Source organism: Arctopsyche grandis, chromosome 11, assembly GCF_051622035.1.
Source record: "Arctopsyche grandis isolate Sample6627 chromosome 11, ASM5162203v2, whole genome shotgun sequence".
Classification (NCBI taxonomy): Eukaryota; Metazoa; Arthropoda; class Insecta; order Trichoptera; family Hydropsychidae; genus Arctopsyche; species Arctopsyche grandis.
Genome location: NC_135365.1, coordinates 6,139,220 through 6,200,167, shown reverse-complemented (window position 1 = coordinate 6,200,167; position 60,948 = coordinate 6,139,220). Strand labels below are relative to the sequence as shown.

The 60,948-nt window shown below is 34.5% G+C and overlaps 1 protein-coding gene across 1 annotated transcript; it reads left to right on the top strand.

The window, feature by feature from the left end:
* Positions 1-7,566: 7,566 nt before the first annotated feature.
* Positions 7,567-38,378, top strand: crc (bZIP transcription factor crc). The gene is made up of 5 exons (XM_077440469.1): positions 7,567-7,777; positions 11,578-11,719; positions 11,818-11,945; positions 12,869-13,174; positions 36,570-38,378. The coding sequence occupies exons 3-5, from the start codon at positions 11,831-11,833 to the stop codon at positions 37,412-37,414; spliced, it is 1,266 nt and encodes a 421-aa protein (XP_077296595.1). The 5' UTR covers positions 7,567-7,777; positions 11,578-11,719; positions 11,818-11,830; the 3' UTR covers positions 37,415-38,378.
* Positions 38,379-60,948: the final 22,570 nt, after the last annotated feature.

The following is a 60,948-nucleotide window of genomic DNA, read 5'->3' as shown; positions in this document are numbered from 1 at the left end:
TTAATTATAATAGTCTGTAATGAAGTATAATTTCCATTTTTGTGCTACATATTATATATACGATCAGATGTAGCGTGAGACTTACGAGAACCAAGCATGCTGTCGCATTCGTGCAATGTGTTGTAAAATTTGTAAGGACATACTTATGTACGTCACAGCTAAGGGGCCGTTCAACTATAACGTAAGCAAATTTATTACAATTATTTACCCCCTCCTCCCCCTTGTCAGCAAAAGTAAGCAAAGCTCTTACCCCCCCCCCTCCCATGCTTACGTAAACATTGGTACCTATATGCATTTTTCTTTTAATGTATTCTGTGTTGCCAATGTGTAAAAAAAAATAACTACTGCTGACGTAATCACCATCTTGACCCCCATGTCATCAAAAATAAGCAAAGCAAAGACCCCCCCGCCCCCCTATAGTGCTTACGTAATACTTGAACGGCCCCTAAACCACTGCCAAAACGTATACAATATAATACAAATATAATAACAAAAGAAAAAAACTTCTATATATACTGTTTGTTACCAATGTTTCCTTTATTTATTTATTTATTTATTTATTTATTTATTTATTTATTTATTTTTAAACAGACCATTGTGGCATAACAGGAATTCCTAAAGCGCCACAATGGTCAAAAAATATAACACAAAAAAGAAAAAAAACAAAATAACAATTAAACATAAACATAAATACATCCATACATACATAAAAAATAGCATTTATAATAACAGATAAAGTAAAAATATCAAATAAAATATAGCATAAGGAATGCCTTGCACCTACAGCCAGTTTCAATAAATATGTAAGAAACAACTACAAATACAAAACATCCCTGTAAGGCCCAAATGGAAGAGAGTTAATCAAAATTTCACTCATAAATCACAATCAATCATGAAAACAATGATGAGCGCAGACTACCAGATAAATGGGTTAGAGTAATTTCCGACAATTTACGCTCACTAAGGTGGAAAATATCACATTCAGTCTCGGCAGCAACGATTTCATTAAGAAGTCGGATAGCTCTTGGAATAGGAGCCATTCGAAAAAGGACTGTGCGGGCAGGAGGTACAGCCAGAAAATGATGATGTCTACCACGCACATAGTGAATAGGGACATAAAGCCCCAACTGCTCCAGCAACAACGGGCATGACGTATTACCACGTAAGAGCAGGAGAACGAAACGAATTAATGAGAAGTTTCTCCGAAGTTCAAGGGAATTATACCCAAGCATGCCCAAAAGGAAAGGAGTGGGGTAGAGATATGGGTAATACCCATATTCTTTCCTATATAGGAAACGAAGAAATACTTTTTGCACTTTCTCAATCATCAGAGAGTAATTTGCTTCATGCGGATTCCACACAATCGCATTATACTCTAGCTTACTTCTCACAAGCGAATTGAAAAGCAAGCGAGAAGACAAAGGATTGGAGAATAATCTTGCATATCTCAAAACAAATCCAAGTCGACGAAAGGAAACGTCAGCGACTTTTTTGATATGGTTGTGAAAGGTGAGCTGAGGATCAAAAGTGATACCCAAATCGACAATAGATTCCACACGCTTCAACAAGACGGATCTAATGGAATATCCGTGACAATAGAGTGAATGTGCACGTCCATAGCTCATAATTGCACATTTGTTTAAATTAAGTTCAAGGCCTAAACTAGAACTGAACTCCAAGACAGCGTTAATATCAGCTTGAAGGAGAGAGGCTTGCCTCTCATCCTTGACAGCAAAAAATAATTTAACGTCGTCAGCAAACAAGAGACATGATGCATTACATAAAACTCTAGGGAGGTTATTAATAAGAATTGTAAATAGTAATGGGCCTAAAGTGGACCCCTGAGTAACACCAGATCGAGTAAAAAATGAAGGAGATTCATAAAGACCATATCTAACAAATTGCTTCCTATCACTAAGATAAGAAGCAAAGAGTTTAAGAAGACGCGTTGAAAAACCCACTTCAGCTAACCTGATCAAAAGAGCGTCATTATTGACTTGATCAAAGGCTTTACGAAAAGACAAATAGACAGCGCTAAATCTCTGGGTGTTTACCGCCATCTATTTAAAACTTATTTAATTAATTAATTAATTTTCTATTGGTGTTTTATATTGTCAACATGTAGGTAGATAGGTCACTTTTGCCATTTTTTTAAATTAAATATAAATTTTAAATTAAATATATTTAAAAGTTATTTGAAAAAAATTCGACCGCGCACGGATCGAACACAGAACAGACGCATTTTTTTTTAATTTAATAACTTAATATGTCAACACCCTCGCGATGATATTTTATCGGGTACAACACTAGTAAAATAATAATATCAACAACTTACGTATTTTATATTAAAATTTTATTAATTAACATCTCGTCTGTCTTTTAAACTCTTAATCTTCTGAATTATCTGCCGAACAATCGATCGAGAATGCAATGAATTCCAAGGTCTCGTTATTTGTTTCCGCACGCTCCGCACTGATTTCTTCTCGGGGAACCGTTTCGTGAGCCGAGTTCCTTGCCATATTATTACTCAAGAAGTTTTGTGTAAATATGTGCTATTTTAACAACAAAAAATAGTTCAAAATGATAATTGATAGGCACAAAGCAGAATATTCTTGGTGAAAATGCAATAAATACTTGAAGAGATGAGTAAATTAAAAATGATTTTGTCTTCGACGAAACGCTTCTACATAACAATTCGCCAGTACCGCGAAGGGAACAGAATTGAGACGGCGAGTCCGTGCAAGCGAACGACGCGACGGATCATACCATAACAATCCACTACCACTACTACTACCTCAGGTAGGGCCAATTCTTAACTTCTGAACTTCTCCAACCCGAACGAACAATATCAATATGGACAACGATTTGAATATTTTGTAATTGAAATGTTGATAGTTTAAAATTTCAGGTAAAAGATTTAGGTGACTAGCCTAGTCCCTATAGTCTAATGACGGCACGCCACTGGTTTTGCAACATTATACATATACTAGTAAACTTTAAACCATTTAAATAAAAAGATATTAAGATGTGTTATAAAATATCATATTGACTATCCGAATTGCCCGGCGTTGCTTGGCCAGATAAAATTTAGAAAAAATTGAACTTTTTTCGGCGGCCAGTGGACCCAATTTTTTTTTATATTTTCTTATGGTGCCGTATTTTGCTTGCCCCTGAGCATATGTATGTATGTTTATAAATTTATAGATTATAAATTTCAATATATTGGTGACATAATGGGTATTGAAAAACTCTGATAGGAAACGATCGATTTGGAGTCACAAATATCCCAGTCTGACCAGCAGCATTGCAGATAATACTCAGAATAAATTAGTTTCAATCGAGGTCAACTTACGGGATCGAACCCAACAACCTCTCGGTGGTTAGCATTAGCGCAACCACCAAGCTATGCTGCTGGGTAATGTTTTTAAATGTTCAAAAATGCTTTTAATTCGTTTCAATGCTTATTAATCCTTGGTCTTAATAAATTAAGGATTTAATCATAGGGTTTTTGTCAAATAAAATTCTGCAGACACAAACAATGTGCCGACTTTTATGCATCGCAACTAATATCTAAAATAAATTTGCTACATATTGACTCAAAGACAACAAATATGGACACGAAAAAAAAGAATATTTTTATACATGCGAAATCTTATACATATTCAATCAAACTTGTTGGAAAACTTATTTGTACGATACTTCTTTTAATGAAAAGATTTTTCCATTTAAAAGATAAAATTTGAATGTGATAAATATTGGTCGAGTGATGATAAGGGCAATTCCAATTCACAATACCCGTTCCAACATTGGAAATTGCCATAATCACCATCCGCTGTCTAGTGATAAATAATGACGCTTTCTTTTATTTTTGATATATTAAAACCGAGTACATTTATTTTAGATAACTGTATAGTATGATCATAATTTTTAGATGTAATTAAGATCTCTCGACGAACTGAATTATGAAAGTATGTTTAATTTTTACTTTTGCTGTACAAATAAATATACGGTAAATTAGCCTGGAAATTTAGCGCAGCGTAACTAATGAAAACATGATTCGAAATGCATATGTACATACATCCAAATATTAGATAAATTTTGCTAGTAAATATGATACGAATCGTCATAATTGTATTATTAATAATTTGACCAATATAAATGATCCATATTTACACATTTTGCAAATTTCTTTCAACGTATTTGAACAAGTACGAAGAAAAAGTAATATACATACATAACTGCATATAATAATATCGAAAAACAGTTGGAAAAAAATAATATATATTATTTCATTTGTTTTGTGACATCTATTATCTTATTTAAAAATATTTTTATGCAATTTTCTATTCTTTCTTTTAGTACACAAAAAATTCATAGATGTCTCTAGTAGAAAAATAAAAAAAAAACTCAATTGTGCTATCTGAAAATCTTTCAGATAATTTTTCCTCACTTCCGTATAAATATGATATTTCCATTTAGATATTAAAATGATAACGATACGTTATATTGTGTTCGTGCCTAAATAAATACAATTAGCCAAATAGCTTTTATCGTATCGTTTATCTGTAATATGTCTGGGTATGTGACGATATCGTCACATACTCACAAACATATTTATGTCTTACAAAGAAACTACAATAAATCTTATAGGTACAATATGAAAGGAAATAGCAAACCGGATTATTTTAATCATATTATAACTGAAGACTCTCCGTTTATAAGTTATAACCCATCATTATTGTTGTATTAGAAATCAATAGTCCTACATACTGCATGTATACCAGTCAATCTACTTTTTTTTAACGTGCACAGTCCGAAAACGTGCTTAAAATCGATTTTGAAATTTTCAATGGGTACCTAGACTTACACTCGTGACACAGATTTATTGCACGATTAAATTACGCAAATATTAATTTTGTATATTTTAGAAAACGTCAGCGAAATAACACACTTGATTCGTTACAAATTGAAATTTTACATTATAATATTTATTATGTATATAAAATTACACAGTAATGTGTATTGCAATATAGCACTATCAAGAAAATATAATATGTAAAGTTGTTATGAAATCAACACGTGACACTTTCATAAATGCAATTCATTATATTCTTTAATATAAAGATGCTTACTTTGGGTTCACTGCAATCATTGATAATTTAATTTTGTTGAATATTCATAATTTCATAATAGGGTCATATCGATAACACTTTACTTTTTTTTTCTATTCTGTATACATGACCCTCGGGGTGCTTCAAATTTATCTATGTATTTGTTTTATGCTGGTATAATTTTGGAGTTTTATCTAGGGTTATTGCATTGAGCAATTTGAAAATCGTTTGGCATTCACTTCGCATTCTATTGAGTAACGAGCATGTTGCAATTTTATTCTCGGTGAAAGGTTTTTTTACCAACGACCGACTTCAATTCTAATACAGCAGCAAAATTGTATCTAAATAAACCGAGTCTTTGTTCTATATGGTTTTCGGCCAAAAATATGCTTCTTTCAAATTTAAATACAAAATTATTGCAATTTGGAAACTATTTTGGATAACATTCAATGAAAATTCATATCAAATATCTTGAAATATATTGTATTTGATACATATTGTAAGTCATCAATTGGGCCGATGTGTCTATTGATCAATTGCTGAGGTCGTTGTGTTTAATTTTGTTTGATCAAAAATACATTTGTATGGCTCGTTGACGTAGACTTCGTTAATTGTGAACATTTGTCATGACAGATGTTAAAACCTGACAGCCTTGATATTAAAAATGAATTGGAATTCCTCAAAAAATTTCCTCGTATGTAAATGAACATTAGTTGCATTTCCACTTCCCTATTATAATCATAATAATGATAACATTTGGGCGCCGTCTAGGTCAACTTTCACCTCAAGATATATATGTAGTGTATTGTAGTAAATATTTACCTAAAAAAATGCAAAACACTTGTTCGTCCCAAATAGTTGATAATTATCATTACAAAGTTCATTCACGTTGTTGATACGTGATTTTTAGTTAACATTTTGACTCTCAGTATACATATGTATGTATTATTTTGAAAAAAAAAATAGCAGTCAATAACTACTCTTTATTGGTAGTTCAATTTGACTGTATTGAAAAGTAGTTCATATAAAAAACTAGAAAGCTTTCTTTAACCCTCTGCTGACTGATTACCAAGATATTATTCCTATAGATTCATAGCATACTGGTGTAATATTAGATCAATAATTTTTTTCTTATCTTATTACTCCAAGTATCTTCCACGAATTTCACTGTAATCTAAAATAATAAAAAAATACATGAAACAAACAAAAAGCCAAAACAATATTTTATTTGCATATCTTATCATTAATTAAAATTTTAGTAAAACCTAATAAAACACCATCACTTCTGTTTTGAAGATTAATATCAACGATTTGGTAATAAAATAATGAATTACAAATGAAATAAACTTGATTCTATACAATATAATAATTAAATAATATTGGTAAAAAAAAAATTAAATAGCACATATTATGGAACAAATTAAAAAAAAAGGTATATTTAAAAAAAATTGATTAAATTTGTCAGCGCATTCTTTTTACAACGGCAATCAACACATTATTAAACGCCAATTCTTTTTTCTAAATCACAAAATAGTACAAATTTAAAATGAACAAATACAGTATTTTTTACACTTCAAATTCAACCTTTTGCAAATCAAATTCAACTATTTTACAAATCGTATTAAAACATAAAAATTGAATTTGATTTGCAAAAGATTGAATTTGATTTGTAAAAGGTTGAATTTGATTTGTAATAAACGTCACCGTGTAAAGGTCTATTCATACCTATCCAGCACGACCCGTATCCTGCAGGTGTCATGCAAGTGCTGATAGTATTCTTTGGTACATTATATGAACGTATTCATACTCCATTCGCGCATGCGCATTTACGCATTCATGCGCGTCCATATAGAATGTACCAAAGAATACTATCCGCACTTGCATGACACCTGCAGGATACGGGTCGTGCTGGATAGGTATGAACAGACCTTAATACGATGCAGTATTTTCAAACGTGTCTAATACGACATTTTTTCACCATCATAATGGCGAATGATACCTTAACTTACATTGATGACCAAAATGAGCAATATGGCAAAGTATGAAAACGATCGGATAAGAGATAAGAGATATAAAAAGACGTCTTAATGTGAAACGTAAAGGAGGTTTGTTTAAGGTTTAAAAAGGTTGAATTTCATTTGCAAAAAGTTGAATTGGAAATGTAAAAACTGTATATTATATCAAAGATTGAAGCATTATAATTGGCGGCATTATAATATACAGAATGTATTTATATAAATCAGACTAAATATAATCATAAATGCAAAGTTTTCAAACAATTTAAAAACTCAAAATTAGAAAGAGATTTAATCTAATTCATTTAAACAATTGAAACTTCTACTAATGAACAATCTAAAAAAATCTACATTAATAGTACACTTATAAACAAGAATAATAATAATAAAAAAAAAACAAAAACATGTCAAACACGCACATACCCGTTATTCGTGGGGTTAGAATATGCAGGCATCTCGCTCGCACCAGTGGCGGCGACGCGAAAGAGAGAGAGGGCAAGCGAGAGTAGATGACGCAGAGCTCACTCTCCCCATGAAGCCCATACACAAAGCACGTTTCGATTCTCCGAGGCTCTCAACGCGGTAAAGATGGGTCACTAGTTTCTCCACGGTCCGCACACACCCGTGTGCCCACACAAGCACAATCATGGCGTGAGTACTCCACTTCTACTATACCACCCATTCCCACCACCATTATTATCAGTATACGTCATTTTATTCGGTCCCGTTATTTGGCGCCATATTGATCGTTGCGCGATGCCTCCCCGCTATGATGCAATTATCCAATTCCTCAATTCGTCCTAAATTCGAATGTCATTCGACGCATGTCTACATCCGGCTTGGGCCCTGTTTACATTACGCTGTGCACGGTCGCGCAGATTCGTGGAATCTGAGTTATGTGTCATTTATATATAGCGTGCAGTGCAGCCAACTGCATTTCGCCGACATGCTGCACGTGCGCGTCTTCCCTAACCCTTTTCGCCATGTATGGTTTCTTTTTGTTTTTTTGATGACTTTTTATCGCTTTTACACTTAAGTGACGCTCTTTATGCTGTATTAGTGTCGTGCCCGTCGACTTCGGAAAGGAATTGATGCACGAATTAAAATAAAGTCATACATTATATAAATATAATGTAAAGTAATTTATTGGTAAAAGTCGGAATTCTCGACAGGGCGGACCCTCTAGGCTCGGTTTACTCGCTCCTTCCTGTCATTGGTTGCTCTTTGCGAGTACTTTAGTATTGCCGTGCCCTGAAAGGGTGGAGCGTCATGTGAAGTTAGGCCGAGCGACGACAGGCATGTGCGACGTCAGGTGGAGCGACGGGTGACACATTCATTCATCATTTTGAACGATTGGATTGTTGAGCGTGTAATGCGCGCACTTAACTTTTTACTCAATAAATTGGTAAAAGTCGGAATTCTCGACAAGGCGGACCCTCTAGGCTCGGTCGACCCGCTCCTTCCTGTCATTAGTTGCTCTTTGCGACTACTCTAGTATTGCCGTGCCCTGAATTAACACGACTTTTACCTGATGAAATACTCCGACGTATACTGCCTGGTTCGCATATAATAAGGGACGGTTGGGCAGCGTACGGAAATATTCCGAATTCGGGTAAAAGTAGTTATAATTTCATGGATCTAAATGATGGTGAAATACATACGCAAAATGTGGATGCGTGTGAAAAGAAAGATGAGGCGTCAATTTGGCACAACGCGTGCCCGTTTTGATTCATATTTAGATGAATTTGTATTGAACCACAAACGAATGCGTGTATATTGCATTCGCAATATGTGGAATATTTCCGTACGCTGCCCTAGCGTCCGAAATTATATGCGATCCAGGCAGCATATGTCGGGAGTGTTTCATCAGGTAAAAGTCGAGTTAATTCAGAGCATGGCAATACTAAGATTACTCGCAAAGAGCAACCAATGACAGGAAGGAGTGGGTCGACCGAGCCTAGATGTCGAGAATTCCGACTTTTACCAATTTATTGAATAAAAAGTTAAGTGCGCGCATTACACGCTCACCGATCCAACCCATTCAAAATTATGAATGAATGTGTCACCCGTCGCTCGGCCTGACGTCGCACATGCCTGTCGTCGCTCGGCCTAACTTTACATGACGCTCCACCCCCCCACCCCACCCCACTTTCCCGCGTCTCCTCGTCCATTTGACTTTGATTGGCTGTCTCCACAGTCCGGCACAGACATACCCACATATATTGCGTTCGTTTTTATATATATTATTTTCTTTTGCTCGTGAGAATTCATAGTAGAGGGGGGGGGGGGGGGCTGCAAAGATTAATCAGACTGTAATAGCTCATTGAACATACTGGCGATCAAATGAAAACAAAAATAGCATGCATATGTACTATAGTTATACTGAGAGGTCTGCAAGCCCATGTGGACGACAAAAATAGCATGCATTTGTACTGTACTGTGGGGCTGCAGCCCATATGGACGAGCTAATGGTCCCCCCCCCCCCCTCCCCTATTTTCGTTCGAGTCGTGTTTTTTTTTACTTTTGTTTGTTTCGCTTTTTTTGAATTTTGTGTTGATGACTATTTTATTGGTAGTTGTTTTTTATTCATCTTTATGGTTCGTTTTTATCCTTAGCGATTACAGCAAATGCGACGATGAATGTATTATATCCTTGTAGGAGGAAAATACAACTAAAATATCTTGATTTAAAAGAGTTGCTTAGTATAATATATGATATTGTTTCACTTATTAATATAATTTGCAGCTGTGTTGAGAAATTAAATTCTCAGTTTTTTGTTCAATCTTTTCTTACAAGAATGTAATACGATTTGGACCGTCCGACAAAATGGCGTGGGAAATTTAACCGAGCAATTTCAAAAGTTGTAATAATCGACCAATTTGATCTTATTATATATGTATATTGTTGCGGCGTTAACATATTATTGTCCTTTATCTATCTGCTATCTATGTATGCACTTGGAAGTTCAGAATTATGTGATGTCATGATTTAATTTATCGGAAAGGTCTGGAAACAGTTAGAGTTCATTTATTATATTACAAATTTTGATCGAAATTTCTAACTGAAATCAGTGCATAAACCTTTCTTTTGCCAAGCAAAAACTCCTGGGGTACAAAAACAATTGTACCCCTGAGTAATTTCATGGAAATGTGGTTATTTGAATACGAAATAGTCAACCTTTTTTTTGCATTCTAGCTTTATAGGACAATAGTAATCAACCCTCTTTCCTGGGAAATAGAACCCAAGCGCCGAAATCTAGTTATAACTAGAGGTAGGACCGGAAGCTTGCTTTTTCCAGGAAACGGCATTTTGGGTCTATTTTATAGGAAATATGTAGAACAAACTACAAAACTCGAGTGCAAAGTGTATCTAAGAATTTTTGTATTTTTATAGAATTTTAGAATATTAAACATAAACAGGCATACGTCATGCTATAAAAACATAAATATGGGATCTGCTTATACCCCACATTGGCGAACAATTATTGACGAAAGTCAAAATAAATATTTTTTTATCCTGCCAATTCAATTTTATGAAAACTTTATTTTCACTTTATACTGAATTCATTTAAAACAGACATTGAATTCTGTAAATATCATCTCACTAGTTAATTTTTTACTAATTTACCTGCTTGACTTGAAAAGTTTGCTTTCTACCTGTGAAGAGATTGGTATTTTACGATTTAGTAGTATTATTTTATGGGCTTAATACACTAAGCGCACTGGCTCCCAACCTTTCTCACTGCATGCCCTTTTTCACGATTGCTAAATATATTATTCCCCCTACCCCCCTTTTTTTCATTTTGAGAGAACAGGGTTTGATCAAAAATTTTTTTATTTAAAATTAAAAATTTTTTAGAGATTGTAAATGGTTTTTTCTACTTTGCTATCTCTAGTGCTGAAACACAAGCTTTTTTTCTTTTGAAAATCCCGCATGGGATGAAACAACGGAATTGTTGAAGACATGACTATCTAATGTGATGGGTGGGAAGTAAGTAAAGTAGCGGCGAACGAACATGGCCGAGTTGGTCCCAGATCACAGGATGGTGACCGAAACTTGACTATGTCATAGAGGCCTCCACACTTAAATAGAAACTAATGCAAATTTTTAATGCACAAACATTTTTTTTAAGATTCAAAGTATTTTTCTCTATGTACAGTTATATCGCACCCATTATTAATTGTGTTTTGGAAAGCTACTATGCCTCCAAATAAAGTATTAATGATAGTATTTAGTTCTGGACTGACGAATGAAACTTAACAGAACGGACAAAAACGGCACTCAATACTAATTAGATTGGCAATTGGAAAAACCGTAGCTTCATGAAGAATACCTATAAAAATTCCTATGTTCCAACTCTTTTTTCCTTATGTGTATGTATCGGTCGTGTTTCAACTGACTGAAGTGTGCTTTTCTTTCGATGCTGATGTTTTCTTGATTTTATGTTTCAGCGCCATCATGGCTACGTACTCAAAAGCTCTCCCAATCATCTCAAATTACATCCCATTATCTGTGGACACTTGCAGTATTCACTCTCACTCTATTTTATCATCGATATCATCTGAATTCGATACTGATTCCACCGTCGGTAAAGTGAGTATGATTTTATTAAGCCGCTATTGGTGTAAAGAATGATGTTTTTTTTTTTTTTATTCGTATTTTATGACTGATTTTTCTTTGTTTTCTTTCAGGAAATAAAACCACATGATGAGTCAGTTAAGCGACTACTCAGAATGGCCCGCCAAGGCGGAGCCCTCATCTCCATTCTCTATTGATGACAACAACTGGCAAATAAACGACGACTTGTGTTCCGATGACGGTTATTATCGAATTTTACACATAAATAGTTTATATGAAAACAATTTGAATTTGTTTTGTTGTGATGCGTCCTCTTTTAGCGAGTTTGTTAAATTCTTTTAAGTGGTAATAATGCTTTTGATCGATAGATGGCTGCGTATTTTATTGAAAATATAAATCGAGTTTTATTTGAGCAATATTAAATCAATATTTTTAATTTCAAAAATAATCATTCCGTTTTGCCCTTTTGATAAACTTGACACACCCAGAAATACGTATCTGACAAATATTTACGTATGCAAATGTTTTTGTTCGTTATACTTGTAATTAAAGCCGTTTTAATATATATTTTTTTGATTTATTATTAATTTTTTAAGTACCGTGTTTTATCTTGTATTAACATAATCCAACGAGTTCGTTTTATTTGAACTTTTGATAGTTACTAAAATATAATTTTAATTATCTTCATATTTTTGGTTGACAACAATTATTTTTTTTCAATAATTTTCTAATTTATATCATTTCTGATACAGACATACGCGTTATCGGGAATTGTGATTGGGAATTTTTTCATTTACTATTTGATATACTCTTGGGTAGTGAATATTTAATATTTATGAAATTATTCTACATACGTAGAACACCCTCTGTTTTATTTTTCGTTTTTGACCAACAAATAACACGGGTCAAATGTATATTCAATATCTTTATCGTCATTGTTTTTAGCAACTTGTAAGTTCGTAATCGGCGTTAGTCGGATTTGTTCTCTTCAAACGGATTGAGTGTATAACTTTTATTTTACTTTACTATGCATTTGTCCAATATAGAAATGTCCTATCGATACCGAGAGTTGTTGAAGTGTAATTAATACAATAGAAAGTTTTAATTTAAGGATGTTTTCTTGATTGTGTGTGTGTATTAATTTTTTTCAATTTTCTTTTTTAGGTATATTCACATCGTTACCTTTGTCATTGATACAAAAAGACAGAAGCATCAAAGAAGACGACGACGACGAAACCATCGAAGATCAAATCGAAATCACACAATGGCTCGACGCAAACATGAGTATTGAATTCATCAACGAACTGGACGACAACTCCGGCCAGCTGGTGCCGTTGATCAAATTCGAAGACGTCGCCAGCCCTCTCTATTCTCCGGCCCAATCTCCAGGTTGCAGTTCTCCCAACGACAAGGTCTCCAGGGCTCAGTTGGCTTCCAAACTCCTCAACGATTTGGACAACTTGAAACAAGGTGAGGATTATCACCACCGCTTTTTCAATTTCAATTGTATTTTTATGGAGTTGTATTCCCATTTTTACTGTCTTAACCAAAGCCAAATTTTACAAAGCTACTAAGAATGATCCTACAGGTCTTTATATACTTGTTGACGATTGCATTATTTTCTATTTTAGATTTGATCGGCAATTTAAATGATCAGTAACTTTTACGAAAATCATATATATATATATATATAATATCGCCATTCCGTCTGTCTGAGATAACGCTCGCTGTACTATAATAGTCGTTTCGATTCGTCATACATATGTACGTCACAGCTAAACCACTACCAAAACGTATATACACAAATACAATAACAAAAGAAAAACTTCTATATATACTGATCGCTACTAGTGTTTCCGCTTGGCAGAGAATTTACCGCCATCTATTGAAAATTTATTTAATGAATTAATATTTCTATCGGTGTTTTATATTGTTTATATGTAGGTAGATAGGTAGTGCTTACCTTTTTTTTTTTTCATATTAAACTATATATAAAAATAAATGTCTGTGTGGCTCCTAAACCACCGAACCGATTACGATAGAACTTTCAGGCTTCGTTTTATGTATGTCTGGGAAGATTACTATGAAAAAAAAAACGGGAATGTGTTTAATTGCAACGCTATAATTTCAAATGTTTTCGCGTCGCGACCAACGTGTGAGCTGCCTGCGTTTTTCTGACAAATAGGAACGGGAACGGGAATTACATGTGTTATTGTGGCATTGCACCGCATGCCGGGTTCAGGTAGTGAAATATAAATATTGAATTAAATATATTTGAAAAAAATTCTACCGCGCGGGGATCGAACACATGACGGACGACATATTTATTTAAATTTTTTTTTTATTTAATAACTTAATATGCCAACATCCATGCGATGATATGTCATCGGGTACAACATTAGTTAAGTAATAATAGTGTTCTATATATGTACAAAGATGAAAATGAACAGTCCGTAAACTGCATATTTAAAACTGAGTATTTTTTGACAATAGTAAAGCAGTCAGTGACTGATCAAATAAATACATGCCTTTGATGTATACTATTGATGCGTAGGGGTGGGTTCAGGATCCAAATGAAAGGCCAAAGTCGCTTCACAGCATTTATTCAGGAGGATTCAGGAGGACCACACGAGATCACCGATTGCTTCAGAATAATCTGATCTACCGTGTGTACCTCCTTATAAAGGACAAGTTGCCCATCACAGCTTCCCCCATCCAATAATGTGTCTTATTGTGTAGGCACTTACAGTTTAACTCTGGCTTTTGTCTTTTGTTTACGCATGTACTCGCCCTGGTCAGTGAAAACTTCTTTACGAATCCTTTGTCCGGGCACTAATCTGAAGTCTCTATTGTTTACCCACAAATGCACTCTCTCACATGTTGATACTCTCTCACATGTTCCCACGTCATACTATATTTTATTTTTGTATTTTTGTCATGTATTTTTGATGTAGCAATGTTATTCAATTTTCAAGTTTTATTTTCTTATTTCAAATTGATTTTTTATTTCTGAATTTATTAGTTGGTTATATGAGTCTCATTCCCTTCAAAAGTATTCTTAATTATTCAAAAATATGATAAAAACATTTGTTTTCTTCATTTATTTTGATTACTATCCCGAGCAATGCAGAGTACTTTAAAGCTTGTATTTTATTCGATGTTAAGATTTTAATGATGGATTTGATCATTTTATCTCTGTTTGTTGACCTGACATTTCGTAGTCTTTGACCTTTAAATGTTGGCATATTTATTTGCAATCTTTGGCAACTTTGTATTAAAATGAACCTGATATTACTCATATCACGTTTTATTTCAAGCTTTTTGTTATTCTGTGTTGTTTATTTAACGTCAATGCAATACTATTGATATCTAATTTTTATAATACATATATTCTGTTTGTTGGTCCCGATTTTTAAACCGTTGAACAAATTTGTATAACAAGTATTGTTTGCATCGAGAATAAGGTCGTTTGTAACGTGTTATTGATTCAACTGTACAAATCTGATTGCGCTTAATTGTAATTTGTTTATCAATAATATTTTTGATATATGTGTGTAGCGATAATTTTCGATGCAGAATAAACTTTCTGATATTAAATAATTCTGTCTTTGCTACCTTATTATCCTGCTGGACATCCATAACTTATCAGTTCTCATTGTATTTATGTTAACTTTAATTGTTTTCCTGGATTTTAAGGAAAATTGGATCCTTATGCATTGTTGGTCAGAGTTTTTTTTATTCGACTCTTTGCTTTCTGTAATCTCGATGAATATTTAAATGCTTGTTTCTTGAAATTCCTTGACCTTTCGGTACCAATTTTGTTTGCCGTGTTTGATAACATCTAATTATTTAATACATTTTTTTCACTACCGTTTTTCACTATGATAATTAGATTTTTTTTGTTTATATGTATGTACATATATATGTATTTTCTGTTCAATTGAATGAATGATGAATGAGTTCTTGTTTCAGTTTTGAATACAGAAAAAAATCTGAATAAAATATTTTTCAGAACTACTTAGTAATTCGGTCAAGTTTTGTCTTAAAAATATTTCTTTAAATTTAAATTTATTAAAATTATTTTTTATCATCTTATTTACCTTAAAATATTGACTTATATTATCAGTAGCTTTGCTCGATTTTGTCATATTTACATAGTTAATGGTTATTATTATTTTTAGTCTTCGTCATTGGCTGGCTGCTCGTTAAATAGCAATAGAAGCATGGTTTATAATAGTAGTTGACAATATTAAATCAATTTTGTGTCAAAAGCATCGTCCCAACGCCGATCTTTGATTATTATTACTGACCGATTGATTCCTAGTAATTTTTCAGAAAAATTCTGACTTTAATTCAGTAACTGGGTTCAATTTTTTATGTTTAATAAATGGTCAATATTAATTTTCAGAAAAATTCTGACCAAAAATGAGATCAAAATAATAAATAAAACTTATACTCCAAGCTTCGACTAAGTTAATTTATCAAAATGTTTTTGCATAACTGAAGAATACCTTTCAGGGAAAGCAGACTCTTATGACCAACCCAACGACTCAATTGAGAACATTAAAAATTGAATTGAATTGAAATTAAAATTTATTATACATGACCATATATGTACATATATATACAATATGTATGTATTATTGAACTTCTTGAATTTGTCAAGGCAAAATATGATATAATATTTATATAAAAAATATTTCATTATACATGAAAGATCACAACAAGCAAGTTAAAATTTGCTTCTGATTAAATAAAAACGTATTGAAATTGTATGAGGAGAAATCTTTCAACTTTCAAGATCAACTTCCTTTTTACTAACCTCTTTTTAGTTCAGAATCGATTTTTAACCTTAATGTCTCAAAACTATTGTTGAATACATACATACTTACAATATATGTATATTGGAGTCACTGAAATTTTCCATCTGTATAACCTTTACTCAACACCGACCGAGATAATTTAATTACCCGATTTCAATTGAGTATGCTGAATTTTTCTGAGCGAGATTGTCGAGCAAACTTGGCTCAGAGATAAAACAATCTGAAAAACGTGCAATCAATCATCCGCTAGGGTCAATCGGTTCACGTTTCTGTTGCATAACGGAGCGGATACACCGCTGGAATAAGTAGGCCGCGGCTGAAATCTATAATATTTATAACGTTTTATCTCATCCCAGATTCGGTGGTAAAGGTCTCGCGGGAAAACGGGTCAGATCTAAACACCCTGTTCATTATGTATATTAGATAAGTAATGCGTCGGCAATTATCGGCATGTAAACATTGCACACACATGTATGTTATAAGCGATGCGTTATTGTTTTTCAGTTTGGAAAGTGGGTCGATTGAAAATCTTTTGTACGATTTGAAAATAGACAATCGAAAATGTGAATGAATTATTTGTTGTTTGACGGCACATTTCAAGGTAGTTTCTAAGAGTCGGTCTTAGGAATGCACAACCAGGTTTTATCGGCACTTGACGCCATATCGGTGAGTTTGTAGATCTGTTTGAAATGCTGCTAGGACTTATTAGTTAGAAAACGTTGTAGGGAGATTCTTGAAGGACATGTCAGCTTTGATACACCGAGCGACTTGGTTGGAGGCGACCAGACCAATGTATGCAGTTGGATAGGCGTGCCACACCCGTCAACTTGTAAGTCGCTCACATTTCCATATTCGGCCGACAAAGTTGCTTGGTGTGGCCCGGGTCTTTAGGAGATGCTGCGAATGGTCTGAAAAGTCGGGTTTAGTTGGATATTTTTTTATTAACTAGTGTTCTGCCCGTTGATTTCATGGGTGGTTTCGGAAAGGAATTGATAGACGAATTATAATAAAATTACATGTTATAATATAAATATTTAGTAAGGTAATTTATAGGCACGCAGGCGCACGTAATAAAAAGTGCGCGCATTACGCGCTCACCAATCCAACCCGTTCGAAATGATGTAAGAAGTGTGGGTGTGTCACTCGTGACGCGACCCAACGTCGCACATGCCCGTCGTCAAATTACGCTCCACACCCTCCCACTTCCCCGCGTCTCGAATACTTTGCTCTGATTGAGTGTGTCCACGCGTCTGCCACATACCCACACACATAGTCACATCCACACACGTCACGTCCGTTTTTTATATATATTATTACATGCCACTTGTGGCAAGTTTGTAAGTCTACGGATTGGAGTGATGGGTCTGAATTATCTTTACTTCATCTTAACTATTTGGTAGCAAGTAAGTTTTTGAATTCTGTTCAGCCGGCAGTGGTATTTTCCATATGGAACTTCTTTTTTTTTGGGTTTCCAGTTTGTAGATTTATTCAGTGTAATCTTGGCACCTGTTGGTGCCATTTTATTGTTCTTTGAATTTTGGATCTTACCTGATCTGGTGATATCTAAGGTCGTTGCTTTTTTGCTTCATGCAGCATGAAAGGTAGTATAAATAACAGTTTGACAGAATTCGTATTGACCCAGATATCAGGAGAGGTCGTATTATTTTATTTTACATACAATTTTAGAATAATTTCAACAAAACATCAGACTTCTATGGATAAATTTGGTAAATTTAAATTTTCGCAGCATTTTTTTTATGTATAAATTTTCAAATTTCAAGATGCTGAAAAAATCGAAATTTGCGAGAAATAGAAAATCAAGTATATTGGCCATCTCTGATAGGAAACGATCGACCTGGAGTCACAAAGGTCTGGCCAGCAACCATTGGGACTCGAATCCGTGACCACTATTTCGAAAGCGTTATATGCTAACCACTAGTCAATGCTACTGTTTAGACTTGATTATGATTAGTCTTCGGCGTAGGCTATGGGCTCGCCAAATAACAATAGACCGCTCCATCGGTATGCAAAGCAAGAGAGCAAAAAAGCAAATAGAAAAGCTTAGTAAAAAGCGTGGTTGACAATAGTGAACCATTTTTTGTGCCAAAAGCATCGTCCCAACGCCGATCTTTGCTCATGATTCAAGACTTCCTTTTTTACACTGCTTCAGAATACTTTCGGTATATATGCCGTCCATTGAGTTTGATTTCTTGTGATTAGAGCATTTTCTTCTAGTAAAAATAAAAATATTGCACGTCTGATGGTTTGGTATGTCATTGAGCGTGTACCCTGCAATAACCGGTACTTTAAAATAACAAGCGCCGATTAATCTGTTCATCAGTGATACCTTAGATGCGTAAAATGCCCTCAATGATTATAATTATCAACATTGGCCGGACATTCCCGTCATTGTCCGATGTTTTATTTTTCGGAATTGAAATCAAACTCGCACATTTTCGCGACCCGCGCATTTTTCTTGATAACGGAACGTCGAAAAAAGATTTCTCGTATCATTTAGCATTTCTGTGTATGTTTTGCAACCGTGTTTATTACCATTTTTATCTGAATTATACATAAATAAGCGCGGTCGTGAAGGCGATCGTGACTCGGCCAAGCCGTTATAGTACTTAGGGACGTGTCGATTCGGCTCAAAATCGCTCGTGTACAATACGGCCTTTCTCTTTGACCAAGATTTATCTAAGTCCGCGCACCACCGGATAGCAACGAAGTACACGTACTTTTGGACCACGCACAATTTGAAGATGAAAAAATCATTATATAACATTACACTTGAGTAGTCATCAAGTACCGGTCTGACTGATTGTGTTCAGGACGTAGTAGCTTAAAACAACTGTTTTTTTTTTTGTTAATATTTATTTAGTATCGAATAGGAAGAACTGGCATTTCAAATATATCGAAGGTCTTGTTGCTTGTGAACATGTTGCGACCATGAGAGCGATCACGCGTGTTCGATACCAAATCTCCCCCTCCCCCCCCAGTTAAAATGATTGGTTTCTTTTTTTTTTGCTGCGTTCCTTCTAACGATATACGATACAGTGTTTTTTTGTTTGCACAAAATCTACTGGGTCTTGTGTGTATGTACATTGTACGATATCGAGTAGTAGTCATATCGCACACTATTCTTTTTTTTCGTCGATTTTATGTCTTGGATGTTTGATTTAGGTCTGGTGGGAAACGGTAGTCGAGTAAATGTGGATTATGCTCCTGGGTTATAGTGTAGACTTTTTGGTTTGTTTGGATCTTCAGATAATGATTTCACAGGTGGTGTGTCTGGCAGTGTATTGTTGAAAAAGTGGTCATGCAATTTCATGCGATGTTGGATGATATTGGTCGATATGTGGTGCAGGCATTAGATTAGGAAATTGATTGCTTTAGGGTGGCCTTTTTGAAGGTTTTATATTTGTTTCACTTCGTTTTATATTTGATCGCTTTGAAACTTTTCCAACTTGCGAGGTTTGGCCCCCGATAGAAATTTCAATTCCAAGTCGTTAAAGAAATTTAATCTTCATAGACATGTTCAAAGATCCTGTAATTTCAAGATGGTAACACGGCGCTTGTTTGACTTTCTGCCCCCCCCCCCCCCACTCGTTGGGTCTGATTTTAATTGTTTATTTGTCTGCTTTACTATGATCGAATACTAAATCATACAGTTGAATGTATGAGATCTATCTAATTATGATGAAATACCTCATTTCTTAGTAGCGTTGTATGCATGAGAGGGTTATTTGAGTGTCTTAAAGGGTTGACTTTTTTCTTCCTGCTCAACTATTTTATTATCAAATCGATAGTTACCATTGAATGTATCAGAATTGGGCACTCGACCATTTTTCTACAAATTTACCTACCCATTGTCTGAGTAGCGTTGGGTGTATGAGAATTAAATGAACCTATGCTCGTAGCAACAGTATGAAGTTTTGCAATCATTAGACATCGGATAGGGATTTGGGCAGAAGGGTATGTTGTTGTCAATTTAAAATAACCCAGTCCTCCAAGCAAGATAGCAAAAAAAAATGATTTTCTATAAAAATTACAGTAATGTAATGGGGGAATATGGCAGATGATGTCCAGACTTAATGGAATTCGCGCATAGACAATATACACCCCTGGATTAGGCTAATGGAACCTGTACGTGTCCAAACAATGGAAACGCTAACGGATCGCAGAGGCTTTGCTGTGCAACTTGTCCTTTAAAAGGAGGTAGATCAGAGATTCTGATCCAAAGATCAGGATCACGATATATTAGAGATTCTGGAGTGAGCGGCGGTTCCGTGTGGACCTTCGGAATCGTTGAATAAATGCCGTGAAGCCACTTTGGCCTTTCATTTGGATCAATGGCAAAACCCTCTGCCCCGATTCCTATCCGATGTCTAGTGATCATGTTTCTAACCATAAGTCAATATCATCCTAGAATCAGACACTTAGAAGACTGGGCATAATTTTTATCTAAAAACTGACTTGTGTTAACAGATTTTTTTATTTCCAATAATTTGAATAAGTGTAAATGTGGTGAGAATAAAGACAGTGCTACGCTATGTGATAAAAACCCGAGTTTTAGTCATGAAAAAAATTGCATGTGGCGCATTTTTTCTCAAAAATTTTACGATTATCTTGTAAATACTTTGATTGATGATTTTATCTACAGTTCCAATCTTGATTCATACATATGTTGCCCATATACATGTATGTAGATATTTCTTATATATCAGTAGCGTCACAAAAAAATTAAATTTAACAATTTTTTTCAATACTTCATCTTGTTATACCTTTTTTGCAATTGAAGTTTATCTGTAAATTTTTTTAATATAGATATATATTTTTAGCGCATTTCGGTCACGCTTTCAACCCGTGCTCGGCCGCGCTCTGACCGTGAAGCTTCGCCTTTATTATAAAACGCGGGCAACGTGTTAAAACTCGTTCGAAAAAAATGTTCATTAATTGTTAAGTTTTAAATAACGTTTTGCATTGATGGAATTTATTTAGGTGACTCGTTCTCATATGGAAATGTTTCTCGATTGCAATGAAAGTAAATTAATGCTATTTATTATTATTGTATTATACTTCTGGTAGACGTCCTTCGCTTTGCATACATACATGTTTGCGAAATGCCAGTGCTGTCCAACATTGACAATTATATTATAAATTGTGTGATAACCTCAAGACAAAACTGGTACTGGTGACACTAGGACGCGGGTGAATGTACCAATGTTCGCCACTATCGCGTGAAATTTATGCATTGATTTTCGAACCCTGTTACTTGTCTGTCAAGTTTGGATTTTTAATCACTTCCTTTAGAGGTCGCTATCGGAAGTTGTATTATTTAAAAATAAACTAAATTGTGTGTAAAAACAACCTGTCTAGGAAATAAAAATAAAAAAGCTCTAATAATATAGTTGATTGATTTGCGCTGTATATAATCGAGGCTTTGCTTGCATTCTTGAAAATATATTCACAGAGGTGTAATGTTTGCTTCCTGTATATTCCTTCAGTATTGAAATAAATTACCTTTTCTTAGTCGTTTGTCAGTATCTTTGTGTTATATTTCCTATTTGTTTTTGTATTAAAAGTAAACAAGCGATTTGTTTTTAATATGCAATTTATTATGTATGATTTTTCTTCTGCTATCTATCGTATGGTTTCGTGTTGATGTTTTGAATGGATGCACTTTGTATTTGTTTGCTGAAATGTGACACGCCGTATTGTACATACAAAGCGATAATTTTCATTTCTAAATTGTATGCATAAGGAGTGTTTACGTATGTATTAAGAAATCGGTAGCGCCCGTTATGAAAACGATGGTATGTACTAAGAAATATAAGATGTCAGTTAATAAATCAATAGTATGTACTTAGATTGTTATGTAGAACTATTGTGCCGGTTATGAAATCGATAATATGTTTTCAGAAATGTATAGTGCTGGTTAAGAAATCGATTGTATTTACTAAGAAATATTAAGTGCCGGTTAAGAAATCGACAATATGCATTCAGAAATGAACATCCAGTGAGTACCCAAAAGTATGTATACAAAAATCGATAGTATACATTCAGAAATGAAAAGTATGCATTGAGAAATCGATAGTATACTTTAAGAAATCGACAGTACGCACTAAGAAATTGTAGATGTGCACTTAATTTTCTTTTCAATTAAAATTTTACGATTTGCATATATTATTATTCGTATTATTTTATACGTACGTACTTAATGTAATTTGAATATTTACATTATTCATCAAAAACAGCGTAAGCTAACCTACTTGCATGCAACTTAACATAAAATTGCATTCAATTGCACATTTAATGAACAGACTTCGTTGTGTACTTTTAATAGTGCAACTTTCATAACTTGTCAAACGAGCTTTTTAAACGATTGAATACAACGTCGAATTCCTTAGAAATGCCAATTTAAAAAAAAATTCAATTAAAAAAAATAAATCTTTTATGCATTTATAACCATACTTCAACGGTTTTACAAATTAAATATTATCGATTGCGAATTGATTAGCGACGTTGCAATGCCAACGAAACGTTTAACTATCTCAAAAGTTTTCACATAAAATAAATAACCTTGTCCGTACATAAACACACACACTCGACTACAAAACAAAAATATCAGTTTTTGTAAACATTTACTCTTGATATTGTCATTATGTAAGCAGAAATTTTGACATGACACGAATAACCCAAATGCTAGATTAGCTGTGGTAGGGTCGACATCAAAATATTTACCGGTTTCCACAGGTAGGTTGTACATAGGTATATAACTTGACTGTTTTTTTTTTATTGTTATTACTCACACTTGTATAATGTTATATAAAAATCAGCAAACAATTTCCATAACTAGAAAACGTAGCCGTTCTTCTGATAGTGGACTTTGGACTTGATTCTCGAGAGCATATTGTATGTGGTGTGGATAACTTGAATTCGAAAACTTAATTCAAGTGACTGTTGAACCGAAACATCGTGCGTTTAACCCTTTAAGTGTCACAATTGGCCGTCGATTCATTGTTATTGTTTTCCTGCAATTTTATCCAGCTTGACTATCATCGATACTATTCAAAACGTTAATTTTAGCCAACTCTGTATGTAGGTTTAGAGCTTCAGTCGTAAATTTAAGCGGTAAACTTCAAATGGGAAGTGAGAGTTCGTTGTTGTATACGGCAAGTAAAATAATAAATATATTAAACCAGAAGGGTATGTTTTTTTGCACGGACAAGTATGGTGATATCAAAAAATAAATATTACTATTAATAATAATAGTAGAGCGCGGATAGAGACCGTGCTTTTTCCTGGAATCGGGGCGGTTTGGCTCTATTTACAAAGCTAGAGTTATAAAAAAAAGGTTCGGCGAACCTTTAACAATGCATTTACAACAATTGAACAATGAACGGCGTGCTCTGGGTCTTTAATTATCAGAGGTCCATAAGGGCGCAGACACAGACGCACGTAGCACGTATTTTTCTTAGATGGTTTTGCATATGTAAAAAGAAATGCTAGTATGTACTATTACCCAAGTTTAAATCCTTGTATTGATATAAATTTGACAATGATCAATAACGTTGATTCCCATATTTGAAGAAATGTAGAAGAAACTTGTCGAAAAAAAAACCCATGCAGCTTTTTCACAACGGAAGTCCAAGAACGTGCCCGTGCCGTTCCATTCAGTGTGTTCTTCCCCTAAAAATACTGGAGATCGCGCCGTCATTCGTGGGGTTGGAATGAAAATTGAAAAATATTCACTTATATACCGGGAGTACATAAGAACGTTGGAGATCGCACCGAGATCATTTATACGCGGGAGACTGGACGAACAATCGGGGATAGAATGAGGGGGTGGTGCGAATTGATCGCAAGGGCTGTATGTTCAAATCGCGAACGACAATAGTCTCGAGTGTGGTTCATATACCAACTCCTTTCCAAAACCACCGTTGAAATATCAACTGACACAACACTAGCATTAACATAATTGTTCAACTGAACCACTTAGTATACATTTTTAAGGACGTACCTACTAGTGGCGGCTCGTCCATATGAGCTGGGGGGGAGGGGGTTGCAGCCCTCCCACTATAGTGTATATGCATGCTATTTTTCCATTCATATGGGCTGCGTATCTGCAGCCCTCCCAGTATAGCACAATTGAATACCGGAAATAAAAAAGAACCAAACTGCTAAAAAATCGGTTTTATGCCAGAAATGGGTTCTATATGCCAACGGCAATGTTTTAAAATATGGTCCAAGTCCCCTAAATCGTTTTTTAATGAGTATATCAAAAGCAAATATGTGCAATGCTTGTACAATTGTTGACTTTTTATTTACGGTATTCATATACATATGCATGCTATTTTTGTCGTCCATATGGGCTACGGCCTGCAGCCCTCTCAGTATGTGACATGCATGCTATTTTTGTTTGCTTTTTGTCACTGGTGTGGTCAACGAGCTACTTCAGCCCGATTCATCTCTGCAGCCCCTCCACTGTCCATTCCCACGAGCCGCCACTGGTACAAACTCAGTCACTTACAAACAAAGCAAGCAACTGACGAATGCGATAGAACTAGGGACATACGTATATGAGTGTTGTTTGAATTTTGTCCGTTTTTCGAACCGAATATATAGATTTCTTAGACACAGTGTAGAATGTCGAGGCTATATGTATTATCTGTATTTTATATAATGCGAAAGAAGTTGCCCTGATTATCGTCACGCTGAGAGCGCAAAACGACTTGTTTATTGTATTATATGTATATGTACATATATATATATATATATATATATATATATATATATATATATATATATATATATATATATATATATATATATATATATATATATTCTTTAACAGTATTATAATTTTTATATTTATGTGTAAAATATGTTAAATAAGCGCTGCGTTGAAGTAATCGTCGGTTTTATGTTTAATTATTTATATATAAATATATATATAAATATATATATATATATATATATATATATATATATATATATATATATATATATATATATATATATATTTATACAATTTGTAGACCTTCAAATTGTAGACTTGGAACGTTTCGTAAAAACAATAGATACATATATTCAGTGTGCTCATTGTTTCGCTGATAAGATGGACTGCTCTCCAACTAATGAATAATATAATGTGTATTTAATTTAAAATAAATGGTTGTTGTTATAGTTGAATAATGTCTTGGTTGCGTTTTATCGTTTTAGGAAAAATAATTTTTATTTTTATGAAATTTTGATACACTTATGACAGTATGAAATTATATATTTTTTTGTAACATATATTCCTGTCAAGGTTGGGTACATTTTGACAAGCTGACGAGCTCGGCGATAATTTGAACGATACTGCAAAATTAAATGAAAAAATATTGCGTTGATTTCTTGTGATTGGCTCCAATAGTCGTTCACTTCATTTAGAATGGTTGATTGGTTGCTGCGATGATTTTGTTCTATACGAAAATATATTTTGTGCGTGGTTTGGATTTTAAAAGCAGTTTTCGGTTGTATCCAAGCTTGTTCGTTAGAAAATTGAGAAAAACTCATGCTTCATCTTACTAAGTAAAGTGTCTTTTGAAACTTTACTTGTGGAATGATTTGAATCTTTTTTTTTTTTGCAAAATAGCAGGTTGGATCCAATGGTCGTTCAAATCCTTTTTAAAACAAACTAAAAAGTGCAAATTTCGATCAAAACTTCTTGATTTTCGGCTTCAAAATTAAGTAAATTCAAATAATTTTAGCAATCGTATGTTTGTATGGAGTATTTTCCTTTTCCTTTATTCTTTTTTTGTCTTATCTTCATAATTTCATGCAATGATTCATCTCGCATGTTGTATGCATCACAAATGTATGTACATAAATATAATACATTGTACTTTAACTGAAATTAAAATGAGGAAATGTTTGACATTTGACGCGTAATAAGCGCATTTATACAATGGAATTAAAAAAATAAAATCACTGTCTACTCGCTTTACAAATAAAAAAATCAGACATTATCTATTTCGGTCAAATACATATTACACGTATGTTTATCTTTGTCTAATTCGATAATACACATTCGAAACGTCAAAGTCCCGTGTTCTTTATCCTGAGATTAATCATACTAATTTCAATACAGTACCGATCATAAAAATGACATTTTTTTCTATGTATCTTTCGATAATTTCTTCTTTTTCATGTTGATTTATATTCGATAGGCTTGTGTCAAGTGCTTCTTCTTATCTGCATATTATCTGCCATGCTGATTTCTTAGAACAAGGCTAATTTCCATTGATATTACGTTACCTTATTGAAATTCATCTAACTTAATTGATGCGACAGGTCAAACAAAATCGACGTACCCTCATTCTCTCGCAAATTCTGTAAGGCCGAATTTTTTAATTGTTGCTAGCATACGTCTGCTTGCGGTTTGTAATTAATATCCATATACCTACATTGTATAGGGCGAAATCACACAGCGGCGCATGTGGAACGTGGGTAGTTTTAAAAAAAATGTGACGTTCATGGCATTTGGTGGAACGTGTCGTTTCAAAACGACACTTTCGACCTATTTCGTTGAAATTGTATGGTAGTATTTATCCTTGCTTGACAGTGACCTATACCAAAACAACCCTTTGGACCATTTTCGGCTTATCCTTGCTTGACAGTGATCGATAATGGTGTATCCCAAATATGGTCCCAAAGGGTCATTTTGGTATAGATCACTGTCAAGCAAGGTTTTGAAACGACGCGTTCCACCGCGTGCCATACATGCGTGCCATGATCGTCACATTTTTTCTATATGTTTAAAACTATCTAAAAAAAACCCACGTGCCACATGCACCGCTGTGTGATTTCGCCCATAATGTGTTCGGATATGTATGCCGCTATGCACACATGTACCAATATTAGACCATCTTGGGGAGTGGCGTGATGATCCACATACCGATACATATATTATGTGACCGGTGGGTGGTACGGGGTGGGGTGGGAGGAGTGGGTGGTGGGGGAAGGCGATCACGCGTCGAACGAGAGGCGCTTACGCCAGTCTCTCCTCGACGCCCGCTAAGAAAAGTTATCGGCTACACTTGCTCCAAAAGTGTTTACGTTTCCATCTGTCCAGCTGCTTTGTTCTGAACATCTGTGGTAGCGGCACGTGGCTCTGTTCTCGTCAACTTCGTGACAATTTCTTCGATATCCAACTTCGTGACCATTTCGGCTGAAAGCAGCTTCTGTCTCCACAGAGCTAACAGTAGCTCGAACAAGCCGGCTTCTTCTGGGTCGCTTGCCTTATGTGTCCTGGTTGCCGATCACATGCGCCAACCAGGCGTCGCCACTAGAATGAAGTTCGTCTACAGCTGCAAGTGGAATCGGGAAATAATCATCAACTCACAGAAACTTGTCAAAAGACGCTGAGTTGAAACTCGTGAGATCCTCTGGGGGAGAGGGAAAGGAATACAGACTAAAAAAAGAAAAAAAAAGTTAAAAGAAAAGAACAGATTTTTTTTTGAAAGCACAGAAACTTTTGCTTGTAAAAATAATATACCTATAATAGTTAGTGTATGTGATATTTGAAAAGATTTTTTTTTTATATATATATATATCATTATTGATATACTCGAGGAGAGTTTTTTTTTATTATTATTAAAGTTTAATTAAATTAAAGTTACCTGAAAGTGATACTTTTAGTCATTTCGATTCTGTGATTGTGCCATATTTAAAAGAAAAAGTAAACAAAATTATTTTAGTCATATTTTAAGTCTTGGATCTCAAAAGAAAACAAACAAAGAAAAAGAAAATAAGTCTCTCCCCCCCACCCCCCGCCACCTTCACTCTTCGTACCATTTTGGAGGGAAATTTTCGGATAGGTGCAAGCAATGGCGTCCCCAGTCTATGGTATGTTTAGATATGTTTTTGAAGATATAAGCGCCTCTAGCGTCGAAATTATACACTTTTTTTTAGGTGAATGTGTAAATAAAAAGATGGAAATTCAAATGGGTCATGAAAGTATGTGCACTGATTGGTCGAATTATTTTATTAGATTTTTTTAAATGGAAAATTCCTTATTTTTGTTTTGACGTATGTGTGAACACTCCCATACAAGTCCATACGATAATATTCGTCGATAGGTGACCTCTGTTGCAGGTAGAGGTATATATGTGGTTTGATAGAAAGTGGACTTTCATGTTTATTCGTGATTACAAATCAAACTAAAATAGACTAATTGATTATGTTTTCGTGTCCCAAATCAAACCAAACACTTTCGATTTCAACTCGGCATTGATGTTACCTATGCATGTATGCAATGTTGTTACTTTCGTTTTATGACTTGTTACGTACGGGTAATGTTTACATGCAGCTAATTACACGCGTATGTGTTATTAGCAGGATATTACTTTGTATGTATTTATTTCTTATCGATTCTGCATTCTGATGCTATTCAAATACGCACAACATTACAATAGGACTATGAGCTCTTGTCCTTATATAAGCAAACCACTTATAAGTAGAGAAGATGAGGACTGATAATACATTTTACTTAGCATTTAAAATCTTTGAGTTTGACCTGGAACGTTTTTCCTTTCCTTTCCTGGAACCTTTTCTGCTCTCATACTTTAAATAGACCTCATTTAAAAACAAAACTTTACCCAATAGCGCAGTCTGATCCCACATCTGCCTCTAAATGCATGTTTATGCCCACTTTTTATTTTATAATCACGTTCCTGATATGATTCGTGGAGTAGATGTCTGAAAAAGTTCTATCTCACTCTAAGTTTTGGGTCCCTATACATATGTATACTAGTCTAAGACCAATCTCCACAAAGCTCACTTCTAATATACATATGTTAGCTTAGATTGCACTGTACAAATATTGCCTGCACTCGAAACTTGTTACACGTGCTACAGTAGTCTTAAGTGTGCAATCAATTGATATTATTAAACTTATCGACAACATGTATACCTCACTTCACTCGCTAAGTGCCAATTGATTAAATTGATCAGGGACATGTTTGAATTCTTATTTTTATCTTTTATAGCGAGAATTGAAGGTTAACGGTTCGATTCCAAAGATTTGTTTAAATTTTCTCGATAGTTCTGGGTGTTGTTGTAGCTGCCGGTACGATTTGGATGTTATTCAAAATCCAAATAGACCTTTTATCTGACAGTTGTTGAGATGGTTCCATATAAATTTGGCAGCATCTAGCATTCTTCTTATCCGCAAATGTGTTATCGCTTCCAGAAAGTAATGGGAAACAATTGGAGTTTGACTCTCCTTGGTTGCTTCAATGTTACAAGTTAGTCAAAAAGTGAAGATGCTTCTTTCCTCTAAAACTTAAATAAAAAAAGAACAATTTGTATATCTTCTTACAATACTTCTTCTTACCAACAGTTATCATCTTTGTAAAACTTTTACATAGTAAGTTAAGTCAATTCTTCTATAAAACGGTAGATAGGTTCAATAAAAATGTGAGAAATGGCTAAAGAAGATCATAGAGTGTACTTTCTAAAACATTCGAGTGCACAAATGTTGAATAAAAACCTTTGAAAATGAAGCATACCATTTTTGAACTCGAATCGTACTAGCTAAAAGTAAATTCTTTTTAATATACCGATTTCAAATGCATTTGAAAGCTGCTCCAGAGATACCTTATCAGGGCTATACGTAAATCAAATAGCATAAAAACGCCAAAAAAGCGTTTTTATGCTGTTTCATTTCAAACCAAACGCTCATACTCTGAAGTCAACCTCTCACATTCGAAACCTGATCTTCTTCACTGGATTTAGATGTTTTATATCAACAATGGAGTAACATACGCCATGTTACGCCAGACGCAATCGAATAATTAAGTATCTGAATGCAAGTAATCTACGCTTCATTTTATCGAGTGCATGTTTTCGACGTACACAATATGTTCCATACATTGTTGCTGTCGTATTGAGGCCATGCATAGGGTGTCTCACTAGTCATTACGAATTTATATCAGGTACCTTTTTGGTACTTGTGGCTCTCGATTGGACCGCACACTTCAATTGATCACAATTTTGATAAATATTTAACGTCCGTGGCGACCGATTTTACTCCACGTACGACTTCCAATGTCATTCATCAGATATTCGACGACATTCCAGACGGTCGTCTGCTCAGTTGGGTTCAGTTTCTTCTTATGCTATTTTTTGTTTTTGTTTGTTATTTTTGTACACAAAAGTAGTATTGACCCAAATCGTCTGAGGACGTGTCGGTTTCTTGAAACTTTCAACTCTTGTGTTGTATTTTCAACTTTCCTATACATATGCATATCCACAGGCTATTAATTATCTATGTATTTAAACGATTGTTGTCAAGTCATGGTAATTTTGTGTGCGTTTTGATTTTACCGTTGCATTTAATGATGTTTGATCTCAGCTTGAGAAATTTGTAACCATTCGTTTCAATGCATTTCAGAACTCCGTGACCAATCGTAAAGAAAATCAATAATTTGCTCAACATCCGTTCAATCTTTACTTGCTTATTCTCGACATCATGAGCTTTTTTTTCGTAAATCGTTTGGTTTGTACTTGAGAGGTACACATAAACAGAACTTCTTCTTGGAAAACTTCCCAGTCTATCTACCCAGTATCTAATTTGCCGTTCTTCCTTATTTTTACATACCTCCTTTACGTTTCACTTACGATTACAATTCAGGAAAAAATTTGCCTCTTATCCGATCGTTTTCATACTTTGTCATATTGCTCATTTTGATCATCAATATAAGTAAATGGATCCTCCGCCATTACGATGGTGCAAAAATATCGTGTAAGACGCGTTTGAAATTTGAATTGAAGTGCCTGACGTCTATCCAGTTTTTAGTTTTAAACATAGATGGCGGTAGTAAAATAAAATTATTGGTATTTTTATTCAAGATAATAATTTTATATACAAATTATAGAAGAGGTATGTTTTTATAAAACTTTTTTTTACATGGTATTTACATACCTGTACTTCAGTACAAAATGAGTTGCATCTTCAAATACCCAATATCATACCTAAAACTTAAATTTTTAAAATCTCTCCTCGAATCTTCTTATTTTCTTCTTGGACAATTTCCATGCACTTTCCAAGTTTATTTACCCAGTATCTAGGCTGCTTTCTGTACTTATTTCTACATCCCTCTTGTCTCACCAAGATGAATTCTTCTGTCTGCCTTCTTTCTCACCCATATCTTCTACTTTCGACCTCTTTCCTTCATTCGAAGCATGCTTTCCGTGTACATACGTACATACATATGTTTGTACGAAACATCTTTTTTTAGTTGAGAGTTTATCGTCAGCGTTGACATTCGTATCAAAGTTCAATGCGCTCGCGAACGGTCTTGTGTATGCAAAATCATCGGTAAAATTTCCATTACAAATTATTGACAGCGATTTGCACGTTTAGAATTGTGCCAAGTCTGCGAGTTACACGCCTATTATGCATTTTAGTGGCATATTGCGATCTTTGATCGATCGTGACAGACTGTATGATATTTTTTTTTGATTTTTAAATGCTTTTTATTATTACGAAATTATGTTCACAATACATCTTATATCTACTTTAATAGCTACTGATCTACTGATCATTTTCTATTTTACAATTTAATTTAATTTGGTTAGTATTATATTATTCTAATGTTAATCTAGAGCATAATAGGAAAAATAGGTCAAAAACTTATTTACAATCCTTATAAATGCTCATAATACATCTAATACATAATATTAATTAAAGACTCACTAAAGTCGATGACCTAAAGCAGATTGTGTTTAGGTAATCTGTGTTTATACCTGAAGGGTATAGACATTTTGTTGTAATCACCGAGACTCTTCACAAGTGTGTTAATATGGTTATTAGTGATTCTGTCATAGAATCTACTGGTTAGTTTGTTAGTAATGTCTGTAACAAACGGAATATTATATATGGCATGCAGTTTTTTCAGGTTAGTATATATGGGTGTATTATAAATTATTTTTAGGGATTTATTTTGTATTACTTGGAGCTTGGAAAGGTTAGTATTCGAGGCGTTATTCCATACAGGTGAAGCATAGGTTAATAATGGTAATATGAGCGCGCGATATAATTTTATTTTATTTAGCGTTGATAAAGAACTATGGCGATTAAATATTGGATATATTGAGGATATACCCCGCATCGCCTTGCATTTCGCTGCCTCAATGTGAGGCGCCCATCTCATTCTTTTATCAAACGTTACTCCTAAATATTTTATTACTGACTGCCATTTCAGACTTTCTCCAGAGGGGATTTTCAGATCTGAACTTGGCTTATGCTCTCTAACACTAAAGAATATGGCGTCTGTTTTGGTTTGATTAATTTGAATTTTCCACTTAGTGAAGTGTTCAGTCATTGTTTTAATTGCAAATTCAAGATTTTTAAGAATAGTGTCTGGTTTTTTGCTACTTGTGAAGCAAGCTGTATCATCTGCATATAGGGACTGTATGTAATGATATGATATAAATGTAGGTGTTTTGTTGATGTAGCCGTGTCTCAACTACGCAATTGTTGCGAATACGCAAAAAAATGGTTTCCTTCGCATAAATTCCACACATACGTGTGTGATCGATTGAAAGAGTCCTGTTTTAATTTATTTATTGTATGGACGCGTGTCAGAGTTAGAGGTCAGTTTATAAAACGTCACGGCCGGTCCATACGTGTATAAACAGACTACGACTTTTCACGTTATTAATTACTGTTAACAAAACACGATTTCATGCCATGCTTTTAATGGTAAAATTATTTATTATAACTGTTATTTGAATGTTTAAACGTATTAGATTAAAGTTAATTTAATTTTAATTCGTGTTAAAGTTTATATTTTTGAACGTGAATTATCATATAATGAAAATTTCATATTATATTGAATGCATAGATTTATGAAACGTTATTATCGTATTAAATGCTTTTTTATTATTAATATTTTCTGTATAAATTTAACACGTGTGGTAATGCAATACTGGCCTCTTATCGAAAGTACACGATTTCTCGGAAATGCATTTTTTTCGCAACGACTCCATTATGCAATGTGGTATAAATATGAATATGTATACGTGCATTAGTTGAGTACATACATTTGCATAACTCGTGTGTCAACTTTGTTAAGGGTGGCCGCATTTTTATACACTTTATTTTTCTGACAAATGCACTTTTATTAACGAGCCCCTCACCTGTCTTTTATGACATGGAAAACGTATAGATTCAAAAATCAATTGATTTGCTTCGCCATTTTGATTGTTAGTATGCTTAGTGTTCTGTTGGGAAAATGAATTTGTAGTAAAACTATTGACGTAACAATTTCTTAAAAAATCTGTCGACTTTAGGGGCAATTTTTTGGTCCTTTTGCGGCGACGAACTAATTGTCTTCCTACTGATAAGCCATTTTGTTCACTTAACGATACTTGGTTCACAATATACATAGGATACTATCATTCAAAGAATCGCTATTATTATATGTATACTTGAAAGTTTTGTTAATGTGGTTCCAAATTGCATTTGATTAAAGATTCTCACAAATCAATCTCGTTAAAAATTTCTACTTTAGCTTGGTTGTAGCGTTGATTGCTACGAAATATTTCGTAACTAGCAATTTTATCGGCTGATAAATCGCTCTGTGTTTATACAATTAAACTAACCTGTTTTGGAAGTTATTATATACATACAACTAGTGGTGCTACCCGGCTTCGCTCGGTTAATGGAAATGAAATGAAAACCATGAAAAAAAAATCTGTGTTTAAAAAATGTTTTTTATTATTAAATTTATTTGAATTGAAAAAAGATAATTTTTTTTAATGAACAACCAATCATAAACGTCTGACCAATCCAGCCAATCAGAAATGACTTTGACGACAGCCAATTAGAAACGAATTACAGACGCCGTTTCGGTTTTATATGTAAGATTACTCCTGCTTCAAATTAGTTTTTAAATTAATGAAACAATACTTTAAATGATATTGAAGCCATTTAGTTTTCCAATGATTTATTTTATTCGAATGGTTGACATAAACTCATACGCGGCACGTGTTTTTTTTTTTTTAGATAGTTTTGCATATGCAAAAAAACGCTGGCATGCTTAGTCTGTGGCGTCGCGATCTTCCCAAATATTGACATATTTGTAGATACTTTAAATTCCCATATTTCTAGAAATGTAGGGAAAACTATTGAAATAATAAAAGGTCGTACGTATTAAAAATGACCTGAAGAAACGCCTTTGCCAGCTGAAAACCACGAGCACGTGCATGCCGTACGATTCAGTGTGTGTTCGATTTACTTTTGATTCAGTGTGTTTACTTCAGTTCATTTGTTGGATCCTATATTTGATATATTGCTTTTTGTAGGAATTTGGAATAATTAATTGCTCTTCGGTAGTTTGCTATTATAAATTTTTGATTGCGAATGAATTTAGAAGCGTCGTTTTTTCACTAGGAAATGTATTGTTGCGGTTTTCCTTTGCCTTTAATACAAGCGATGTTCTAAGTATTTATATAGATTATAGAATATTGAATTGTGTCATTTATTTTTATTTAATTACACTTTTAAATAATCTATCTCGTTATAAGTGGGTTATCACAACAAAACGATAGACGTTCGAGTCGTTGATCTCAATATTTCTGCGAATCTCATGTCCTCGTTTTCCAAGTCGCAGTTTTGTGCGCAGAAGAAGATAGATTACGTTTTGATTTCTATCGACCGTTGTGTAATTTTCAATTACGAAATTAGGACCGACTGAAGGAGTCTTCGTCACGTTTCTATGCATTTTTTTTATTATAAATTTTCTACTTTCTCTCTGATGGATTCACGTTTTCCCTGATTGATTTTGAACACCTTTTAAGTGCGATCTCTCCATAATCAGTGACTGCTTGTGGTGTCTCGCTTCAAAGAGTTTTCAAGGTTGGTTCGAGTTGCGTAATTTGGGTTTCCCTTCGCCCGTTTCGGTCTTTCCGGCCAGAACTTGTTTTGTTTGTCCCTTTATGATATAGTTTCGAACGTGTCATTGAGATTTCGCTCATGACATTATCTAACGACTTAAATTTTATTACAAAACAAACATTCAAATGAATAATCGAATCTAATGAATACTGCGTTGATGAGATTCCTATCCGAGAGTTATGTATTAAATCCCGTCAAACTTGATGTATATTTTTTAAATATATACCAGAAAGGCCTAACAGGTAACCCCAATGCGCCTTCCTGGAGAGAAACATTGTACATTTGAAACAAGCATTATTAGTATTATACAAAGTAAATATTTGAAGAAATGTAGGAGAAACTTGTCGATATAATAAGATCGTGCGAATTAACAATGGCATGAAGATACGCCCATCTCAGCTGGAAACCAAAAGCGCGTCCATGCCGTATTGTTATAAATTTTTTAATACTATTTTGACTAAACTGAACATTCCTGAAATTTATTCATGCAATTGTTTGTATTTGCATTCTACTTGGGTTAGAGTTCCGAAGTCTCCACCGAGAGAGCTTCCGAGTTTGTCAATTGCTCTCATTGTGTTATTTTTGTATTATACACGCCTTCTTAGCCTGTTTAAGTGTAACCTTTCGACTCGAAACTTTTTAATAGCAGTGGGTGTTTTTATCTAGGGGAGGATCTGTTCATTTCCAAATCAATCCCTGATCATTTATATGACCATAAAGTATTGGTTTTCGTTTGATTTCATATGCTGCTGTTTATTATAAAGTATCGGCATACATACAATAAAATACAAGTTTTAAATACGATTAGAATAGAAGTGTGATTATAATTAAGTGAGAGTTGAAGTACACATCTGAGCATTAGAATAGCATTGAATGAGACCTTGTATAGTGTAATACATATAATAAAATATCAGAATTAAAAAAATACAAGTATGCATATGAATAAATTACACTTGCTAATTATCACTGCCCGTAGCGTAGCGCCTTTTCATAATATAATAAATAAAAAAAAATGTATTTCCTATTTTTAATTAGTAATTGTTTCAAATGTAATGAGCTTGTTTTTAATTATATTTCATTTTGATTATTTCAGAACGTTTCCCCGAATGGCTCGAAGAGAAAATCGACCTGCCGATATTCGAAGAATTCTCACCCGAGGATCCTGCGAATGCCGTACCTATCCTGCTCGATTACGCCCCGTCGTGCGTTCAGACCATCGCCAAGCAACCGGAAATCGTAATACAACCTCCAGTTTATCATTTGACACCGCCCCAAAGCCCACCGGAACTGCTCTGCCAACAGGAGAGTCCATTCTCGCCGATATGGCAGACGTGTCCCGCTCCCGTCACGGAATCCTCGGACATTTACCAAGACTTGTATGTCGTGGATGAGATCGTCCAAAACGCCGTGCAGAACATCGCTTGGCAAGAACCTCCGAACAATGTCCAACTGGAGGAGATGAAATCCGTCAGCTATCCCTCATCCACCGAATACACCTTCGAATCGCCTCCGAGTACGGAACTACCAGCTGATTTCCAAGCACAGTACAATGTCGTGTACAGTGACGGTCCGTCTCCATCCTCTTTCTCGCCCAGCTCTCCCAGTTCCTCGTCCTGCAGCAACTACGGCAGTTCAGAGAACGATGAGGATTGGGTGTCGACTCCCGAGAAGAGTAAACGATCTAAGGGCGGCGCTCGAGCCAAACCCTACTCTCGCTCGTCGGATGATAAGAAATCTCGCAAAAAGGAGCAGAACAAAAATGCAGCTACACGATACAGGCAAAAGAAAAAGGCCGAAATTGAAATCTTGATGGGCGAGGAGAAAGAGCTGCAGGCAGTTAACGACGATCTCACCACGCAAGTCACCGACGTTATACGTCAAGTTGCTTTCTTGAAAAAGGTGTTGCGAGAAGTCTTCACAGCTAAGGGGTTGTTGTAATGAATTAGATCGCTTCTGGTTTTATTTTTTGTTATTGCTTCAAAGCACAATTTTATCAAATTTATATATATATATGTATTTTTTTTAAATATGTACTGTGTATTATTGTATCAGTGACAAAGGTAAAGATTATGTATTTTTAATTATATGTACAATTATTTTACGCAATGAAAACTATTTTTAATTCGTAATTTTAAGATGACATACACATATTGGTGTATTATTTTATAGGTACACTTAGTTCAATTCGTAGATTTTTTTTTTTAATAATTGAATAATTCATCTTCATCAATTAATTAATCAATCACTTAATGTAGATTTATATTAGTTCTGTAACAATTTTGTAATGCATTCATTCTAAAAAACTGTTTTGAAAGCAAACTGAATGTAATTCAGTTTCTTAAAATAGATCTCAAATTTTCGTTTTGGTTTCAAGTCTCATATTCCTTTTGTGGAGAGCTATCTACTTAAGTTTTTCTCATAAGAAGATATATAAATATTTAGGTTTTTGCATTTAGGATAATATATATTTTTTATCATTATTACTGAAGAATTTTGTTTATTCCCCGGTAAGGATAATTTTAATTTTTAAGTATATGTATATTCCTTTTAATGTCATCGTAACCCAAGTTGTCATTAGTAAATTACATAGTAATTTGCCATATCTATTAAAAGCATCGTCTTCTCTCTTTGTTACTAACATCTTATTGAAACAGTAGTTGTCTCAATGTTTTCATCATTATCATCATCATCTTTCACAATATTCATTCATTACACGTACACATCTTTTGCCTTTCAATTATTCAATCAAAAATCAAACATCACATACAAATTTGTAATGTATCTTGTAATTTCACTGAAATGTTTGTAATATTATCATTATTAGACAGGTTATTTTGTTTATAAAATGGTTTATATTTAATTTTATTATTCAAAAATAAATGAATACATTGAAAGACACTTAATGATATTTCATTTATGATACTGATATTGATATACCCTGATAAAGTAGCGGTGAGGGGTCTATAAGAGGTCACATGTTGTGGTAATCATACAAATAAATTGTGTGCAATTTGTTGAGACTATTTCGTAATATAATTCGGTAGAGTGATAATATAACTTTGGATAATTATGCTATACATATGCGATTGCTTATTTTGTGTATCCATTTTGGCGAATATTTTTAGCGTTACGGATTCCATTTATCGGTCCAACGAACCAGGAAAATCGGGTGGCACACATTTGCAACATGGGACCCCCTTGGAATACCCTTACTTGTCACTTAATACGCGAATGTCACTCGTGTCAAATGAACTCTGTGCCGAACATAATTGTTTTTTCCTCGGCTTAGCTCGCAAAATCTTTAGGGAAAATATTACTTGTAGAGGAGGAGAGATTTCTCCGGATATTCGAAGCTAACCTTCTAGATGTTTGTATCGAATGTTTGAATTGAAACACGAAATTCGATTTAAATTTGTATAAACGTTTATTCGGTTAAATACATAGATATATAATACCATAGATACACTTTCACGCTCTAAACCGGTCACCCTTTTGGACCATGCACAAACAAAGTAGTGCATGGTCCAACTCTCAGTAGCTAGTTAGCTTCTATGTAGGAAAGGTCGTTGCATAGATATTGCGGAGATCTTGTCGTCACTAACTGAGGGTAGCGTGAGGAAGGTGGGGTTTAACTAGCGTGGAAGTGGTGAAAAAAACGACGACCGCTGCGTCGTAGGGAAAAAAACCTTTTTTTTTCCCAACTTCCCCGCTAGTTAAACCCCACGCACCCCTCAGTTAGTGACGACAAGATCTCCGACCAAAATCAGGCCCATCTATGTATTATATATCTATGGTTAAATATCATAAATCCTGCGCATAAAATGTATGGAGGGAATTTGCCGTTTGAATCGGACGCCATTTTTCTTGCATTTACACTTGACGTTTGTTCTAGTGCGATCAATTACGGCCATGTCTAAATAATTTATAATTATAATAAATATAATTGGAGTGATATATTAAATGAAATAATCTATATAAATACGCCTCATATTCAATTTACTTCAAATATATATTTTAACGTTAAAAATAGATAAGTACTATCGTTTTTACTCAATCGCAAATTGGCCGAAAGTCATTTAATTTCCTTTCGGTGATTGCGCCGTCTGTTTTTCCTAATGAAGCGGCTCAAAACTCGTTATTCCGATTTTGTGAAATTCTTTTTCTATATTCGCCAAAGGGAAATTAATTTCTGTTCTGGTATAGTACAATCGCAATAAACTCGCTCTGCCTAGCTCGTAATCCTTAACGGGCAAATCGATTACACAACTGTGACGTTTTAGATAATGTTCACGTTGCGTCACACGGCGGACGCGTGTGACACAGTCGCATATACATATATGTACTACGTAACATTTCTTGGGAAAGCTGTAATGATGAAAATGTGAAGATACAAAATTCAAATGATAATTCTCAATTTTAAATTGTTACTGACTAAAGTTCAACGTGTCGTGACTAGGGATTGCAATTTACCGTCAAATTTCTCCCATTACCGGTATATCGGTTTTTTCCGATAAACGAAAAAATAGTGATTACTAGAGGTCGGAATCTGAAGGGGCTGGAAACGTGCCGCCTATTGTTCAATTGTTGTAAATCCTTTGTAAAAAAGGTTCGGCAAACCTTTAACAATGCATTTACAATCTTTGAACAATAAACAGCCCCTTCAGATTCCGGGCTCTAGTGATTACTTTTCTTAAAAACGTTACCCTACAACAGCGTTTCCCAATCTGTGGTACGCGTACCACTTGGTGGTACGCGAAAAAAAAATCAGTAATGGCGGACATGCAGGAATGAATGATTAACAATCATAAAAAAATTGAAATATTTTTTCTAATATATAATTTCGAAAGAGACTTTGTAAGTTTGTATCTTTGTTTGGGGACTTCGAAAACAAAATTAAATTTCCATGACGACAATTCAATTGGTTGAATACTATATTTTTTTCGATTCAAATTAATTTAATAAAAAAACAGTTGAATATTTACTATTAGATTCGCCATGTTTAAGCTGTTTATATTACACATACTGAGCGAAGCCGGGTAAAACAACTAGTAATTAATAAACATTATCTTAATTAGTCATCGTCGACGTCAATATGTACAGTTGATGATCGAAAATCTGGCAATCGGTACGTTTTCCTCAGATCCGGCATTTTGGAGTGCATTTTTAAATAAATAACTTGAATTTGACACTTGAGAAAAGTTCGATAATAATAATTTAATGTTGCAGATAAAATTGAAAGTACATTTGATTAGAAAATTAGATTTTTGGAATTTATGTATCGAAAATGATCGAACTGAAGTATTTGAAACTTTACATAATTTCTTATCTGAAAACAGGAGTTGTATGTCTCGGGATATACGTGAAAAAATAATTGAGTATTTAATAGAGCTGAAATCGTCTTTTACGCAGTGCTTCCCCAAACCTTAAGAAGCAATTTGATTTCAAACCACTTTTATAATGAACATTTTCGGACAGCTACCAAGGAAAAGGAGAACTTGATTGAGCTTTCAAATTATAGCATACTAGCTGTATTACCCGGCTTCGCTCAGTATTTATAATATAAACCGCTTAAACATGACTAAGCTAATAGTAAACATTTAATTAAAAAAAAAAAAAATTTAAATAAAAATAAAAAAAAATAAATAAATAAAAAAAAATCAAAAAAAAAAATCAAATTTTTTTTTTTGCCTTCTAGGGCTTCGCCCCTCCACGCCCCATGAGCAATTGCCGTTTAGGGCTTCGCCCCCATGATCAGTTGCCTTTTAGGGCTTCGCCCCTCCGCGCCCCCATGATTAAAAGCCGTCTAGGGCTTCGCCCCCCTTAGTTAATGCCTTTTAGGGCTTCGCCCCCCGCGCCCCCAAGATAAATTGCCGTTTAGGGCTTCGCCCCCCTTAGTTAATGCCTTTTAGGGCTTCGCCCCTCCGCGCCCCCATGATTAAATGCCGTCTAAGGCTTCGCCCCCATGATCAGTTGCCTTTTAGGGCTTCGCCCCTCCGCGCCCCCATGATTAATTGCCGTCTAGGGCTTCGCCCCCCTTAGTTAATGCCTATTAGGGCTTCGCCCCTCCGCGCCCCCATGATTAAATGCCGTCAAGGGCTTCGCCCCCATGATCAGTTGCCGTTTAGGGCTTCGCCTCATAAGGCTGCGCCCAATGGGGCTTCGCCTCATAAGGCTGCGCCCCATGGGGCTTCGCCCCATGAGGCTGCGCCCCCCTGCGCCCCCTTCGGGGCCCCATGCGGCTGAGCTCCATAAGGCAGCGCCCCATAAGGCGGCGCCCCATAAGGCTGCGCCCCTAAGGCTGCGCCCCATAAGACAGCGCCCCATAAGGCGGCGCCCCATAAGGCAGCGCCCCATAAGGCGGCGCCCCATGAGGCTGCGCCCCCTTTGGGGCCCAATGAGGCTGCGCCCCATGAGGCTGCGCCCCTTTCGGGGCCCCATGCGGCTAAGCTCCATAAGGCGGCGCCCCATAAGACTGCGCCCCTAAGGCTGCGCCCCATAAGACAGCGCCCCATAAGGCTGCGCCCCATAAGACTGCGCCCCATAAGGTTGCGGCCGATAAGGCTGTGCCCCATAAAGCTGCGCCCCCTTTTGGGCCCCATGAGGCTGTGCCCCCCGGGCCCCCTTCGGGGCCCCACGGGGCTGCGCCCCTGGCGGGGCCCCATGAAGCTGCTCGCCTTGCGCCCCCGCGGGGGTGAATCCATTGAAACGAAAAAAACAAATCGGCGCCCATGGATCGAAAAAATAAAATCGAATCACGTGTTCGATGACGTCACCGATCTACGGACGACGACCAAGGATACTTACATACAAAGTCTCTTTCCAAATTATAGATTAGATAAAAACAGAATTCGAAATAAATAAGACAAAATCATTTTTAAATGGTGGTACAATTTAGCGTTATGTACTACCAAGTGGTACGCGAGTCAAAAAAGGTTGGGAAACGCTGCCCTACAAGATAACGTAAATAATTAAAAATAAATCTCAGGTGAATAATGACAAGTCCATTCGTAATAATTAATAATCATAATTGAAACAACCGTCTGATCGCATTTATTACGACTTGGTTGGTCTGTGTTGCTACTCTTGAGTATGTATCAATGTATTAGATTACTGATGGCGAAATTTAATCGATTTCCCGATAAATCGGTAAACCGGTCATGAAATCCCTAATCGTGACTTGTCGCTTCAATATGTACGTAATCCTTGGTTTTCTGTTTACAATAAATATACAAAGAGTTTTATTTAAAATAAAATTGTATCATGTGTAGGTCTGTTACCGAGAGTTGGCGCGAACAAATGCGTTTGTGTAGTGTCGGTGAATAGGAGTATAGCATTTTGTTACACTTCATTCAATAATAAAAAGACGCTCTGTCCCTTTCGCGCGCTTGAGTACGAGAACGCGCCAACTCTCAGTAACAGATCTGTATGTACATCTAATTTTCAAATGGTTAAGTTATTATAATCTCGGGTCACTAGATGACATACATACATATATCTAAAAAATAGATAGTATAGTCATCATCTATAGCTATTCGCCATCCCTTGCAGAATGAATGCCTTTCTAATACGCTTCCATTTGCTTGGACGTGAAGATGGGCTTATAGATCGGAGTGAAAGACACAGTAAGTAGTTCATATCTCGTACAACCAACTTCGAATGGAACAACTGAACATTCCGCTGAACTTTGATATTAAAGAGATATTTGTATGTATCGGCCAATTAGGGTGAAAACACACTGATTGGTATGGGACTTCATGTGTCTTTGGCTTCCCGCCGTGCACGTACAGAGTTTATATGACATGTATGTATTTGAGTCGTCTAGTTCCAAAACCCGGTAAAAGCATTTCACTCATTTGTTGGTAAATGCAGTTTTTCTGCCACAACTTTATTTAGTGGATTTCATTTACAAAGTTTTATTTTAATATACGATTTAAAGTTATTTTGCAATTCAGTTTTTTGGAAAATTTTTGAGATTAAATGAAAACGATTTCGCCGGTGTTTGTTCCCGAGTTATCCTTTCACGGCGATTCCGTTCCTTTGCTCACGATTTCTTTTGGATTGTTTTCTTTCTTGTATCTCCATCTTTGGTTTTTTCAATACCTCGAGACAGATCGTCCATGATAACAGCAATTACGAAGGAAATACGGAATGACAGTTGCACCCAGGTAACCGGCCGAAATGGCCGCCATCTTGAAATATGCAGTGTTCTGATTGGCTGTCGGCAGTTTTGCCGTTAATTCGAATAAACAGAGAGAATTTTTGCCGTTCTTTGGAACAAAACAAGATTTTAAATATATTTTTTTAGTCATTTAACTTGGTTTTAGAAAGAATTCAAGTATACAGTATTGTGTGAAAATATTCCTAGAATCGGAATACATTTTTATCTCAGTTTGACCAAATATGCAGATACCGGGTTTTGGAACTAGACGACTCATTTATATGATCATATGTTTGGAGGTCGCACATGTATGCATATTCATATGAAACCGACAAATTTCTCCCCACATTTCTTCAAATATAGGGTTCACCGTTATCGATCTCTGTCAAGCAAGAATAAAATATCACCGAAAACACTACAGGGGGTGATTTTTGAGACTGTGTACCATGAATATGGGCTGATGTTTGAAAGTATCTGAAAAAAAAACTCATCCCACTCGGCGTGTTTTTGCGCTTAATCGCGACATCTCATTGGCTGTTGAGCGCAGCTCGCTCATAGGCCGTTAAGTCCCAATCACCAATCAGACGATGAATTCTAGTCAACTAATGATCGTCTAATCTTTAGTTAACAATATAACGGTCGATATTCGATCGAAGCGTTTCCCGGCAATGAAATAGCGGGATATATCCACATAGGTACCGACCTATTATTAATTAATCCGATTGAGAGTTACGCAATACATTACACACCCAACCAGGAACTGAGGCCTCGTGCGACCTTGGACCTATGTATAAATATAGCCGTATAGAGGCGATAATTTAAGACTTGCGTCTGTGTGCAAAATGATTACACTCTGACGGTAATTTTCCGGGACGTACGTGCCGCGACAGACAAACAAATCCAAAACCAAAATGACACGTTCAGCATACGAACAAAACCCTTTCAATATATTTACATATTTACACAAAAAAATACATAGATGCACTATCGTTGAATTGACACGTGCAACGCGTGTGGGGTGGCGCATGCTCGCCAGGTCAAAGGGGTTGGGGTTTGTGAATTTAGACATGCGTGAAATAAAAAATGATGTGCAGCTTTCATCGATTATATTTATTTGTTTGCTATATATTATATATAGTATACAAGATAATAACATTAAAAAGTACATACAAATATGGGTTTTTAATATTTCAAATTGACATTAAAAAGGGGTCAATTTGAAATGAAAAAGGGTCAATTTGGAATGAAAAACCTGTGTATAGAAAAAACTTAAAACACATGGAAGTATGTATTTAGTAGCGTGTATTTATTGGCCACTCGAACTAAAACAATACACTTACTTACATATATCAATTGACGACAGAATAATATTGTTATCAATAATAACACTGTTCGACAAATGACGACTTTTTTTTTTGGTTCAGAGACGAGATATGACTTTTCTTATAGATCTATGCCCAGTGAACACGAATCTGGTAATAAAAAATGTTGATTGGCTCAAGACTCGGAGATATATGTATGTATGTGTTTTTTAAATCACGCGATTTTTCTATATCTTGGTATTATTCGGTCGATGTCTCAAAATCTGTCAATTTCCTGTTCAAAATGAATATCGGAATCTATAGTCGGGTATTTTATCTTTCATTTGTAGTACTTTTCAGCTTTCAAATCTCTCTAAGTAGTCGTCCAGTTCAAATCAAAAGTCAAAAGTATGTATTTTCACTTGGGATTTTTTCCCACTGTTAATACTATTTTATATTGAGTATTTTCTATTGAAATATGTTTATTAGGATAGTGTTGTGGCCACACTATTTTTTATTTTCGTTTAAAAGGGTTAATTGGAAGTGTGCTGAATTTTTAATAGGTAAAGTTGCGAGCTAAAAGCTCGTACTAGTGTTTACTCGTATTTACCCGAATCTGAATCTGTCACTTGGGATTTTTTCCCACTGTTAATACTATTTTATATTGAATATTTTCTATTGAAACATGTTTATTAGGATAGTGTTGTGGCCACACTATTTTTTTATTTTCGTTTAAAAGGGTTAATTGGAAGTGTGCTGAATTTTTAATAGGTAAAGTTGCGAGCTAAAAGCTCGTACTGGTATTTACTCGTATTTATACGAATCTGAATTGAATTGAATAGGGATAATATATTAAATTGTCTTTATATAAGAATTAAATAAAATTCCACTTAGAAAAATCATATTTCGACTATTCTTGTGGATTAATAACAAAAATTCTATTGATAACTGGCTTACCTCGATAAAATAAACAAAATTTTATGTAGAATGCAGGCGATCGCCATGACACTTTTAAAAACTGTCAAACTACGATGTTAATTCAATAATATGTTACTTAAATGATCAATTTGCTTATAAAAATGTATCCCATGTTGTTTATTGTGTGTTTTTGAATGCATTATGCAATTGTTAACGATGCATTTGCCCATCTTACGAGTAATATAAACAAACAGAGAAGTTTTTATCGGACATATGTACGTCGAGCACCAAGCATCCAATACGACTAACGCCAATATTATTTGAAAAGGTCTGTGGACATTCCTTACTTGACAGCAATATGACGCCTGAAGCCACTTCTATTATTATAACATTTCTATGGGTGACCGTGAAAAAGTCGAAAATGTTCGTTTACCAAGCATACATATGAAAAACGGTTAGTATATATGTACATACATATATCAGTGACGTGCGGTAAAACTCTCTCTCCCCCCGCCGTACATCCTCACTTAATTTGCGCGAGCAGGATACAACAGGAACAAGAGGAACAGGCGTTTCCTCCCGGATCCTGCGCGCGCACAATAAACAAGGCTGTATGACAAAAAGAGAGATAATTTCACCGCATGCCACTAATATATATTATATTATATATACATAGAACCGTTTACCATGCACCCTTTTTTATGATCTTTCGATTTTCGATCTTTGCCTGCCGATATTTGCTTTTTCGATCTTTTCACTTTCGGTTCCGTTAGGTAGACCCCATTTCTCTGTATGTTGCTGTAGAATATGAATAGATTTTTTCGGCCACTACTGTAACGTCTAAGCACGTACACACTACGAAACATATGTATGAATGTACCAAAGATCGTATACGTTTACGTGCAGTTGCCGTTATGTGCCGTGCCATTATGCATCTACCTTAAATTGGTTATTTTTTCATATACAACAAACATGTAATATGTTATCAAACCGACAGCTTTCCCTCTTTAAGATTTGAATGAAGTCTCCAAACATGCGAGTTTACATGTATACATATTGTTGCGTAGGGGTGGGTGGAGGATCCAAGTAAAAGGCCAACAGTCGTTTCACAGCATTTATTGATGATTCAGGAGATATACGTACTGACAGTGCTCAGTCCAGAATTACATGATATCGCCTACGTACCGCCTTATAAAGGGTAGATCTCTCAGGACGCCTAATCTGTTTACCTGTTGTATAGTCACGTATTCGGATATGTATTTCCACGACATTGGGTCTCCCCGTACCGATTCTGAAAAATAACTAATAACGGTCATTGTTTAGCCTAAATGCACTTAGAGTCCAGATATAATCTTTGGAAGTAAGTGCATGCATTTAGTTAATACGATAACAGATATCCGTTGGTCTAAGTGCAATTCGCTCAATCCGCGGCGTACGTAACAATATGTATGTAAGTTCGCCTCGCGTTCATAAATTTCAAATTTTTACTACTGAACATAACGCTTCAAATTTCATACTGCATGCAAATAAATTGCACCACTTGTTATTATTATGACATGTTACGATTTGACGATGCACTTCGAGCCCGTATTCGCAATTTCACGGAAGCTGGAGTATATCATGCTGGTAGGTGCATCATAGCATATGCACTGTAGCGCGAACTTCCAGCTCGAGATTATGCTACAGTTTTAATCCGACATACGATCCCCAAAGATTAAAAATTAAACCAAGCTCTTCACTATAACATGCAATGAAATAATACTCGCGTAAAACATTTCAACGCAAATGATTTTATAACGTTTTATTTTTTAACCGATTCAATGTTAATCAATTGATATAATATAAGTAAATAGTACAATATATCTTAGGTCTAATTTAATAGCTACTGATCCCATTATCATTTTCTATTTTACACATTATTTATCTTGTTAGTATTTATAGTATGTATTATCTCATTCTTATGTTATTGTATACATCATGATAGGAAATAAAACACTTAAAAACCCATTAGTTATAATTATAATATTATATAATTAGTATATGAACTTGATAAAGATTTCCAAACTGCAGGCAATTCAATAAATAGGTTTCCAAGTTATCTTATATATGATTAGTAATCTTTGCCAACTAAAGAGCAAAGAGAATTTTACTGTCAAACTAAAGAGCAGTCTGAATTTCACTGAGAGACTGTCTACACCCCACACACAGTAACATTCGCAAGTGCCAGAGTAGCAGGTAAATTGAAGCTAGCGACCACGGGACCACGGCCGATAAACGACTGTCCCGAACCGAATTATGAACCTATTCTGCTCACCGCGTGGTGAGCGGGATACGAAAACACTTATTTTTATTTTATTCAATTAATCATTTATTTATTATTTATTTATTTATTTACATATATACCAGGAAGGCCTTACAACTAACCCAAATGCGCCGTTCTGGCCAATTACAAACATTGCAGCATTTTTTTTAATTTATTTTACAAGTCACTGAATTATGTACGAGACACTGAAAAACTCGCAAATTGACGAGACATCTATGAATTGTACATAAATTTTATTGTACATTATTCAATCTCAAATAGTGGTGACATAGTAGGTAGGAAGGATATTTAGCCAAATTTACGGGAAACCGTTTCAACAATGAAATCAGAGAAAATTGGAAAACGCTGATAGGAAACGATCGACCTGGAGTCACAAATATCCAGTTCTGACCAGCAGCACTACAGATTTACTCAGAAAAATTATTTTCAATCGAGGTCAGCTCATGGGATCGAACCTAGTGCCTCTCGACGCTAAGCAGAAGCTTAACGACCGAGCTATGCTGCCAGCTTGTACACTCGTCTAACAGATTGCATCCAAAGCGACGAGTGTTCTATACAGATTAAGAAACATATATCAAATTACATGTAATACATAACCATTATATACTTTTTACATTTTTGTAGACGAAATCTATGGACAAACATTGCAAATTAACATTTTTTAACTATACATATAATACGATCAATAAGCATTTCATACAGTACGAATATTTTTGTACATTAATCATCCACAGAGACATATATTGAGAATTTTTTGCAGCATTTTTGTATACGATCGGCGAACCATGAGACACTGATCAACTGAAGGCTTGCGAGATAAATTGGGGAGGGAATGCCAATTTTTACAGGAACCGTTTCGATAAAAATCGGAAGAAAACGGAAAAAGTCTGGTCAATAGCGGAACTCTAGTGGAAATCGAACTCGTGACAATCTGCACGAAAACATAAGATGCTAACCACTAGGACACGCTGCTGGTTGTTGACTATCGATGAGTAAATAACAATTTTCTTTTTTGGTTGGGAGAAATGTGTGTGGGAGAAATGTATCAAATATATGATAGTTCGTCTTTATTCTCATATTACCCAAAATTCCCAAAGCCTACTGACCTAGACAGCAGATTCTTCAACGTTTACTACAACGTTGTGACAACCACTATGCGGACTTGTTTATTAAAAACCCCACTTTACTGCCTCAAGCTCTCAAGACGGCCGAAAATATAATTTTGGCGGGATTTTCCCAACGCGTCCTCCGGTTGTAGGACAGTTTAATGGGCAATTTGAAGAGATGGGGGGGGGGGAGGAGAGGGTAGGCGACAGGCCCTCGGGGTTTCACAGTCGCAATAACGACTCAATTAGTTTTACGATGATGGCTGTCGGGGGTCGGGGGCTGAAAGTGGGGTGAAAGTCGAGGTCCCCGGGCAATAAATAATAAATGGCACCTCGCGAGCCACCGATTGAGGGCTGCTGAAGAGTGAGGATGTTGCATTGGCGACCTTGTTTGCTTTGCCATCCATATAAATATATGTATAATATGTTGGGGGGGTTGTTATTGGGATCTTGAAAGATGCCCCTGTTGCACGAGATGAGACCTGGTTTATTATTCAGCGCAAAAACAATCGCTTTCTAGCCCACAAAATCAGGATACAAATGCGGCAGAATGACGGGCGATTATAATACTACTGTGATCATAATAAAAATTATTCATTTTTTTTATTTTAATTTTTTTCTTCAAAATGAATAATATGATGTTTTATATTTTTGCTAAAATATACTTTTAATGTCTGTTTATTAATTTTAATATATTTTTCTATTTGAATACATCATATATACGTTTGTTGTTATTCGATATAAAGTGCGGCACATAAACGGGCGATTATAAAAGTACGACGATTCTTTGCAATTCAATTATAATCAAATTGACGCTATTAGGATTTACAGTGAGCTTATATAGTTTTAAAAAAACATAATTTGTTTTTGCGTGTGTTTCAATGTCAAACGTCACTTGATGGAAAATCAATATCAAAAATGTAAAATTTCATCGTTTTTAAATTAAAATTATGATTTTTTTAAACAGATTTAAATATCATTTTACATTTTAACGACAAATTGTTTAAATTAGAGTCAAAATTGCTTCCAATTTCAAAAGTAGATTGTGAATTTTCCAACTGGCAGAAGCCCTGTCGTAACGAGTGCGGCAAAATAGGGGGCCATTATAAAATCTCGCTTATTTTTTTATTAATATTACAAGGTTTACTTAGTTTCACTTCGTCAATTGGTCTGACAAACTTTTTACACTCTTCTGATCGCTTTGGAACTTTGCCATTTTGCAAGGTTTCGTCGCCGATAGAGATTTAAATTGAGTCCGCCAAATCGATGGTGAAATATAATCGTAATATACGCGTTTAAGAATCCAACAGTTTTGGAGAAGGTGACAACTGCTGCTAATATACAGTAGCCTTGTTTGTTTGACTTTCCGCCCCCCACTCGTATTGTCAGATTTTAATTGTTTAAACGCATATAACTTTATTATTTTCACACTATATCTTATAAAATTTGCATAATAGGCTCTCATTACCTCTCATATATATTTAAATGCTTAAATATACACTTTCTAGTTTGTAACAACAATGAAATGCTAAATCTGTATGAGTTAGGTAAAAATTCAATTAAAAATGATTATCATATTATACGCGTCTGCATTTCGAAAAATATCATCATATGAATAATATTACAATGTTGTAAAAACAATTATATTCAACATGTAAATTTAAATTCAAGCCTTTCACTGTATATTTCTGTTTTATCAGGAGAATTCAAGGTAGTTACAACCTGCTGAAATCTGGAGATAGCATATTCAATTCTGAAAATTTCAATTTTGTAGAAGCAAAAGTGCCCCTAATATTTATATGTAGTACTTATATTAAATCGGAATACTTGAAATGATTGCCATTTTTCTTATTTTGTATTTCACTGTTTAGTTTGATTTTTGGTCATACATATGATTTTTTAATTTGTCCACATATTTTTCCTTGAGTGATATGGTTGATCCCACCGCCGAGCCACCTTGTACACTTTTCCTTTTATTTGTACTGGCATTCTTTTTTCGCAAAGTATCCACAATTATTCGCTCCACTACATCCATCCAGTGTTTATTCGGCTAGTGACATCTGTATCAGTTGTGCCATCGTTTTGCATAATAACACCAAAGTATTTGAAGTTTGTCAGAAGGCATCTTCCAGATAAATAGTGTCTTCTTGGTTATTTGCACTGTTAAAGCAGCGGTGCATAACTGTTTTTTGTCGACTCACTCGCAGAAAAACCACCACCCTTCAGAGCCACTCTCCATTCTTCATGAATTCACTGTAAATCCTTGAGTTCTCTATTGATGATAGCTATGTATGTCATCTGCATAAAGGAGGTTCTATGCAGCAGGAAGTTACAGATCTGTCGTAAGGCTGTAAATGAGAGTTAAAGAGCAGTGGACTCAGTACTGACCCTTGGTGGACTCCACTGTTGGAACCCTTATTATTATTTTATTTATTTATTCAACCGATCTGTACACTCGTCTTAAAAATCGCTCCAAAGCTACGAATGAACTTATACATACCAAGAAACACTAAATTACATATAAATACATAATTATTATTATATGTTTACATTATATACGAATTATCTTTGGTCGAACATTGCAAAGTAGCATTGCAGGCATTTATACAATACGAATTTATACGAACATCATCCACAGAGACATCTACAGAGAAATCAGAACTGAAATAGGAATCGGGAATTGGAATTAAAAAAATAATCAAGAATATTTTATTTTAATAATCATATACCAAATAGTGTATCTTTACAGGCTACCTCTATGTAAAACAGTGATCAGATAGTATATATGTACATATATATGTTACAGTGAAAGCATATTTCAAGTGAAAATATATTTTCACCAATTCAAGCAGTGAAAATGTATCAAACAATGAATTAAACGTTTAACTCTATTAATTTAACCCTAACAACCCAATCTTAAATTAATAGGGCCAACCCTTACTTGACCTAACCTATCCTTAAATATTACCAACCCTAAAAATCTAATCTTAAATGAATAAAACCAACCCTGAAAATGTAACTGGTCATGATTTCACTGAAACGTCAGTGAAAATTTTCACTTGAAATATAATTTCACTGTGACATATACATAGACAAGAATGATGCACATTTTATATACATACATACATATAAAATATATAAAAAAAAACACACTCGTCACATACAAACATACCCACAAACATCCCGTCCGTTTTTATATACTTACATTATTGCCCTAATGACCTTATATTGCTTTATAGTTAAAATCTAGAGTCGGATACCCATTAGAGCAATTTAAAATAACAATACACGTTCCAACAGTGTTGAAAGCAAGAGAGCAATATAAAATGGTAACAATAGTCATTTCGGCCTAATCACCCTCCGCTGTCTAGTAATAATATGTACATATATTCGTTTTCAACCTACATACATACATACTTTAACTACTGTTTTTATTATAATAAACTCCATTAATATTAATATAAGATGGCGATATTGAAAGATGATCAAATACAAATTATTTAATAAATACGTTGTAACAGATGGAACCAATTTGTTTTGATTGTTTTTATTTTCATCAGCAAAAAGAAGCCCTGCGGCTGGGATTAAACGAGCGCGAAACGCACGATCTTTTTTTATAATCGACACAAAAATATATTTAATAATAAATAAACGTACTTTTCAACGTCAAAACATTGATCAATATTCATAGAAAGCACTGCGTAGATTACGTTCTGTTGCGAGTATAATTACTCATTAAAATACTTAGTTGAAAACGGGTTTACATGTCTCGCTCGAAAACTCCAAGAAAAAATAAATAAAATCGGAAAATACGCCAAAGTTGTTTGAAAGCTCGGGCTCAAAGGCGACCGTTTTTCGCTTTCGCGAATTTCGCACACCGGAGGATTTTTCCTCCGGTTTTTTTATTTCATATTCTAAACGGTCGTAAATAAAAATCCTATTTGTGGATCGCATCATTCAAAAAGATTAAGCAAACACACTATGGATCTCCTCGTGTTTACCGCCTCGTAAATATTTGCCATATATCCCTTTCGCGTATGATGAAAACGACGCTGTTAACTTTCGCCTCACTACTCCTAATAATACGCGTCCGACCGTCGTATCTTCTGGAGCACAAGTGGACCAAGTCAAACCGTGGAAAATCCCGGAAAATCGCACCGGAAGTGCGCCCGATACGCGCTCCGTCAAAAAATGCATAGGTACTAAAAAATATGTCGTTCCCAATGGACTTGGTTCACTTTTGATGCAAACACGTAGCTAAATTCAACATTTTAACTTGAGTACGTGCATAAGAGGATTGTTCTTTTTTCAGTTGCAATGCGAACACGGGGTTTTTTCCTCGGAAAAACAATGCGATCCGTACGTATAGATTTATTCACGATTCTTCGAAATCCGCGCGAGAGGATTTTCCGCGAAATAAACTATTGTATGAATGTATACTTTTTCTAAAACAAAATGGGATTGCTTTGTAGATGCTACCAGGAGTGGAATATGTTTATTCCGAAAGATTATTATTACGTAACGTATGTATAAAATGTTGCATCATAAATTTCATTTCAAATAAAAATATGCTGCACAAAAACCCTCTTATGAAAAGAGAACAAATATGTATATTTTTGTATAAAAAAGCAACATAAAATTAAAATGCATACTAAAATTTTCTATGATAAAAACGCATAGGAAAATAATCTTTTCCTGTATGTTTTATATATCGATGCACTTACATATGTATATATTTTTTTGCTATGCAACAGTTTTTAGCTCAACACTACCAAATTTGGCATGCCATCTTATAGTATTCAAACTTCCATATATGTACATTCAGCTAAAGTTAATATTAATAATATGTTGTGTTCTGATGGAAAAATGATACCTGGATGGAAATTTGAATATGGAGATAAGCTGGTTAAATTAGGAAATAGTCTGGCCAATTGTAATTGGAATGAGTTGTATAAGTGTTGTGATGTAAATATAGCTGTTTCCACCTTCTATAATATTGTATATAATGAATGTAATGGCATTTTTAATAAAAAGAAATTTGCCCAGTTATCCAACGATTATAAGTATCCTAAATGGTTTTCAAAAGATTTAATTAAGATTATTCAAAGAAAAATTTACGTCCATAAAATTTGGAAAACAACGAAATGTTGCATAGCACGTGCTGATTTTGTATATCTGCGTAAATTAGTAAAATCAACTATGGATGAATGCCGTAAAAAATATATTTTAAATTGTGAAATTGCACTATCTAAGGAGCCGTCTGCTTTCTGGTCACTTATTAATTCTAAACGTTTTACTAAAAATATGCCTGGCACTATGATTTATGAAAACTGTGAGGTACATGGTTCCCAAAATATTGCTGATAAGTTTGGTGAACATTTTAGCAATATTGTGCGGAGTTGTCAATCTGTACAAGGTCAGTCTAACAGTATATCAGACAATGGCTGGTTCCCTTTTCTAAACCTAGATTGCTGCAATCAAAATGACTTAATTTATGGTTTTAACAGACTGAAACCAAAACTGTCGGCTGGTCCAGATCTCATTCCTGCGTATGTGTTGAAAGCTTGCAAAGCTCCTTTAACGCAACCACTATGCTTTATCTTCAATTTGTCATTAAATTCGGGAATTTTTCCTAATTTTTGGAAAATCACAAAAATTGTTCCCATTTTTAAAAAAGGTGACATTTTATCAATTACAAATTATAGACCGGTTGCGCTACTTTCTGCTCCTGCCAAGGTGTTCGAGGCAATTTTACATCGGTATATCTACAATCACTGTGAACCATATTTGATCGATCAACAACATGGATTTAGAAGTTCTCGTTCAACAGTTACTAATTTATTATGTTTTTCCAATTATGTAACCAAATCGGTTGATGCGGGAAACCAAGTTGATGTAGTATATACCGATTTCATGAAGGCCTTTGATATGGTAGACCATAATGTTTTGTTTGTGAAGTTAAGAAATTTTGGGTTATCAAATGGCTTGATGCAACTTATACAAAATTACTTTGAAAATCGGAGGCAATTTGTCTATTTTCACCCTAATTCCTCAAATGAGTTTATTTCACATTCTGGGGTACCTCAGGGGTCCAACTTAGGGACATTATTCTTTTTAATTTACATTAATGACATCTCAAAAATAATCAAGTATTCAGACTATCTTTTATTCGCCGATGACCTTAAGATTTTTATGACAGTTAAGTCTCATAGTGACGCAGCCCTTCTCCAATTGGACTTAGATGCGCTGTCAAGTTGGTCTGTCGATAATAAATTATTTTTTAGCATTCAAAAATGCGGTGTTCTCAATGTGGCAAGATCTTCAAATCGCTTGATTTATCCATATCGCCTAAGTGGTGTTGAATTAAAGTTTGTGGATGAATATTGTGATTTGGGGGTCTTGTTCTCGAATAATTTTCAATTTAAACGACACATAGACAATATTTGTTTGCGTGCAAAACAAAATTTGTTAGCAAACCTTTCCAGAGTACGTTGGTGCTTAAAATTCTTTATGAATCTTTAGTACGTAGTATTCTAGAATTTTCTTCTATTATATGGAATCCTACCCATATAACTCATTCATTGAAGATTGAGAGAATCCAAAAACGGTTTCTCAGATATCTTTATTTGAAACAGTATGGTTATTATCCTTGGCTATATCCTAGTGCATTCCTATTAGGGGCGTTAGGTTTCAACTCATTGGAGTCTCGTCGGAATATGTTACTGGGAAGGCACTTTTTTAAGCTGTTGAATGGGATAATTCACAATCCTCAGGTTCTAAATGAATTTAGGTTTAATGCACCTAGCAAATTCAGGGACTTGAGATATCGTGATTTGTTTGTTCCTCCTGTGGCTCGCACAAACATGTTGACAACGGCTCCTATATCTAGGGCTATATATCTGCTCAACCGGATTTCTGGTGAAATTGACCTCTTCAATATAAAATATACTAATCTGGTTGAGTGGTTGTTGAGGAATGCCAGTGGTTGATTTTGCCTATTAAATATGAATGATTGTTATTACTTTATCTATGTTTTTTTTTTTATGATTTTATGATTTTAATGATGTTGTGTCAATATTGTTATTTTTATAAGTTATTATTACTGTTATGATGTTATTTTTACTGAATGACCGGCCACAGTGACGCGTTGGAGATCTCTGTAATGTCACTTTGGCTAATATGTTAAATAAATAAATAAATAAATAAATATAATATATTTTATTTTTTAAATCAATATACACTCGTCATTACAGATTTGCTCCAATGCGACGGGTGTACGTTAACGAAATACAGAATACATAAACAATCAGAAATCAGAAATACAGTAATACATATACAATTAGAATATATAGCATATAACAATTAATCAGAAATAATAATCATAGAGACATCTATGGATTATTTTTAGATTTTTTTTGTGTACAATTTTTTTATACATATAATAAATACGAAATTATACAGATGTTAGATAACTGTGCATAATTATTACAAATTATACACAGGCAGATTTTGTGACAACAGGAATAGATCTAATACCAATTTTCAGGAACCGTTTCAGCAATTATCTGATAAAATTGGCAAACTCTGATAAAGAAACGATCGATTTGGAGTCACAAAACCCCCAAATCTAACCAGCAGATGGCGAGGACTCGAACCTTTGACCTCAGTGGTGCTAAATATATACGCTACCACTAAGCCAAACTGCTGGCTTAAGATCTTAGATGAGCCTTGGAAGTAGGGATCCCAAATATTCGAATGTATTGGAATATCAAATATTGAATAGCAGCTTTAAATTATTTATTTGTAGTTTTAAGAAGTTCAAGACATTACTAAAATTTTAAGAGAATCATTATCCGTAACATCAAATAGAACTAAATGTGCTGTAGATTGAAAATAAAAAAATAAGTCCGTATAAAAAGTATTCCAATATTCGGATTTGGGATCCCTAATTGGAAGGGCTCGGAAAGCTCTTATACAAAAGCGCCGCTTATACGAAACCGACGCGTTTTAACAAATTGCATGGAGTCACAAATCTGGCCAGCAGAAGCCAGTGGGACAAAATCATCATCGTCATTTTTTAAAGCAATTCAACATCTCTCCAATACGTTTTATTTCGTACCTCTTTTGTACAACTCCCATCAATCTTATACCACACATTTTTATAATTTCATCCACATATGTATATTTCTTACAGCCTTTCTTTCAACCTTTCAAATTCTCTTGGGTACCATTTAAGGTGATGCGGGGTATATCCTCAATATATCCAATATTTAATCGCCATAGTTCTCTATCAACTCAAAATAAAATAAAATTATATCGCGCGCTCATATTACCATTATTAACCTATGCTTCACCTGTATGGAATAACGCCTCGAATACTAACCTTTCCAAGCTCCAAGTAATACAAAATAAATCCCTAAAAATAATTTATAATACACCCATATATACTAACTTGAAAAAACTGCATGCCATATGTAATATTCCGTTTGTTACAGACATTACTAACAAACTAACCAGTAGATTCTATGACAGAATCACTAATAACCATACTAACACACTTGTGAAGAGTCTCGGTGATTACAACAAAATGTCTATACCCTTCAGGTATAAACACAGATTACCTAAACACAATCTGCTTTAGGTCATCGACTTTAGTGAGTCTTTAATTAATATTATGTATTAGATGTATTATGAGCATTTATAAGGATTGTAAATAAGTTTTTGACCTCTTTTTCCTATTATGCTGTAGATTAACATTAGAATAATATAATACTAACCAAATTAAATTAAATTGTAAAATAGAAAATGATCAGTAGATCAGTAGCTATTAAAATGGATATAAGATGTATTGTGAACATAATTTCGTAATAATAAAAAGCATTTAAAAATCAAAAAAATCTTGGGTAGCATTTCGGTTGACGGACTATTTCCTGATTTTTATTGAAACGCTTCCTGTAAATTAGCATCCCCGTTCCTATCTCTCTTACTAATCTTTATTTATTCAGCGTCTTGAGGTTCGCCAATTTTATATTAAAATGTTGCAAAATTTTCTCCATAGATATCACTGTGGATGTTTGTATGAATTAGCATTTGTATACATGCTTATGTACATATATTGATTCTATTGTATATATATAAGTTCACTCGTTGTTTTAGAGCGATCTGTAAAAGGCAAGTTTAAATGTTCGATGAAATAAATAAAAAATGTAAAAATGTACTGAACCTGTATCGTGTAGGTAATAAACCTGAACCTGTATTGTGTAGGTATAAAATAGTCTATTTTCGTAGCTTGAATTGTTGTTGTATTCATATAATATAATCAAGTAATAGAAAAATAGCACAAAGGATATTTACAACTAAGAAAAATATCTACTCAAGTCAGGTTCCATTAGTTTTCGGTTTGCTGGAGTTCCGGTTTCCTGGGAAACTCTCTATTTCACACACGTGTACAAAGACTGGCTATAATTAAATGATCGATAATAAGCGAACGTCAATAGCTCGTTTTCGTCGGAAAATTAATCAAATTTATATTAAACTAGAAAACCGCAGTACAAAGCTACATCGCGCGAATGAATTTCGGGTGAAAATCAATTAATTTTTGAAAATTTGTCCAGCCTAGTATGACGTATATTATTTTTCTCTATTTTTTTCTATTACGGGAGTGGAAAAAAGCTCAGAAAAGGTATTTCTCATTGAACTTTCGAACACAATAGGTCCAGTCTGTAGTTTTCTTAGCGATAAGAATATACGTACTTGTCGATATAAATACGGCGTGGGATTTTTCATCGAATTCCAAAGAATTCGAATGCTTTCAAACAATATTGTAAAACAGACATATTGGTAACGTTTTTTACCGATTTTTTTATATCGGCAACTACATATGTATATGCGTATCAAATAAATGTATTTTAAGCGACTTAAATCAATGAATAAATGAAAATCAACATGTTCGATTATCATTGATGCATAAAAAAGTATTTAAAATATTTTTAATAATTTTTTTTTATATGTACATATAAAATATATAAGATTGTGCGGAATCTTTTCGATCTCCTTTCTCGATATTCTTCTTAAAAGGCTTGAATGACGCACGTTTGGTATTATAATAAAATTTTGTTATTTTTATCACAGATAAATGCAAAATGATAGCAAGCCGATACATTGATTTTCGGTATTTTCGTTGGTTAAATTTTGTTAGAGAATATGTATATTCTAGAAGAAACGAAATATCTCATAAGCGTATTGTCTCAAGTGTATTTTTTGGAAAATTCTATTTTTCCACACAATTTGTTTTTTTTTAATATAATTCTCAGATAAAATATTAGCAAATGATGTTCTGTAATATGATCGGTAAAAGTATGAAAAAATGTGGAATATATTTTTTAATGCTTTGACAAATACGAATTTGTAAATTGAAATAGAAGTAGGACAATTTATGTCCAAATGGACATTCATACACGTGAATAATAAATTCAAAGATGAGATTAGACAGGATCGAAGTATACTATACAAAAATACCCAGGCACCGCTGGGCAAATGTTTTTGTTGGATATGAAATTCCACAGTTTTCAATATATGTATGTACATTGATCCGCCATATTTATTATACTACCTACAGATCATAGACGAGCTTTGGAAGGGATTTTATAAAAATACATTTCCAAGAAACGTCGGGTATTTCTGCAGTTTTTGCTTAATATCGTCTACTTTAAAGAGTCTGAGTCAGAAATAATATTTATGTATAAAATGTATTGTGAATATTTATAAGACTTGTAAATAAGTTGTTGAGCTTTTTTTCCTACTATTATATACACTAACATTTGTTCAACGATTCAGGAGGCTACACGATATCACCCCTCACTCCACTAATTTTGACTTTGGCAGCAGAAAATTTTAGTCCTCATCATATCGTGGAAAAAATAGAATGCAGTCATACCTGTGTACTCAAATTTATCAAGAAATTTGGTACACAAGTTCAGCGTCCCTGGAAAGGAAACAAGGATCAGGAAAACCTAGACAGACCGACTCATCTAAGGATCAACTTTTCAATCGACTCTGTCTACAAGACCGATTTAAGTGCTGTTAAAATTAAATCGGAGTTCATTGAAGCCACTGGAAAATAAATCAGTGTCAAAACTGTGTGTCGTCGGCTTCGAGAATTCTGTTTAGTCGCGAGGATACCAGCGAAAAATACCACCGTTATTGACGAAAAAAGCGCATCTGCAAAGACTAAATTGGGTCAAAAAATTTATAAATTAAGCGGAATCGGACCAGAGACATGTCATCTTCTCAGACAAAAGCAAGTTCACTCGTCACTCAAGGTGAACGTTTGAGTGACGAGTGTATTCAGTCGACGGTCAAATATTCCCCAGAGAAGATGGTCTGGGGATGTATTTCTTTCCATGGGGTCAGTTCATTGGCCATTATTGATGGACCAGTGAATGTAGAAACTTATAAAAATATTTTAGAACAACAATTGTTTCCAGCAATGGAAATGCACTACGCATGGAAATCCGAATGCATTTTCCAAGATGATTCTGCGCAGTGTCACCGTGCCAATACTATGACTTATATTTTTTTTTATTGCAAAATATCCTAATCTAGAAATAAAATATGTTATTATTTCTTTATCTAAAATCGTAGGTGAAGAATTTTATCGCGGAAAG

What these genes read in the sequence shown, in the direction of transcription:
- crc (XM_077440469.1), top strand. Translation starts at nt 11,831, where the DNA reads ATGATGAGTCAGTTAAGCGACTACTCAGAATGGCCCGCCAAGGCGGAG. An exon ending in CGACTTGTGTTCCGATGACG is followed by an intron (nt 11,946 to 12,868) that starts GTTATTATCGAA and finishes TTTCTTTTTTAG; the next exon opens with GTATATTCACATCGTTACCT. An exon ending in TTTGGACAACTTGAAACAAG is followed by an intron (nt 13,175 to 36,569) that starts GTGAGGATTATC and finishes TGATTATTTCAG; the next exon opens with AACGTTTCCCCGAATGGCTC.